This window comes from Dipteris shenzhenensis, chromosome 32, assembly GCF_047967505.1.
Source record: "Dipteris shenzhenensis isolate YYH24624 ecotype China chromosome 32, Dip_SZ_1.0, whole genome shotgun sequence".
In the NCBI taxonomy this organism is placed as follows: Eukaryota; Viridiplantae; Streptophyta; class Polypodiopsida; order Gleicheniales; family Dipteridaceae; genus Dipteris; species Dipteris shenzhenensis.
In genome coordinates this window covers 16,299,620-16,371,708 of record NC_141627.1, presented here as the reverse complement: position 1 = coordinate 16,371,708, position 72,089 = coordinate 16,299,620, and the positions used below count along the sequence as shown (strand labels likewise).

Genomic DNA, 72,089 nt, shown 5'->3' with positions numbered 1-72,089 from the left:
TCTTCTCCCCTCTCCCCCTTCCCTCTTTCTCGTGTGGAAACACATTGCAACAATCTGGAGGCTACTTGAGTGACACTTGCGGATGGCTCATGCCTTGCGTTTCTCTCACAAGGAGTAGCTTGGAGTGGAGGCTCCATCGGCATCTTTTTAAAATCCCCACGACATGTGAGTCACCACCGAGAACCACACATTTTTGGCATCACTGCCAGGATAAAAGGTATGCTTTTGCATTGCACATGTCTTCCTTTGTTATCTACCCATTGCAAAAGGCTTCAAGCTTAACTTGAAGCTTTGTTAGTGGAGTTGTAGGAGAGGAAAGAGTGAAGAAGTGAGAGTTGTGGACAAAAAAGTAGGAAAGCTATCATTTCTTGTTGGAAAGTCATTTTGGAGCATTTGAAGCTTGTTTTTTATGCTTTTTAGTGTTTTGAGTTGATAGGAACTTAGTTTGTGAGATTGCTAAGGAGTGTGTGACGTCCAAACACATAAAAAAACAACAAAAATGATGATTCTTTCTGAAATTCAAAGTCATTTTGTGTTCTAGAGCTCACCATTCATGAAATGTTACATTTTGGCTTGCAAAGAGTGTTTTTTCTTTAAATTTTTTTCATTGTGTAGGTGAACTAGGTAGTGTAGCACCCCCCTAGCATAACAAAACCAGAACAATAACTCAAAATCTTCCAAAAATCCACAAAAATCAATCGACGACACTGTGTTTCACTATCCCATTGAGTCAGCACCATAGAGCTATCCCGTTGACCAGTGCGTTAGCCAGATCCCACCAGTCAAACCACATTGACCTAGTGCTATAGCCGTATCCCACCGACCTAACCTCTAACCATGGCCTAACCTAATGCCCTGATCAAATGAGAGTTACTATCCCTCCGAGTTGATAACCGTTGACCCATGGCTTTAGAGCTCTTCCATTGACCATTGCTATCATGCTACTTCGATGTCCATGCGATGAGCCCACCCCCACACCCGTGGTCATATCCGTATCCCTCCAATCATTGTGTTCCATCTATCACACCGCCCATCGCTATTTTTTATTCCATCGATCGTTGCTGTACGCTCACTCCGTCACTCGTCATCATTTTGATCCCCACGCCCGTCGCTATAACTATACTGTCGATCAGTGTGTTGATTAGCATCCCGTTGCTCGTTGTCTTAACCTCATCCCTATGCCCATAGGGATACCACTTGCATCTTATCCCGCTAAACACATGGTAATATTTATCCCGCTGATCATCACGATACGCCTACTCTGGCGATCATCGCGATATGCTTACTCTGCCGCCCGTTGCTATACTAGTATCCCGCCATCCGGTGCGATACCCTCTCCCCACAATCATCGCTATAAATCTATTCCCACGATCATCGTGATACCTCTTGGGTAGCCAAAGAATTAAAAAATTTCCAAAACCTCATTTCAGCTTGAGTGTGGCTAGCTAGAGACCTCCCACATGCACTTGAGGTTTGGAAGAATTTTGCCCAAGGATCTCATGCTAGAAGGTAGTGCTTTAAGCTACGCTCATCCCACCCTTCGCCCTAGCTAGGGATGCGGAAGCTCGATCCCTAGCCTCCACTCGTTAGTAGCCCCCCGATCGAAAACTCTATCTAGCTCCGATAAGACGGAGAGCTTGGATTAAGTAATGCAAGACCCCTCGGGTCCAAGGGCATATGAAGCCCTATTGACTACTATAGCCTCTCCCAACTCGCCTACACCTTCGGTTGCATCCATGGTGAGAGTTACATTTTCCAACATGTTCGGGCATTTAGGCCGGATAGAGTTGGTAGACGTGGAGAACCCCTTCGCCGGCATGTCTGCAGGGAGGGAAGGAAACCACATTTGTAGACCCAAGACCCTCCGCCTATGCGAGACCTTCCCAATGGGAACACATGGATGATGAAGATCCATGGATGAGGGAATTCTGAAGGCAAGACCCTAGTCGAGGGGATGCTAGGAACTTCCAAGGCAGAGCGCCTTATGAACCTCCAACACTCTAGGTGCCACCAACCTTCGTCAACTATGGGGCCCCATAGTTTCTACCTTATCACCCATTGCAAGGAACTAACATTCCCATGCCCCAAGACCCACCTCCCCTAGAAGTATGTCTCTTTTCATCCATACCTATTGCACCAATGAATGCAAGCCTTAGCACATCCGTTCCAATGCCGATACCAGCAACTACTTGGATACCACCACTTGGGCCAGGCTTAAGGCCACCAGCCCTTTGTCCCATCAGGCCCTCAGCAACACCACCTGCACTAGTCGCTCAAATACTATTAACTGATGAGGCAGTGTGCATCTTGGTGAATGCCCTAGGAAGGGGGGCCACACCACCTCCACTTGCCCTAGTGTTTCCTGCAAGGATTGCGAATCCCGCGAGGAGCCGACCCATAGCTATCTCCAAGTAAATGACCAAGTTCCTTGGAGAAGGAGACCTAGTCTCCCATGTGTAGTGATTTGAGCAAATTTTCAAAGCTTTTGGTGCTCAAAGAGACCTAGAGATGTCCAATGCATTTGGTCTCAGCTTGGATGGCAAAGCAGGCCAATGGTATAGGGCTCTCACCCCATAACAAAAAATCAACTAAGAGACATTGAGAATGTGGGGTTCAACGCCCCTAGCAACCATAAATGGAGCCCGATCAATCAATTGTATGGAGTAAAGCAAAATGATAAGGAATCCCTAAGGGATTACATTGCCAGGATCAAGCACCTCAATGCTTGTTGTGAACTGTACGAGCGGATGAGCGATGAACGACTGTTGCCCCATTTCGTAATCAGATTGGCAGACCCAAAGCTACATGACCGCCTCATGGTGATGAATCCTACCTCCTTCTATTTATGTAGCAAGGTGGCCATCCGCATATGTGACAACATGATGGACAAGGTAAATTTGAATAAAACCCCAGATCCCTTAGAAATAGTTCCATTGGTTAGGTGTTCGTGTAGAAACGATCAAGAAGGAGACTAACGAGCCCAAGGGCTTGGATATCTACTAGATCATCTAGGCCAGCAATGGAGGATAGGAACCTCCAAGGAGGCACCGAGCAACCCCCACTTGTTTCCATGGAGAGACAATGTTTGGTGTGGGGTATGCAATGGCAACCACCCCTTGAATGAGTGCCCACACCTAAGGGCAAGGCTAGCACTCTACTGTGCACATTGCCATAGGTGGGGAAACCATGATATATCAATTTTCGAGGTCCCTTCCCCAACCCATGTATCAAATGAGACCCCCATTAGCCCTAACGGCCCAACCTAACCCCCTGATCACATAGGGTGGGCTTGTGGCTAGTTGGGGGCTAGTCCTAGCCAGTATAGGACTCAGCTAGCTCCATTACCACCACCCATATTGGGTCTGCAACCCCCGCTACCTCATATAACTCTAGTCAACAATCAAGTGTTGGTAGAAGAAGTGCCCAATGATTGGGAGGAGATGGATCCCAATCACGGACCTCATGATTACTACCCCTACGAGGAGGAAAGTGGCACCTTGATCCACTACCTCCTGCCAGAGGATCAATAGGTCCCTGTATTCGAGACCACCCCCATGAATGCAAGGGTGAGAGACATAAACTCAATTGCTCGGAGACCCCCATTCCAATGTTACACCTACTAGGGTCCCCATAGAACAAGTGAATGCCCCTACCAAGGTACTTTAAACCTTCCAATGTCCAGTTTCAAATGCTAAGGGCCACACTTCTTGAAGGAATGTCCATCATACCCCCACCGCTCCACCAACCATGACCAACCCCACAACCTTGTGTGCAGGGTGTGGGACTAAGCATCTGTTACCTCAAGAACAAGGACTTGGCAAAAGGAGATTTGGCACTCCTATACAGTGTTCATAATACCAAACGCAAGCTAAAGTACCGAGGTATGGGTCCCTACCACGTGGTTGAGATCACTCCCCAAGGGGCATGCTGAATAGCCAGCCTTGATGGGACAAAAATGGATGGCTACCTTAACGGGAGCAAATTAAAAAGATACTATGCGCCACTCACTCTCTTCACCCTTCAAGCCGTGCATAGAGAAAAAGAACTCAAGGCTGAGGTGGCCAGGATGAAACACCAGGCCATTGAGGAAGCCAGAATCCGTAATGCTAAGCTTTGATAGCATAAGCAAATGACACTACTTAAGGCATTGGTTGAACAAATGCAACTAACGAATGAGCTAATAGTGGAGCCAGCCAAGTTGTTTGTTCAACTGTAGGTTCCACACATGCACATCAAAGCACTCATAGACCCAAGAGCAAGCCACAACTTCATCTCCCATGAGGTATGGGAAAAGCTACAAGTACTCCTAACCCTTACCGTCACTTCAGTAAGAGCTATAAATGGCGGCCAACTACAAAAAACTTTGGGTTTTGTGAATTTAAGTCTAACGGTTGTTTGCCAAGCAGTGAATATATGAATTTATGTTCTCCCCACAGAAGCAACTGATGAATAGATTATATTGGGAAGAACTTGGTGCTACACAATGAACTGTCAAATCAATCGGTGTGCCCAAACTGCTTCTCACCTAATGGTGGTAGAATAGCAGTAGTCCCACTATGTAGACCACTTTAGTTCCACCCTCGTTGGCCCACGACAACAAAGCTACACAAAAGGGTGGACCGGAAGCCCCATCCACCTCCAACACCCCAAGAAAAGTCCCAACCCGAAGGGAAAAGAAAGCTAGCCGCAGTGGTAAACCGATGCCATTGTCTGCTCCACTGCCACTACCATCCTGTGCTTAGGAAATCTATGAATAGCAAGTACAAGAGGCTATCCTCTGTGCCCAGTGTCACTTCAAACGGACCCAATGCCCAGAGGAAGTCCAAGCAGCACAGAAGGTCCCAGTCACCTCAGGGACGTCTCTTCCAAAACCATCCAAAACCATCCGTTACAAGAAGAAGACCACACCACCAGCTCACGCTTTGAGCCCCAAGATCCAATCCACATCATCCATTGCCACATCCCCCCCAATAGGTCGGTCAACACCAACCACTTGGGTGGTCAAGGCAAGAAGGTTGCCTAGGTCCCGAAGTCGAGGGGGCAAGCTGTGAAGGTTTCAAAGTTAGTAACACAAGAACCTGTCTCCCCGAGATATAGGACCATAAGAACCATTCGACAAACCGAACAAAGCAGGCTAGCTCCAAAGTACCGAGCATGCACTATTACCACGAATAGTACGACTCAACAAAAATCTCACCAAGGGCAACTAGGAAGTAGTGCAACCTGACCCCTCCCTTGGGAGGTGTTACACAAGAACCTCCCTCTAAAGGCAAACCCTCGAAGGTGATTGCAAACGTACCCCCTCTGATGGTACTAACCTACTCACAGAAGCAAGGGTCTGCACCAAGGGTGGTCTCACAGAAACCCGCTTTCCCCGAGAAGACAGACCACACTGCAACAACTAAGACCAATGCTAATGTGCCTCTGACCTCCAAGGTAAAAGACAAGCTAGACACTTACTCTACATGGCTTTTAACACGCTATGTAGTAGTACAGCATCTATCCATGCTGCATCCCTCATAATCATCGAGTCCAAGTCCAGGTGAGTCAGTACGGTAGGCATCTCACCCGATGTAATCGTATCCCACCAGTCCCTACCAAGCACATGCACACACACACACACACACACACACACAATCAGCACTAGGTGATTAGAGACAGTATGTCCATTTTTGCATTTGTTCACCATCTTGCACGTTGGCCTCACAATTAGTCCCACACCGCACAATGCACTCTACTCACTCACTCTCCCACTCACCTTCACCCCCCCCCTCTCTCTTCCCTTGACTTATTTGCATAGTCAGTATCACACCGATCATTGCCATAGAAGTATCCCATTGACCATCGCCCTCCAAAAATCCCACCGATCGTTGCCATCGAGTACCCCTCCGATCGCTGCCTAAGAAGTATCCCGTCGATCATTGTCATCCCAGATCCCTTGTCGCTATCGTCAAATAACACCGATCATCACCATCTCGTATCATGCTGGCCGCAGTCCTGGTCACATCACATCGGCCATCGCCAAAGCGGTACCGCATCGACTGTCACCATAGAAAGATCTTGACGGCTGTGGGGATGCAAAATCTATATAGATAGGCCTTATCCCACTGGGTCGTTGCCATAGCAGTTGACCCCAAACTCTTGCAAAATTTGCCTAGAATTCTTATAGTCTCCTGCCCTCTTCCACTGCCATCCAGAACATCCTGTTTATGTCCTCCCACTCTTCCTCATCTATCGACTCCCTCATCACTCAACTGCCATCCCTCTTTTCGATGGATCCCAAACATGAGTTCTTCGAGTTCGAAGCAGACTTGGGACTCCAAACCCATCCTATCCCATAGGCCACTAGCCCCTCAGATTTCCAAAGCACTTCATCTGCCACGATTTGTATGCCTTCTAAGATCCCCATAGAAGATTTGCAAGGGGAACAAGAAGTGTCCAACAGGTAGGCTACTCAGGAGGGTACAATAGCAGTTGTTACGCTCCCCTCGAGATCAAGAAAGCACACCCTGGTGCCATCAGCAGGCGAGTACAAGGTCGTGTGCTCCCAAGCACACTCACCATTTGGAGAAGCATGGCTCCAATAATTGGATGCATGCGTTGTGCACTCGCACTTCATGTAAGAGGGTCACGACTACACCCTCCACTACCATACATCGGTAGCATATGCAGCACTAAGAGCCAGCGGTAGAGGATGCGCTCAGAGTTGTTGGCCTCAGTAGAGTGGTAGACCACCTCCCATGTCACCTAGACATGAAGCCCTCTAGGCGTACAACAACAACACCACCAATGTTGGCATCCTACGAGATGTAGCAAGCAATCCCCACCACTACCAAATCAATCAGGACATGATAGGGGCAGACTTTAGGTAGATGTGCGAGAGGCAGCCTGCGCATGCATCAAACTTTCCTGGTTTATGAATAATCTTGAAAGTGAAATCCTATAACAATAGCATGATACATCCAACACACATCATTCTTGTATGATTATTTGTTAATCAAATACAACAATCTTTGGTGATCAGCATAGAAATTAAAAGGATTGCCAATCAAATAGTGTCAAAAAACTTTGGATAATGTAAACTATTTTGAAAGCCTCTTGCTCATTTGTACTATAGTTGTAATCAGGGTGGGAGAGAGGAGGGGGGGGGGGAGATGGCTATTGTAGTAGACTACATCCAGTCAACCATCTAGTTGTGCCAAGATGATACTAATGGACATACCCCTGTGGAAGCAACATGAACCTAAAAGATCATATCCTACTTAGGTTGATACAAAATCTATGTTCTAGTTGCTCGTCCTTTTGGGACCTTAAAGACTATTAACATTTCCACATTCCAATGGAACTTGGTCACTTCTTGGTAATCCAATTTACTATCTAGTTGTGCCAAGATGATACTAATGGACATACCCCTATGGAATCAACATGAACCTAAAAGGTCATATCCTAAAACTAATGTAATAAAGAGGTCCTGCAACTTTAGTAAAGTCCTTCACAAATCACATCTAGAAGCTGATGAACTCATTGAGTGAACATGCCTACTTCATGCTCGATTGCTTGGATAATCCAAATCCCTTCCTAGAAATGCCATGGCCAGGTAGTATACCAACCTCAAGACAAAAGACACACTTGTCTAAAGGTAAGGAAATTTGCACTTGCCACCACTTGGTAAAACCTTTTTTAAGGCAAGCAAGGTGATCAGAGGCTACCAAGTAAACACAAAAGTCATCCAAATAAATAAAAATGAATTAGGTAAAATACTCCCTAAAGGCCTCGACCATGAACCTCTAGAATGTGGATGGTGCATTTCGTAGACCCAATGGCATTATTTTGCATGCATATGCACCACATTTGGTGATCAATACAAAATTTTGCTTATCCTTGTATGTAAACAAGATTTGATTATGCAAATATACCCATCCATGAATGAGCACAACTCGTGACCTACTGTTGGGTCCGAAATGCTATTAAAGGGGATAAAAAATGGATCTAGTATTGTCTAAGCATTGAGCTTTGTACAATTGACACACACTCAAAGCTTCCCATTTAGAGAATGCTCGGAGTATAGATGTTTTTGTTCATCAAGATTGTCATACCATATCTTATACTTGATCTTCTAGCTACCGAGAAATGTTCAATATATTTGATAGGCAAGAAATGCATCTCACCAGTCGAGAGTGGATAGCTTTTGGAAATTGATCACCGTGCTCCAAGTCTCTTCGTCTATAGCTATTGAGGACTTTGCTTGAGTTTGTTAGTAGTTTCAACTTGTTGTCCCTTATCTTGATGGTCATAGCTTCTAAGCCGCAATCATGTTGTACCTTTGTGCTCTTTAGCCAAGGTCTATGTAGAAATAAGGGATAGGCATCTACGTCCATAGCAATTATTGATCAGACTTACTGCTAGTGAACTCCTCCAATTGTAATGACAACATCCAAAAGCATGCCTTAGGCATCCATAGGTATGTAATTTGCCATACATACTCAAAAGGGAGAGGGATTCAAATCCTTCAACTTTATTTCACCAACATTTATCAAATGATATTCATTGCTAAGCTACCATTCACAATGTCTCCAGGAATTTTCTACTTCTTAATAAATTTTGTAGTGATTATCAAGATTGCCTCATCAACCACGAGAATGTCAATCATTGGAATGGTAATCAAGAAATCTAGAATGGATGCACTCTACTTAGCGAAAAACTTTCGCCAGCAAGGGGCCAATTGCAAAAGGTCACCCATTGTTAAGCTTACCTTCATATGTTAAAACACCTCCTAGACTTTAGAGACCTCAAAACTCATCCCAACACTTTCACTCAATTTGGAGTCCAGTGTGCCTTATGAATCTTCTATCTTTGGCAATATCAGCTAGATCATAAGCTCAGCTACTGTAGAGCCTTGTCCTTCAAGTCATTATCCACTTTGGATGCCATCTAGATCTACTCCTTCCAATCGATGTCTCTGGTTGGAGGCCCGTACTTTCTTAGAACTAGTCGCTAGTCTTTGAGATTGAGAGACAATGTTGATGTCAACTGATTTTGACAACTCTATGAGGATTGCTTGGCATTTTGGGTCAATCTATCATCTCTCAATGTTTCTTTAAAGCATCTTGATGTGTTCCAACCATAGCTTGTATGTTATCTTGGTATGACTATCTTCCTCATAGAAAAAGCATCTTATGCTTTGTGGGCCTTCGTCGTGGCACTAACGTCTATCTCCTCTACCTTTGCCTCTTCCTTAACCTTGCTTGGGCCTTGGTGGGTGCTCATCTTTGAGCTTGGATTCCTTAGCAACTTAGTTGACATCTGTTGTGCATTTATTCACACCAGCACTCCAAGTGCATCATGCCCAAACCTAGTACACATATCATAATACTTGGTTCTACACTCCTTTTGGTGTGTCCATGATGTGAGCACTTGTCACTTTTCATTGTATTCGTGTCTACCTCAAATATCCATTTTTTGTAGTGCCTTCTTAAGTTTGAAGGTGAGTGTACCTTCATAGTTGTAGTTCAGGCATCTTTAGCCTTGCTCTCACTTTTCTTCTTTGCTTCAATTTCGTTGCTCCACTCTTCTCCAAGGCTACAACTCAGTTGAGGGTCTCATCATATGTCTTTGTGGGACCTCATCTTTGGGCTTGGCTTTTGTGCCCTACTCCTTGACATATCTTGGTTGCAAATTAGGGATTAGGTTAGAACTGACCTTAAGATAATAGTTTTGATGAGAAAAGCTAGGTCATCTCACTCTTGCTACTCTTTGCTACTCAAGGCTACCTACTATCACTTATCACTAGCTATGAGTTTGATTATGGTCACTGATTAGCCTGGTGTTGCCAACTCCTACATCCTAGTGCAGGTGCTCCAATTTATTTGCAAGTTTCTTTAGTGTAATAATTGATCCAAATTCTTGGTGATGCACAAGCTTGAGAAGCTCCAAGTCATCTTCTGATACTCAAATTATGCACTTGTAACTCAACTTGGCAATGTGTGGATGCTAGATAAATGTACTTAGGGTTTATTGGGTAGCTGAGTTTACCCGATGGCTATAATATGATACACCCATCTCTTCACAATTGTTATGGTTGGATAGCAAGGCTTGGTAGCATGGATGTTTTTATCAAAGCTATACTTTTATATTAATATAAAAAATTGGCGACAAATTATCAAGCTATTTTTTTTAATTTCACAATATTGACAAAATATAGTATGATTTTATTTTTTTCCTTTTAGACTTCTAATTAAAATACATAAATCCTAGCAAAACTTTTTAGAATTTTGTATAAAAGTTTCAAATCTTGGCGAATATTTGAAAATTATTTTTTTGTTAGGTCATATAACCTTTCAATGTCAATATAAAAGTTTCACTTCATAACGAAACCAACATGAAAAAATTAGATTGTACACCATTGTTAATGCTTCCCAATTGATACTGGTATAATTTCCTTTGTGGTTTGAATTAGCAAGTTGCTATGTAGAGTCTAGACTAGTTAATCTTTCTTATGTTCTCTGGGTTGGCATAGTTGGATTCATCCGTGTACATGGAATTGCTATTTACTACCACTCTTAGTACTTGTATAGTAGTCAATCTTCAAAATTTTAAAAGCTTGTTCACAGTTTCTCAATTCATAAAGAATACCTTGTACATATCCTTGCATACCGCACGATGGACCTTCTATAATATCTTGCATGCTTCATAAAAGTTTATTTACAATAATAGACAAGGTGAATGATATATCTATCATTCATCAGGTCCAACCCTGCCCCTTGCCTGAGTGAAATCCGCAGAGCAAGTATTAAATTAGAGGCCCCAAATTTAGGAAGGGAAGATGAGTAAATGCCAGCTGCCCAAAAGTCATAACAAATGATCAATACTCTCTGCCAAAGTCAATGGGAGTTTTGAACCCCCCCCCCAAAAAAATTCAAGTTGAAATGGGCCTCCCAAGGGGAAATGGCAAATCCCCATATCTAGAGGTCCATTGAATAGAAATGGAATCATAAGTCAAGTAGAGAACTTACATGTACATACATATGCTTTGCAAAGAAACATCCTCCAAAATTATGAATATTTAAGCATGAGATCCACACAAAGCCCAATTAAACAGAGCCACAAAAGGGAATGAGCTTTAAGTAGTCACCTGCATGATCAGCTTCCAAGTTGTCGTGGGAGCATGATGATGAAGAAGGAAGCCACCATAGGGTACCATCAGCCACCTTCAAGCAGTGCATAAGGCTACCAAGGATAGAGGAAAGCCTCCCTCTCCTTGACTTGCTGATAGAACATGGAGTTTGGTGGTCCTTTATGTCACGTTCCCAACTCTAAAAAAGGGATTGTCCATTGAAGGAATGCTCCAAAAGAGTCTACCCAAAGCTATAAGGAATTGATATGTTGTTGCTATGTGAACATTCCAAACTCGTGACAAGGGATGTAGTTGATGGCCAACATTGTTACCAAGAAGGCGAACAAGGATAGTTCAAGTGGAGGTGTGTTGGAGCAAATCCCGAGTGAGAGAGGTCATTCAATAAAGCTAGAAAAGACGGAGAGGGAGGCGGCGCTAGATGGAGGGAAGAAAGCGGTAGGGATGGGGGATTGATTGGTGCTCCGAAGACCACCACCACCAAAATAACCCATGCAATGAAGTATCTATGATTTAACGAGCAAAAAGACAAAGTTGGAAAGAAGTGCCAAGCAGAGAGATTCTCACAAGTGGGTGAGATACTCGCCAATCAACCAATCAAGAAATTTCAAAATCCATGATTTACAAGTTAGGGAAAACGACAATTTTTCGCTTTCAAAACAAAACGTTTACTAAGCCCTACTCCATTGGGGGTAGGCCAAAAAAAATGCATATGAAATACAACTTACCATCATTTCCTTCTCTTAAATTTTAGCTTTTGGTATGAAAAAGACCAAAATTTGGTCAAATATAAGTTTAGTGAGAGTAAATCGATGAAGTTCCTCTCTCTCAATAAGCCATGTTAGTTTAGACATCAATTAGGGAGCTTGTAGCTCACTTATTTTAGTTTGATTTAATGAACTAATCTAAATTAAAATAGGGTGGAGGGTCCACTAAGGCCCTCCTTGAGTTGGTATAAGGTCAATGGAAGGTGCATGGATTAGGGTTTGTGGATGAAAGTTTTTCTTGTCTAGTTTGTTTTAGGCTTGTTTTTTTCTCAAATTAATGGCTGGAATTATAGTTTTTTTTTTGGGTTTAAAGGTTGTTTGAGGTAGTTAGTTATCAACAAGTATGTAGACCATAGAATGGTCTGACCAATATGCGTGCATAGATCCATTGTCGTTCTTTTTGTTCAGTATGTTAGTCCAAATGTGATCTAGTTGTGACCCATATATTGTTGTGATATGATGGCATTGAAGGGTGTAGCTAAAAGTGTTCATAATGTTTTGTAGTGTTTGTGATTTTTTTGTTTGTTGAAGCATGTCAATGTTGAAGTCTCCTATGAGAATTGTTTTTTGTGTGTCAATAGTTGTCGATAAATTTTTGCGAAGCAATTGAAAGAATGTTTTTGTGTTTTCGTATGTGTGTCAGTAGTTGTTGATAATTTTTGCAAAGTAGTTGAAAGAATGTATTTGTGTTTTTGTATGGTGGTCTATATATGTTTACAATTTCATATGTTTTGTGTTCTTTTTTGATTTTAGATGTCGTGATTTCAATTCCATGTAGTAAAATTTTGTTTGAATTTTCAATGACAATGTTGTTTTGGACCAGGGTACAACTGTTATGATTGTTTATATATTGGAAGTCGGATGTTAGATATGGTTGTCAGTGTTTGGTTCTTGTTTCTTGAAAACATATAATATCAAAATTGATAAGTGACTCTGTGGCTTGTATATCATCTTTAAATTTATGTAATGACCTAGTGTTTAAAGATTGTATCAATATAGTTGTGTCTGTGTGTTGGTGGATTTTGTTGTTTAATGTTTCCCATTTTGATTGAGTCGTTAGTCTTTTCATTTCTTCGTGAACATGTGTGTCTACGAGGAGGTGTTATTGTTGGAGTGGCTGAAGTAAGTAAAGGTTATTTATGTTTTTTACATGTGAAAGTGATGTGTATGCAAGGCCATGCATGCAAATTCTTGCTAGTGAGAAAGCTAGCTTATCCATCGTTAGACCTTATGCTTTGTGTATTGTTCTAGAGCAGCAGCTGCTTGGATCGAGAATTATTGTCGAGTAAGGATACTTGTTTTAGAAAGGCCAATTTGTATTTCCCTTGTAACTTGGAATATGGGTATCCATTTGCAATTGATGTTTGTAGTGTATGCATGATAGTTGTTTCGATGGGTTTCATTCCCAATTTTAGGGTTTTGAAATTGAATCCATACGATGTCATTATTATCATAGGTGGACATGTTCATAAAAGACTCCATCTGCACCATTAACTAATCCATCTTGTTGGTTAATGTTCCCTGCACATAATTCAACTAGCATTCCTTCTTTGATCTTTATAGTCATCGTAGTCCATCTGTTGCTTTAGAGTGTTCTAATATTTTAGATGAGATAAGGCTGTCATTATTGAATGTATCAATTGCCCTGATATTGTATTCTTTATCTATTACTTAATGGAATACTTTGTCGTTATGTTTATTTGTCTCAAGGTTGGTATAGTAAAGGTGGAGTAAAGTATGGTCATGAAGGCAACATTGGTTTATGTATTGTATTTGTTCATTTGTATGTGTACACTTTTTGAAAGAGTTCAATGTTTGTATGAACTCAGTATTGTTTTGGCGCATTGTTTTTTTGAGTTCATAGCATTGTGGCTTTGTGAGCTTTCTACTTTTTGGTTATCATCATTAACTTCTTGTGTGTACAAAGCCTTATTTTGTACAATATAATGTCATGGCCAGAATTGTAGGTTTGTTGCCAGGAACCATATATTAATAGTTCATGGTTTTCATCATCTTTAAAAGGATAGTATAATAGTACTTGTTCTCGTTAGTAATTTTCTGGATCCTTGACAATGTTGAATTTCACGAATCTTATAATTCTTGGTCAGTGCCATTTTTTAATGTTGCCATTATTGTAATTATATTCTACTGCAAATATTGTGAGACAAATGTCATCCATGTTTTTCCTTTTTGTGTATTTATTGATGATAGTGTCACATGTTATGTTGGTGGACTCACTAGGGAGGTGCTGTTGTTGTCTTTTTTGCTTGAGGATGAGTGCTCTATTTTCTTCTTTGTTTGTATTTATAAAGTAGAAGCTTCTTATTGTTCTATGTAAGGGTAAAGATAGAGTAATGAAAGATGCCAACTGTGCACTCATTTGTTGTGCATGCAAAAATGTGTTTCCCATTCTTCCTAATCTATCATATGCAGTGTTGGTGTCTTGTATGCAAGTTTTAATTGTGTGTTGGAGGCTTTTTGTTATTGTGTCATCCATTTTTGTAATATATGAGGTGCAGTATGTTGTGGTGGCTGAATATGGGTCCATGATGTATTGTATGTCCATATTCGATTGCCATAGGAAACTCATTTTCAGAATCAAAGCGTTTGTGAAAATGTCCTTTGGTTGTCTTTTCAAGAATAGCATTGGTTTCCCTATTTGTGATCATATTGCTAGCACATATGTTGATATGTCTATTTTGATATTACCAATCCACTCAATGAATGTGATATTCGTTTCGGTATCTATACAATGTAAATGTGTAGCAATTTCTATGTATGTTGCTTTGTTAATGTGGAGATCATTGGTGTCTAAAGGGGTTAGAATCATTGTTTCATGTAGTGGAGGCTTTAGATGATGGAATCTGCAAATGTTGGTTCTCTTCTTGTGGCATGTAGATGTGTGTTTGTGTGTTTGGATGTCCTTGATTTTTGGTGATGGTAGGTTTTTATCGCATGTTATGTAGTTATCAACAAAAGATGTGATTGCATTATTATCGTGAATTTCATATGTTGGTGCATCTTCTATCCATATGATTCCATGTTCATGTTGGCTTTCTCTACTTTGGAATTCCATGACGAAGAAGTAATCGTGTATTTTTGCGAGTATTTCATCGTCTTTCATTATAAGTTTGAGGAATTGTTGGATTTTATGAGTGTAATACCTTGCACAAATTGTTGGATTATTTCTTATTAAGTCTCTTGTGTCAGCATTTGTTGTTGTGGTGTTATATTTTGTTTGTTATTAGTTGAGTATATGTCATATAAACATTTTGTCAAAGGTTCCCACATTCTTTCGGCACATGATAATGTCATAAAAAAAGATGGAGAACCTAATTGCCTCATCATTGCGTAGGTTTTCAAAGTCTCTGTAACCGATTTTGCATTTTAAAATGGCTTCAATGTTCGTATCATTTGAAACATCTTTAGCCCATAGTACTTTGTTTTGGAGCACATCTTTTTGCAATCGTACCAAATGGATTGCATTACTTGATTAATGAGGGTCTTAATTGATTTGAAAAATAAGTTGGGTATATTCTATGAAAAGTTGAGGGATTTGTGTGACAATTCCCATTTTACGATGTCTCGATATGTTAGTCAAGAATTTTGTATATGTCTTTTTGAGCCAAAGAAAAGCATAGGGAAATTTAATTCTTCACTATTCTTGTCTTGAAATAGGCCCAACGGTCTATTGTTTTTACAAGGGGCTACATAGTTGATATCAGTTTCGTAAACTATGAGCTGTTCAACTGTAATGATGTTGTGTATTAGAGTATATGTATAAGTTTCATCAGTATCATTTGGATAGGATTGTTGGTCATTTTTCTCTTCTTCTACATTTTTTTGCGAGCACAGGATTACTTGTAAATGTTGTCCATTGTTGGTTGATTTGAACGTTGTTAGATTTGTAAAGTGGTGTTTGAACAAGTGTATGTAACGCTCGCATAAGAATAGTTGGCCTGACTTTCCCAATCAAGTATGTGCTTTTATATAGTAGTTTCTTTTTAATTCCAAGTATTATTGATGATTCATTGTTAATAAATTTTGGTAAGATATGCTGAATTTTACTTGTGTCAGCCATGACATTTATAATGCTACCATGCATTCCGTACTGGCCACCATGTGTTAGTTCTCTAATTTAAGTGAATGTTATTCTTGGAGCAACTAATCGTTCCTCAATGTCATTAAGGATTACCACATTTGGAAACTCTGCATTTCGCTTTATTTGATTAGGAACAAAATACTTTGGGATGATATTTAGTTTTATTATTGCCTTGCATTCTCTGCAAATACATTGTTTCTTTTTTTCGAAAGGAACATTTTGCTGTCTTTTGGTCATTATCCAAGAGTGTGCAATTTCCTTTGCGTATGTTGTCTGTTTTCTAAATAGCAGACGCTCACACGATAAGCATTTGTAACAATGCATATTTTCTTAATATTTATGCATGGTGCATGATGAAAAACATAGGAATACGCATGTTTTACCACTTAAACTATATTGGACTCACATCAAAATTTGCAAGTGCATGGATCTTACTCAAAGTAAGGCCAATGCAAAGCTCCATATCCATCAAACATGCACTTATGGTAGAAGCATTCTAATGCATATTTTCTTAACATTTATGCATAGTGCATGTTAAAAAAACATGAAATATGCATGTTTTACCATGCAATGAGATCTTAATCCCACAAACTTTGTGATTAACTGGATCTAGCTCATCTTAAGGCCTTATCCTTCATCATACCCATCAAAGACATACACTTATGGTTGAAGCACACCAATGCATATTTTTTGACACTTACACATGTTGCATGATTAGAAAAACAAGGAAATAGGCATGTCTTACCATGGAAAGAATATCAGAATCACATTGAAATTTGAGAGTGCATGGATATTACTCATATAAGGTCTCTACAAAGTTTTATATGCATCAAACACATGCCTTTCACATACATACTTACATGTATCTGTACAAAATTTTCCCTTGTAGAGTTGTATTTTTGGGGAACTTTAGTTTTATCATGTAAGGATGTCATTTGTGATTAATCATACATAAGTTTCTAAACTGTACATACAATAACTTGTAAGTTCCAAATATAAAGCAATGTTAAAAGATCAAACTACATAGATAAAAAACACAACAATACTCATGTATTATTACCCAAGTGATATTTGCCCACATCAAACTTTGCGAGCGTACATAAAAGCACACCGATGCATATTTTCTTAACATTAGCACATACACATAGTGCATGATTGAAAAAAGTAAAAATACACATATTTTATCACTATGCTGAGCCCACATCAAACTTTTAAAGTTCATGGAGCCTCGGACTCATATTAAGGCCTATGAAAAGTATCATATCCCATCAAACACATATACTTATGGTAGAAGCATGCTAACACTTATGAATGGTGCATGATTAAATTAACATGAAAAAATGCATGTTTTACCATGTAAATGAGGTCCTAATCCCACAAAACTTTGCGATCAAATGGATCTTACTCAATAAGGCATTTTCAAAGCATCATATGGGTCAATGTTCGCTTGGGTGTAGCCAATTGCGAAACTATTTTCGGGGCTATTTGGGGTCGTGAAGCGATGCACTCCTGGGTGAATATTTGAATTTTGTGTGGACCTATGCTCTCGCTAAAAATTTTTCTGATGTCATGAAGGCGCACTGGTGTAATAATGAGACGCAATCTATTTGTTCTGTGAACACCACATAGCTCAACACATGGCATCTCTGCATTGCTTCGCATAGCACAGTCTCTAGCCTATGTTGCTTGATCACTTATCATCCGTGCAGACTTTTGCCATAGCTTTGCCACCTGTCGCTAGGCACTGCACCCATACAGATCATTAAAATTGAAGGTTGTCTTGGAGAGACCACTGTGCTGGTTCTTGGTGTAATAATTAGATGCAATCTATCATTTTGAACACCGCCATAGCATAGTATCTGGTCTGACCACCTGTCATAGTGTAGCCTTTTGCCACATCTTTGCCTTGGCTTGGAGAGACCACCGCATTGGTTTTTGGTATAATATGAGATGCAATCTATCAATCTAAGCATCACCTCAGTGCAGGCAGTCTCTAGCTTGATGACCTATCATCACCTAGAATTCAAGGTTGTCTTAGAGAGACCACCGTGTTGGTTCTTGTAGTTATAGCTTCATTACCCATTTTTACGTATTACAGGAGGAGGTCTATGACGACCAGTGCGCTGGCAAATAGAAGGAGATCTATGAAAGCCATTGCATTGGTTCTCTGAGATAAATATTTGTGTACCAAGGAAAATGTATTCCGTTGTGCAACCAAGCAAAATGCAATTGACGATATGGCCCTTGAGGGGTCCCCTCTAGGGGCAAGGGCCATATCGACATGCCATTTCTGTCCAATGGCATCCTAGATATTGTATAATTCACATCGATATGGGCCTTTCCCGTAGAGGAGACCCCTCAAGGGCCATATCATCAATTGCATTTTCTGAAATTTTAATTGTATTTTTCTAGATGTATCTCCATGCAACCACAATGATGGGGTCATTGGAGTTATTTTAGCACTATTTTGGTCATAAGCCAAGGAAATTGTAGCCCTTCTTTCTTGGTATTTTAGGCCTTGTTGTAGTAAATATAAATGAGGGCAGAAGTACAATTTATCAAGTGAAAATTGAGCAAAAGAGATTAGAATGTACATCTACATCCAATAACAAGTTATATAAAAATTATCAACTTATACTAAGAAAAAATTGAATAGAGGATCTTACGTTATAAAAACTCAGTAATTGGTGAGAGCCTTAAGGCTAAAAGATTATAGCTAGCGGCCATATCCATTCAAATATAAAAGTTAACAACATTGCATACTGAGAGCCTCAAATTGAACAAAAAGAGATTACATAAATGCCTTAGGGACCAAAACATTACATCCAGTGAGCCAAAAGATCGTTGAGAGCCTTAGAGGCAAAAAGATAACATCCAGCCATTACTGAGAGCCTCGTCTGAGCAAGAGGGAATTTGTACAACTCAATTTTCCGCCAGTCTAGCTTGTTGCATTAAAAATTATAGGGAGCCGAAGGAGGATACGATGGAGAGGCCAAAGACCATGCACATTGCCAGGACTCAGATTATGGCCCCCTCAACAAGTGGAGAGTACTCTGCTTTAAAAATACTGAGGCCTTTGTCGACATCTAGGGGGAACCCATACAACAAAGCCATAAAGAGGCCCTCTGTGAGCATGTCATCTAGGTGGTGACATGTAGTTGTGTGGGGAATCGACTGTGGGAACGAAGGGTCTCCACTAGTGCTAGCATTTCTACTCCAGGTGAGTGCAACACAATCACCTTATATGAGAAGGTAGATAACATTGGGATCATAGAGCCTCAAGGGGGGGTGGTAGTAGGCATGTTGAAGATGAGTGGGTGAGCAGCAACAGATGAGGAGGGGAGCAAATGAGTGACAAGAGTTGGAGGAGGGAGCGTGGAGCAAAGTAGAGCAAGGGCAAAAAAGAGCTAGAGGGTGGGTGTGGAGCAAAGTAGCAAAGCATGTGGAGCAAAGTAGTAGAGCATGGGCACATTAGAGCAACGTAGTAAAATGCCAAATGCCACAAATCTTATGTATATTATAAACTTTGAGCCACCATGGTGGCAAGAGCTCGGGGTTCCATCCATATTAATTGTAGGCCACCACGGTGGAATCTTAGGCACCACCCCAGATGGGCTAGTAATCATGAAGAATATGCCATGTGGTGCCACTCCAGTGGCTAGTAATTAACTGCCAGCCCCGTGGAATCTTAGCCATGATAGACGTGGCTGATGAGAGCCACCACCACCAAGCAGTAATTCCCACAAAGGTAGATCATGAAGCTCTAATCACTCATTGCCATGCACTCTCACTCTCTACTGAGCATGCGAGCCCGGTGACTGGTAATTTTTTCTACACTCGTAGTGATGATGCATGCTTGAGCCCGGTGGTGGATGAGCGGGCTGGTAATTTTAACTGACAGTCTGGTGGAATTGTAGCCATGATAGACGTGGCTGTAATCACTCGTTACCGTACACTCTAGTACTCTACTGAGCATGTGAGCCTGGTGACTAGTAATTTGTACTGCACTCGTAGTGATCATTCATGCTTAAGCCTGGTGGTGGGCGAGCGGTGGCACAGTGGAATCGTAGCCACGATAGATGTGGCTGATGATAGCCACCACCATCGGCCAGTAATTCCCACAAAAGCTAATCACCTCTAATCCCTCATTGCCATGCACTCTAGTACTCTAATGAGCATGCAAGCCCGATGACTGGTAATTTACTGCACTCATAGTAATCACGCATGCAAGCCTGGTGGTGGTAACTGGAAGCTGAGTAATTGTGGGCCACTGCGGTGGTTGGTAATTAACTACCAGCCCAGTGGGTCTTAGCCGCCACCATAGACGTGGTTGGGAATCTTAGGTGCCACCACCTCTAATCATTCATTACCATGCAAGTCAGTACTACCACCTTGAATTAATCAAAATTCAGGCTAGCCACTATGGTGGCTCTCACCTTGACAGTAGTCGGGCTACAACCACCATGGTGGCTCTCACTTTGATAGTGTAGTCGGGCTACAAACCACTATTCCATTCCCTCAACCATTTCTTCTTCTATCCCTCTCAACCGTTTCATTCTCCCTTGCAATCTCAAGCCTCCACTATTCCATTTCTTTCACTGCTTCATCTTCTATCCCTCTCAACCATTTCTTTCTCCCTTGCAATCAGACTGCAAACTCAAGCCTCCAGTATTCCATTTCCTTCACTATTTCATCTTTTATCCCTCTCGACGGTTTCTATCTCCCTTGCACTCTTCCTATAAATTCTATCCCCTCTGATAATGGACCCTGCATAGTCTGGGAGCTCCCCACACAATGTTTCCTCTCGCTTGCAGCACAGTGTGAGAGCCCCTCCTCCCCTGATCTTGAAATCATGACATATGGGAGCTCCTCTCTCACTCTTCAAAAGCTTGGTACAGGAGGTGAACATGAAGGAGAAACAACTAGTCTATCAAGGTCAGAAGATTACTATCAATGAAAGCATGATTGAAAATGCTCTAGGAATTTTTGGAGGTAGTTTGCAACCACACTTTTTCACAGTGGAAGAGACAAGATATTCTAGATGTATACCCCAACACTTAGATTAGTAAAGATGGTGGAGTCAAGATTTTGAGCTTGCCAATAGACCTCCAAGATGTGTTGAAGAAGACCATTCACTTCTTTTTTGATACGAGAGGAACTTGCAAGTTCTAGCAGGTTCAATCAATAGTAGAACAATTAGAAGGATGTGAAGAAGGCCAAGACCGAGCCTGACTGCAAGGGAAAGGAGCCTGAAGGACGAACCATCCCCCTTTGAGAAAGGAGCAAGAAGGGCCAAGCCTGCAACTAGGAAGCTCAAATCAAGGAAAGAGGAAGCGGCATAAAGGGAGGGGTTTGGCCCCTGTAGGAAGGAACCAGCCCCATTCTGGAAAGGAGCAAGGAGGGCCGAGCTTGTAATCAAGGAGCTCAACAAGGAGTCCTTGAGATGTAATCTGAAGTAAAGGAGTCTTTGAGATTGTAATCTATGTAATCTGTGTGTAATCTATTGGTTTATTAATCTTCACTTGGGCAATGTTTTCTCAGCTGTGACTAGATAGTGTCCTTTGATCCATGCCAGCATGGTGATAATAATGAGATGAAAGATTTCGATTTGACAAGTAATGTGAGACGAAAGATTTCTATTAGATCACTAATGTGAGATTGAAATATTTCAATTAGTGAACTAATGTGAGACGAAAGATTTCAATTAGACAACTAATGTGAGACAAAATATTTCAATTAGACAACTAACATGAGATTGAAGAATGAGAAGGTCAGGCTCAATGAACTCTATCCCTATTTAAGTGCAGTGCAGACACAACTAAGAGCCCATTACGAAATCTAGCCCCAAAACTCTATACATCGATCCACCTACTACCAAATATATGGCATAACCAAATAACTTTGGAATGCTTTTGTTCTATCTAAAAACGATGTTGGATGGCATCCTCATAGAAACAGACCCAGAGAAGGAGGAAAATAGCTACTGTGGAGGACATGCTTCGGTGGTCGGTGTATTACTTAGAGTCGGTAGAGACGGTGAATATTAATTTCCCTAGATGTTGTTTGTCCTACTCCTTTAAGATACTTGTCAAGCTCATGATGTAGGTTTCTTTTGGCAGGACGCGATAGAGGCACGAAGATGTATAGAGTGCAAAGACCAGGATGAAGAAGACTCCCAGTGAAAGGAGGAGTTACTATGGGCGTATAAGTCAGCAGAGTTAAGCAAGCAGTGTGTAATCTTAGTGTGTGAAGGGGTCTACCATTGTGCATCAAACTGGCCTAAAGAGCTGGGAGATGCTTAGAGAGGCTGATAAGATAGTTGGAAGTCTAGAATTTTCTTCAAAAAGAAAAATGTTGTTGTGTTTTGAAACAATAAAAATCTTGCATACATTTCTTGGACTTGTGGACTTTCTCATGGTGCTCGTAATACTTTGATTTTGTATCGACCTACTTCCATGTTAGTACTTAAATGTTTTAAGTAGCACAGTGGTTGAAATCTTACTGTTAACGATAACCAGTCTAAAAGGTGCTAGCACTATGCAACAAATTTTAGGATAGCATAGCAATAGTGTAGGGATAGCATGGTAGTAATGTAGGATAAGTTATCGCTAGCATGGTGGTTGGTTGCACTTGGATATTAACAGCCACCAACGCAGTGGTTTGCTTCTATTATTACAAGATGAATGGATTTGTAGGATGTGTGGATTCATTATGGAAAATCGGTGCAGTGGTTGTTGGGATATACTAAAAACAAGCATAGGATGAAATCTGAAGATTAATGAAATGACTAACAGTCTAAAGGGAACTGATTTAGTATATCACTATGCAACAAATTTTAGGATAGCATGGCAGTAGTGTAGGGATAGCACAGGAGTAGTGCAGGATAAGTTATCATTGGTACGGTGGTTGGTTGCACTAGGATATTAATAGCCATGAGCGCAATGGTTTACTTCTATTATTACAAGATGCATGGATTTGTAGGATGTGTGGATTCATTAACTAACGCGGTGGTTGTTGGGATATACTAAAAACAAGCATGGGATGAAATTTGACGGTTAACGAAATGATGAACACTCTAAAGGGCACATAGCACTTTGCAACAAATTTTAGGATAGCATGGCAGTAGTGTAGGGATAGCATGGTAGTAGTGCAGGATAAGTTATCGCCAACACGGTGGTTGATTTTCACTAGGATATTAATGTGAAGAGAGTGAGAGAGAAGGAAGGAGTCTCACTTGCAGCTTTCTCACATACACAATGGGGGAATATACACAAAGGTGGAGGCTGAAAATAGTTTTCCTCTTCTTAGTTGTGAAAGCCAAAAGAACTCTAAGTACAAAAGAATAGGTAAACCCTATATGTGGGTCTCAAACCAAACTCAGCTAACTAAGGTGGCATACAAACTGAGCCACTAACTAGAGTACATAAAGATAGCTGTCATCCAGCTATTATTCATGGGTGGTGTACCAACCGCATCTGCTACTAACAAGTCACTGACATAAATGCACAACGGTCACCCTGGCATATCGCGAGTGGAGCTTGATATCTCAACAGTCCCCCTCGAGCTCAATCCCAATTCCTGCACACCAAGCAGGTCTCTGAATTGCGCAGCTTCTTTGCACCCAATGCCTTCGTGAATATGTCAGCTACGTGATCCTCTGTGTTGACATAAACCAGATCAATAAAACCTACTAGAACCTTCTCCCACACATAGTGATAATGCACCTTAATGTGCTTTGTTCTAGCATGATAGACTGGGTTATTTGCCAAGTATATACTGCTCATGTTGTCACAATAAATGACAACTGGCCCATTTGTAGACTGATGCATATCATAAAGTAGCTTATGCAACCAAGCTGCATCACATGCAGCCATTGCTGCACCCCTGTACTTAGCCTCTGTGCTCGAAAGGAAACTATAGGCTGTTTCTTGCTGCTCCAAGTGACTGCAGCACTCCCAAAAGAGAATACGTATCCAGTGGTAGATCGTCTCTCAGAAATACTACCAACCCAATTAGCATCAGTGTATCCATGCAACTGTATCTGAACCCCAGTCTCATAAAATAGTCCATACTGCAATGTGGACTTCAAATACCTCAGTATGCGTCTAGCTGCATCCAAACGCAATTTCCTTGGAGCCTGCATAAACTGACTTACTAACCCAACAGCATAGCTCAAATTTGGCTTGGTAATAGTCATATAAATCAAACTTCCTACTATGTGAGTTTACATATTAGTAGGGTCTTCTAGAAGCTCACCTGCAGCGCTCAACTTCACATTCTGCTCTAAAGGAACTAAAATAGGCTTACAGCCTGTCATCCCATATTTGGACAGCATGTCTAATCCATACTGCCTCTGCAATAGCCATCTCCCACTTGTGGATCTAATCACCTCAATGCCCAAGAAGTAACGCAGCTCTCCCAAATCCTTCATCTCAAACTTTTGCTTCAATAGCATTTTCACATGAAGGATATCTTCATCACTATGCCACCTCCAAATAAGTACTCAAGCAATTAGCCATATGTGTTCATAAATATTGTCACGTGAAAGACATTGAACCTTGCCACATTCAAATGAGTATGCAATAAGTAATCCATATATGCCACGGCCAAACCAGTACTCATTAAGTTAGCCATAGGTGTTCATTCATAAAAGACATATAAGTATACCTCACCACATAAAGGGTGAAATAAAAGTATGCCTTGCTTGAACCAATAAGTAAATACATACCATAAGTCATTAATAAGTTAATCGACAAAGACGGAAGAAATCATTGGTCTAGCAAGACCATGCATGCACTCGTAAATATAGATGACTATGAGAAACAAAGTAGATATACTTCTTCCTTGCTTTCTTCTTTTTCTTTTGCTTTACCACGCCCCCGTTTAGCCATCATTACCTCTCTTTCCTCATTCCCTAAAGAAGCTTCTAACAAGGATACTTGTTTTTCTTCTTTCTTTCTCAATCTAGGACACTCGGGGTGATAGTGACCTTTTTCATTACATTCATAGCAAGTGACCCCACTCTTATCTCGAGGCCTATCTTCACTCTTTGGTGCTCTAGGTTGTCGTGCATTAACCAAATGCAATTTCAAATCAGCAAACTCTGCCATCAATTGGGAGATATTATGATCTAACTCAGAGGACTTTGGTATCTAAGGAGTGCCCATTACCTTTACCTTAGAAGTTGAAGCTGTTGAAGACACAAAAGAGGATTCGATCTTTAGAGAAGCTTCTTTCTTGGTCGCAATGCGAAGCCACGTATGTTGTGGGATCTTTACTCATTACTTTTGAGCGAAGACAAGGCTCCAAAGCCATAACAAATTTGCTCATCTTTAAGTGCTCCATCCTTACAAGACTTTGAGGGGCTGATGATGAAGATGCCACAGCTCGCAAAGCTGCCCTTTCATACTTTGTCCATAAAGTTTCATATTGGATTGCCAACGTAGAGTCCGGCAAGGCCTCATGCCAACTCAAGGCTACACCTTTAAGGAAATCAGGCAAAATCTTTGCCCGATCCTTGATGGACCATCCAAAAAGTCGGCATCCTCGAACAAAATCCCGAAGATAAGACTCCGGGTCTTCCCCTTGGATCCCTCAAAACACTTGAATCTTCACCATGATGAAACACAAAAGGGAAACACCAACATCCAAATAATATCCCAAACAAGATCCCACAGAGCCTTAGTATACCAAGACCAACTTATTATGCATAACCACTTGTTGAAAACCCTCCACAATGTGATCCTCAACAAAATCTTCAAAAATAAGTGACCAACCAGCACCATGAAAACATTATGTATACATGCTTTCAAGAATCATCCTTGTCACAATTGGAAGTGCACATAACAGTTTCCAGATATTGTACTCTTCATCATTTGCATAGCAAAAGAAGTTGAAAGCATTGAGAATCACCACTCCACTGTTATAGTAAGAAACTACCCAAAGACTCAACTCTTCTTCACACCAAGCTGCCAGTGCATGAAACAATCCCCAATCTATCATTGTGCCTGCTGTCAGCGTTGTCGATTCACCAACATATTCAAGAGTGCAAACATAAAAAATATGATCATGCTGATCGTGCGAATAGCTTGAGCATCACCTTCACAATCTTCTAGTTCTCTTAAATGAGCTGCAATCTCTTCTAATGGAGTTCTTCCAAGCACCTTTTTTATCATATCAAAAAACACATGCCTATACTAGGCATAACATGCAATCAAGTACACCTGAGACCGTTTAGTAAGGTGGGATGAATCCAATACCAAATGTACCTGGCGTCTCTACCAAAAGATGTGACATGAAGTTGGGGGTAATAAACTTCATGCACCTCTTCACTTCCTGCTGCTTTTGAACTGAGTGATAGAGATATTCATCACTAGGAAAGGGACATTAAAAAAAAGCTTTTATACTGAGAGACCACATCATACTATCTTCCCTTAGATGAGAATGAAGATGGTAACATCCCAAGTGATGTTGTACCCAAGCATAGGGAGAAGGAACTTGTGATGATCAAATCATCAACATAAATGACAAGCAGCATAATACCTTTCTCTGTTTTTCTCACATAAAGTAAGAAATCTGCCTTGGAAATCTGAAAGCCAATAGTGACAAGATACTGTCCTATCTTGTCAGACCATGCTCTGGGTGCTTGCTTCAAGCCATACAAGGCTTTCTTCAACCTGCAAACAAACTCAGGATGAACAGTATGAACATAACCTAGTGGCTGCTCCATATAGACCTCTTCTTGCAAATCATCATGCAAGAAGCATTCTTTACATCCATCCGATGTAAAGACCATCCCTTTGATGCAGCCATAGCAATGACTGCTCTTACGGTTTCCATCCTTGCAACCAGACTGAATGTTTCTTCATAATCAATGCCATATGTCTATGCATACCCTTTGACAACTAATCTTGCCTTGTATCTATTCACAGAACCATTTGCATTATGCTTCACCTTATAAACCCACTTGTAGCCAATTGCATTCTTGTCTTTAGGCAAAGGCACCAATTCCCATGTAGCATTTGCTTCCAAGGCATCCATTTCTTCATCCATGGCTTTCTCCCATTTTTCTTTTCCCATGTCTTGCTTAAAAGAAGTGGGTTCTGGTTCATGTATCACTTTGACCATATAGGCATAGTGAATGGTTGTAAATCCATCATATTTCAGCCTATCCACATGATACCTAGCTCTAGTAGACCTGCACAAAATAGGCTCAGTAGCAGGTGCTCTCAAAACATCCCTTGTCTTCCTTACTCCAGGTGTAACAATAGAAGGAATACCCAATGAGCCATTGGATTCACCATCCACATAAGAGTGACCTATATTCACATCAACGATGGGCTGATCTACTTTCTCTTTTCCTTTTCTGATACTTGCATACCACTATCTGCATTGCTTTGAGGAGATCCTCTTGATCTCAATCTGCCTATCCATCGCAAAGTATGTGAACCACTGCTAGAGGACACTACAGGTCCACTAATATTTTGTGATTGCTGCTATGAATTCTGTGCAGCATTACCATTTTGTGCATCTACATCATCAATCACATTTACTGGTTTATACCAGTTGCTCATCTCATCAAAAACAACATCTGTGCTCATTGTAAACTTATGAGTAGAAGGGTTATATCATCTATACCCTTTCTGCTGCAGAGAATAACCAATAAAGATGCACTTTTCGGCTTTTAGATCCAACTTGGATCTCAACTCATTTGGCACATGAACATAGGCAATGCAACCAAAAATTTCAAATAAGAAATATCTGGTTTCCTACCAGTATACCTCTCCTCTAGCGTCATGCCATGTATTGCTACAGTGGGAGTCCTGTTCATTATGTAGACTGCTGTAGCACTTGCTTCAGCCCAATAATCATCTGGCAGGTCTTTTTTATTGAGCATGGCACGAGATACCTCTCCAATATACCTGTTTTTCTTTTCTACAAGTCCATTTTACTGTGGGGTATGACTACATGAATATTGCTGCTTTATGCCATGCTCCTACATGAAACTTGCAAACTCATTTGAGAGGTCCTCTTCCCCTCCATTTGACCTTAGGCATTTTATTTGCAAGCCTATTTCTTTTTCAACCATAGCTTTAAAAGCTTTGAAATGCCCAAACACTTCACTTTTCTTTTTTATAAAATACACCCAAACTTTTCTACTGTAGTCATCAATAAAAGTGACAAAATAATGACAGCCTCCAATAGATGCAGCTTTAATAGTCCACACATCAGAGTGGATTAATTCCAATGGCCTCTTACTCTCTTGAAGATGTCTAGGAAGTGGTTTCCTTGCCTGTTTTCCAAATCGACAGGGTTCACATACCTTATGCATTTGTGGTAGTCGTTGATGCTCATATTTTCTCTCTGCACATTATGCAACTCCTGCTTGAGCTGCATTTTCCTGGCTTGCGTATTTGTGCTATACATTTTTGTCAAAGTATCCCATGCCTCCTTCGGGATGCTTGCATCCTGAATTTGCACAATCATAGAATCTGAAATACTAATAGACAGCTAGTACATAACTTTTCTGGCTCTCTCATGCCAACCTTTAAATGCTTGCAACTCCTGTTGATTGGGAACATTAGGAATAACTGGTTCTTATTTAGCTCCAGTAATGAACTCCCATTGACCTGGCTTTTTGGCTTTCCTATCACGTAGTCTTTGTTTGCTTCTCTTGCAAGCCATGGCAAGCTGCATGTTGCCATTGACGCCATGGCCACAATCAGTCCATAATAGAAACACAGGAGCTAGGTGGTGAGGCAAGCAAAGAATAGAAGACAACTTACCCGAAAGAAGACAATGGCAAACCAAAGTCTGCGCAAGGTCACGTCGAGGTGCATGTAGGTTGCAGGGTGGGGCAAGTTGCAGGTACTTAATCTTCCAAGATTTGATGGGCAAGAGGTGTGAAAATTTGAAATTCGTGGGAGTAGAGAAATTTCAGCCCACGCTGGTTTCCCCCCCCTCCGACGATACACATCAGCAAACTTGGATATCCCAAACAAGGGGCCAGCTCTCCCAATCTTCACCCATCCAGAGTACCAAAAAAACATGATGAAAGGGCCAAACATTTAACACCTTAATATGCATGTTCCACACCCTAAGTCGACAGTGTGATTGGAGTATGGCAAGACATAGCTCCAAATCAAAATAATAATAGGAACAACCGAAGTCCTTGTAAGAATGTTGGGTTGCTAAATGAATGGGAGAAATGCTACTAATGTAGCTACAAAAGTGCCCCACACATTTCATTGGCTCCTTGGAAAGTCACATGTTGGTCCCAATCTCCCCAACTTAAGGTTTCTTCAATCATGCTTTTTAGTAGATTGGCATGGCATTAGAAAAAATACATGCTCTTGACTAAGTCGGTCACATTTTAGAGCACATTCCTACTTACAATGCCCAACAAGCATCCATAAGCAATTGTAGTAGAAGTAAGCAAGGCAAAGTCATGTTCCTACTCAATGCCCAAGAAGCATGGGTGCCAAATGCCATCAATTATATGAAATTATGCTTTCCATACAAAAACACTAAAAAAAGAAGAAGAAGTTATTGATATACTGACAATATAGATATGTACATTACAACAGCAGGTCAAGAAACAGAGAATGAAAGAATAGTTTAGATTTCATTTAATGGTCTCAACAAAGATAATGAGGAATTTGTGATGTTTTATTGTTACTAGAGATGCTCCACTGACCTATGAGTCATGTTCATTATGCAAGAGAAGATGCACAGAAGTTCCAGCATAGATTCAAGCAATCATGTCCTAAGAGGGGAATAGTTTAGCCTTGCTATTCTATCAAGAGATGTATCTTTGAGCTCTTATATCAATCCTTCGTTATGAAAATGAGGGTACAAAAGTTACTAGAAATAAAATCTTAACAAGAGAATACTTTGACAATATGCATGGCTTATCAAATTTGAAACAAAGGAATTTTTTTGGTAAATGTTATTAAGCCACGAATATCACACAAACTTTATTTTAGATTCCTTGAATCATTTAAAGTCTTCAATCTATGTGGAATTAATCCTTAAAGCAACCACTCAAATCTTTTCTCCCTTACAAAGGATAAGCATAATTATAAAAGTACCTATACCAATATGGGTAAGGATTCAAAAAAGAGTTTGGAAATTTTACTTTTTGACAACATATGGAAGAATTGTTTAAAAGATTCAAAGAACGTTTGGGGGAATCATCATTTGACAACATATGGAAAATTTACCTTTTGACAACATTTGGAAGAAGGATTATTCACAAGATACAAAGAAGAGTTTGGAAGAATCACCATTTGACAACATAGGGAAATAATATTCATAAGAATAAAGCTTAGCACATCAGTGCCAATAACAATCATCCGTAAAGATTTAAATGTACATCAAATGTTAAATGTTTTCTAGAATATTATCAAGCCTTATGCAAATAACCAAAATTGATAGGAAATCAAAACTATTTAGAAGAAAACATTAAACTTATAATCATAGAAATGGTATTCATTTCAAAGAGGTATTTCAACTTACATGATGTTAAGTTAGAAGAAATTATCAACATTGCACTAGTATGCAGCATGCACTCATCATGCAGATTTCAAAGCAAAAACTTTGTCTGAAGTGATATTTCTCAACTAGATGCTTTAAAAGCTATGCTCAAGGCAAGCATTTACCCCAAAATTTCTCATTTTAATTCCTCTAAACTTCATTGTACATTTCCCTCAACAATTCTAGATTTTATATTTTTGGAATTGCACTATGGGCCTTGCTTATTGCTTCTAGTTGTGCTTAGACCTATCGCCATGCACCACATATATGGACTTTTATGGTGGATATTATTGGTTAGTGGTAGAATTAGCATGACTATTTAGATCTACTCAAGTATGCCTTAAATTTAGGAATAAGGCGCACGTACAAGTGCTACTAAGTATTTAAGTCTACTCAAGTATGCCTTAAATTTAGGAATAAGGTGCGGGTACAAGTGCTGCTAGGTATTGACCTTATACAATAAAATTTAATATTAATTGTAAAAATGGAAATGTGCTAGTATTTGTTTTATCTCTTTAGATCTCCTTCCCTCTAAGATTCACTTTTGATGGTGCTCAAAATGGTAATAAATCATAAATAACTAGACCAATATAGGTGTGGTTGTTAGTATATGGATAGAGCATTAAAGGGGATGTCATGTATATAATTTGGGTTTGTCTAGGGGAGCTCAAAAAATTTGCAATGAGACCTGGAGCAAATATGAAGGCTATAGCAAGTGCATTAGCAAACAAAAAGTCACCTTCATTGATAAGGAGGACGTCCTAGAGACAGGAATAATGCAAAATGTAGAGCTCCATAAAGTCACGTGGTGCTTAGTGGATCATGTATAGTGACTAAGAACAATCTCTCTCTCTCTCTCTCTCTCTCTCTATATATATATATATATATCTATCTATCTATCTATCTATATATCTATCTATCTCTCCCTCTCCTCTCTCTCTCTCTCTCTCTCTCTCTCTCTCTCTCTCTCTCTCTCTCTCTCTCTCTCTCTCTCTCTCTCTCTATCTATCTCTATCTATCTATCTATCTATTTATCTATCTATCTCAAAGCTCATCACATCTTCTTGCTATGGACCAAGGTCTGATTACAAACTGATTACAAAACAAACATGATCACCAATCCTATTTTGGACATTGCTTGAAGGCACAAGACTGATTAGCAATACTGCATTTGACGTTGCTCCAAGCTAATGTCTAATTTTCCACTACTGTATGGGGGGAGCAACATGTGGGAAGTAGGAACTAGATAGCTCCTACACACAACAAGCTCCCACTCAGCTTTGAAATCTAAAATATATCTTATATGGGATCAATTTTCTCTTTTCGTGCATGATTGGTTGATACTTGAACCCAATCAATAGAGCATCGTTTATGGACTCCATTGGCTTGTATGTCTATGATGAGGTCAAAGTTCAATTGATCATACAAGTTTCCAATAGAGATGTATACATTTAGTACCAACAAACCTATTCAAAACTAATGATGAGCAACTAAACAATTAAAAAAACATGGAAAATAGCTTCAAGGTGGGAAGAAGCTTGCAGATAGTAATTTACCTTCTTAGCTAGATCCCCCAATGCACAAGAGGGAGCGATGGATTGTGTTGGCCAAATCACCACTGAGGGCATTGGAGGAAAAATTTGGATGGAGATTCATTGATGGAATTGGAGGAGAGATATGGAGAGATAAAGCGAGACGGGAGAGGTAGTTGGAGCTAGAATGATCTGAGGAGAGGGAGGAGGGTGGGTCAGATTTTTAAGTGCGGCAGATTAATTTTTTGCATTTTGAATACTAACCTTATATTAATTTCCTTTGATGGGGGCGGTGGAGATTTTACCTTACTTAATCAAATAAGATGAATGATACTAAATCATTTATAAGGCCCATCCTATATCAAGAATTGGATGTGCATCAAAAAAAAAATAGGGTGGAGACTGTAGGAGATGTTGAGAGAGAGAGAAAGAGAGAGAGAGAGAGAGAGAGAGAGAGAGAGAGAGAGAGAGAGAGTAGAGAAAAAGATGGAGGATTTCAAGGGAAGACAATAGCAAGTGGAACTTGGACCTATCATAACAATATCAAAATAAAATAATTAAAGATGAAAATTTCCTTTCTTAAACCAGGAAAAACGTTACTATAGCCTTTTCATAGGGCAAGCCAAAAATCATAGTGACACGGGGAAGTAATTACTAGACTTTTTTTAAAAGTTTGCTAGGGGGACATATTTGGACATCGATGAAGAAGGGAATGAGAGTGCCTAACTAATGCATAGTTTCACTCTTAAGGGGAGATATAAAGTGGTGTCATTATAGGTTTGATTGAAGTGCTTGACGGTCTCATCCCTAGTCATATGTTATGACATGCAGGCTCTATGCCCTTTGGCTATTCAAGATACCACGCATTGTACCTAAAAATAAAAACGTTCAACATAAGAGGTTTTTTAATCCTACAAATTCATAGAAATATGCATATAGAAGGGCTTTTCTTAAAATCATCAAATTCAAATATCTATATAAGGGAAAGGAGTGTAGAACCCGTATGTTTAAATAAGAGATTAAATGCAACCCCTTGTCGGGGCATTGCATGTAGTTGTTCCCCTTGAATTGATTATCGAATCTTGTTCTCTAAAGATAGTAGGTTTGGCTTTATACATGATGCTATCGTGACCCACTTTGAAAGTTTACTTAGGGAAACATGTAGTGAATATTTAAGGTGAATTTATTATTGAGGATACGTAGTAACCATAAAGGTGTTCTAAATGGGCAAAGTGCTTATGATGAAATGTCAATTGAGGTGCAGCGTCTTTCTTCCTACATATCATCCCCACACATCAATTGAGTCGTGGCGTCTTCTTTCCAACACGTCATCCATAAGATTTTTATATATCTTTTGTGTAACTTAGCGACACTGCTTCCTCCCTCGGGGATTCACAAGAGGAAACTTATGATATCACGTGAGTGTACAATAGGGGGGTTTTTTTTAATGAGGCATAAGCTTATACATTAGGGGTGGGGGGCCTTTTATTTTTTCCCAATATTGAATTTAAGTTAGGGGGGCCATGCCATATTTAAGAGGGGGGGACATAGTATAGGCTACCTTGGATAACTAGTCTAAACAAGTTTGGTTTTATGTATGGTTTTAAATAGTCATAGGGAAAGTAATCTAAACTTTCTTATTGTGTGATCAAAATGCTTGAGAAAGAACGTAGATTTAAGGAAAGGGGGGACATAATAGAATTTTGGTGGTATCTTATAAGCTTAAATAGGGGTGTTTTATCATCCTACATGGATCTTAAATAGGGGGTTTTCTTGAAGTTCATGCACGTAGGTGACGTCCCGCTTTCATGAAGAGTGAATCCCCCGGGGCTTCCTCATATCTTGTACACCAACATTATATGAATGCAGGACCTGCCAATCCCCCCTCAGAAGCAAGAATACCTCTCCTAATTATCCTAAGATTGTGATGAGATTATTGGTGTTCCCCCACCGGTCCCCCCCCCCCCACACACGTAATCATGCATGCACATGTGCACATGCATTTGCATGCAACATGCACATGCACAGGCACATGTACATGCATGTGCATGCATGCACATGCCCAGGCACACGCTTGCACACACCTGGATACACACACACACCCCCTTATATGGACCCTAAGGACAACCTTAGAATCTAGGAGTTTCAACAAAAGTCTTTAAAACTCATTGTGGTGGAATTTTGCTAGCTCGTTGAGGCATGAAGAAGAAGTTGGTGCATGTTGAAGGTAGTCACGCTTGCTACAAGGGTCTGTAGAGTGCATTGGGCAAAGCATCCGTGATGGAGTGACGATTTAGAAGAGTATGAGGTCATGTCAAAGGAGAGAGGTGAGGGTTTCGAGGGGAAAAGTGGTGAGGTTAGTGGGAAGAGTGATGTGTTTCCTCTGCTTCAGAGGAATAGTAAGGATTTTGATGTAGAAGACATGCAAGAGGCCTTCATTCAGGATTGTCCTTAATTTACAAAAATGCTGGTGAGATGTCTGGGTGTTGGATTTCTTGATTTGGACGACCATCTTGCTGCACAACTTTTGCATGAAGAGGTAGGAAGAAAGGCCAAGGTGGTGTCACAAAAGCCATGGTTCGAGAGTGGTAAGCGGCATGTCTCAACATCAAACTAGAGCTACAAGATGTTAAGCCAGAGCTTACCAAACTGGCGAAAGGCAGCTTGCATCTCATCTTTATGGGTCGAGTCCCAATCTTGGGAGAGCTTCAAACATTTCTTGCCTTTGAGTGTAATGTACCTTCATTAGGTTACTCGACTTGATTTCTTGGTAAAGGTTTTTTTCTATGGCGTATGCTTTCTAAGCTTTTGTGGGATGAAATGGTGTGAAGATTTCGTGTCAAGGCTACTATATTGGTTATCTCGTGGTCTCCTTCCTACAATATTGATGAGTTTCTCTATCACAGGTGTCCAGTTTGGGTGGATGTACTTGATCTACCCGCGTTTGGATTCTATGGAATGGATTGCTACTTTGCTAGGTTTGGTGCTTATGGTTCCCTCTCTGTCGAGATCACTTTCGAATCTTCTTCAGGCTTGGATTTTATGAGATCAAAGTTTTGATGTACTAGACTACATCAATATTGAGCCTCCAAATGGGTTGGTGGTGGCACAACAGGTGCACTTCCATGCATTGCCTGACACATGCTACATTTTCCATGGTACGACTCGTTTTGCACACGGAACTATACTAAGAGGACTAAGTAACACACAATTGGCTCATGGTGATCAGTTGGAGAATGGTCCTACTTTGGAAGAAAGTGGAGGGGAAGACAAGTCAAACATGTAGAAAGAGAATCTACCCTTTGTGGAGAAGACTGCTGCAACAAACAAAGCCCCTTCTGGCTCGAAGTCTAGTGATGGTTAGTGGAAGATAGTTGGTCAAAAAGGAAAGACAAAACGAGTGTTGTAGGACAACGCTGCTCCCGGTTCAAGTAGTTCTGATAATGTAGTTGTAGTAATAGACAGGTCCGAAATTATTAAAAGTGGGTCAAAGTACAGCACGGCTCTTAGGTGCAATCTAGATATGAGTCCAGTAACATGCAAGGCGTTGTGAAGGCTCAAGCGGCTTGGGAGGTCAACAAGTCCAATGACAAAGAGATACCAAAGGCATACCATTATAAGCAAAACCTGGAAGACCATCAGATGGGGAAGAAAGATTGTGGACCAAGCAATCACTAGGGAGAGCAGTCTTCGCAAATATCTATCTCAAAATGCTCATTGACAAGGATGTGGCTCGTAATGCCGATATTGGTAAGGAGAGTAGATTTAATTTCCTCAAAGATTCTTGTAAGGTCTTGTTGAGATGAGGAGGTTAGAGATTAGGGTGGAACACTCAGTATGCAAGCTGATTGTATCATCTCTTGGAATTTGAGGGGTAACTGTTCACCTGTTAAGTAGAAAGGTTGCATTTCAGTTATCAGCCGATTTGAGTTTGATGTGCTTTTGATGCAAGAAGTTAAATGTGGGCAAGAGGTGGATCAATAATAGTTGCAAGGGGATCCAAGAAGTTTTTAGGCACCCTCAAGGGTGGAATATAGCAGCTTCAATGAGTAAAGATGGTTTTGCTTTTAATGTTATCAATGTTAATGCTCCAAATGCTTTGGTAGATTGCAGTGCGTGCTAGCAATTTCTGAAGGATAATGTTGTGGGAGAGAAATGGATTATGGTAGGTGATTGTTGGAATGTCACCGAAGATGCTGCGTATAGATCTCACCCAGTGAGGTCTATGTTGTCTTTTGAATAGGGATCATGGAAGATGAGCTTTGCCTAGATATGGACTTGATAAAACTGGATCCAAAGGGACTGCAGGGACTTTGATGGAGCAACTGTAGGAAGGGTGAAGAATTTTGAGCCGCCTAGACAGAGTATACGTATCAGGAGAAGGGTGTTGGATGTTCCCCCTATGAGAGGTGGATATGTTGTAAGAACTAGCTTATCTAATCATATTCTTGTTGTTTGGGGGTTTAGTATCCCTCTTGTTGCTGGCAAATCATTTGATAGCCCTTTTAGGTTTAGTAAGAAGTATTTTCTATCGAAAGCTTTCTATCGAAGAATAAGGGAGGTGTGGTAGTTGGCAAGGATGGGTTTGGAGGATCCATGTGCTCGATGGGATATGGCCATGGGGGCAGTAGTGAAAGAAGCAACAGTTTGGGCTAGAAGGATTGGGTTGCCAAGTGGAAAATGGAAGATCTATCCATGCTTAGGGGTGCTCTGAGGAATGCTGTAAAATTATTGCTGAATGACTTGATCTTGGCTACATTACTCACTGAGGTGGAACAAGAGTTGCAAGTAAGAGAGATGGATGAATGTGAGTTAGCGAAAGCTAGATGTAGGCTAACTTGGTTGGAGTCGGGAGATTACTCATCGAAGCTATTCTTCCAATCGGTGAAATGGAATGTTTAGTGGGAGTCTATTGAGAGAATACAAGGTCCTGATGGTAGGATTGAAACAAAATTTTGGCATATAGCTTCAATCTTTTAAATCACTTTGCTGGGCTAATGGGAGCCCCCACTCGTGGCTGAATGCCTTATCAAATACTCTAGAGGGGATTTTGATCCATGTATCCGAGTCTCTAAAGCACCAACTTGGGTGTCCTTTAACGACAATGGAGCTAGAATCTGGTCCGTTAGAACCCGATTCTCCCTGCAAATGTCAAGGGTGATGGTTTATTATAAAGTTGGCCATATTGTTTGTGTGAATAAGGTGATGCTCACAAGAGCTCACGACTGATCCTCAATCTAGTCCCTATACAATATTGTCATAGGAGTACAATCATATGAATAAAGGTGTCGATATCTTTCGATCTTGCATCCAGCTTGGATTTCCTTGCTCCCTCGCATCGAGAACATGCATCAAAAGAGAGGAATATTATAAGAATTCAAAATGAAAATAAGCGATTTTGAATGGATGAGCAATTGAAAATATTTGTATGATATTATATAATATATAATTATTATAATTACACATAGTATGGATGGGGAGGCGGCCCGCTTCCTTCCCCAAAGAGTTATAATCCGAGGGAATGGACCCTTCCCTGGGTGCCGAGAATATAAGCGCCATGAATATAAACTCCGAGAATATTAGCGTTGAGAATAAGTCTCACGAATGGATAAGATACTGGCATATTACTTAAATGTCAATAGTCATAATCGTAGTCGAATGTCGGTAGCATCACCATGAGCAATTGCTAATATTTTCTTTGTTCTAGCTTTTTCTGCAAACAAACTAGAACCATCAATTGCCTTTGCACTAGGATTGTTAGTCCAATTTCTCTCTGCTTCGAGGCAGCGCTCTAAGAACACACTTTCTTTTTTAAGAAAACACACACACACTCTCTCTCTCAATTTGCAAATATTCGAACTTTCCTATACACGGGCTTCCTTCACAGGTGTTATTCATTAATCTTTGACAATTGTTTCCTTTGAAATTGAACGAATTGAAGGAGAACCAATTAAGACAGTGCTCACTCACTTGTTTATTACACAACAATTTTTCTGGAATGTTGGGTAGCATGGTTAATCTGATATCGTGCTTCTGCTCTGTTGGAGATGGTGAGAAATACGACGGGGGGATGCACAAATTACGAATGCTTGAAAACCCAACCAGAGCGATGCTTCCTTGCTAACAATGATTCCTGTGAAGGGTGACGATCTAAAACTGTGGTGAGGGGAGAACAATCTCTTTGAGTGGCATAAGTTGTGGGAACACGCTGTGACGTAAGAAAGGCCGTTTCGGACGAGGCATAAACAATCAGGTAGCCATCAACATAAGTGCTGGGTTCTGACGTGCTGAAAATGGCTTCCAAAGACATTTCAATTGACAGTACATAAGTCGTTGAGGAGGCAATTTTGCAAGCAACGTTGCGATGGGATGATGGGCACTGCGTGCACCCAAGAGACAGGGGATGATGGACATTGTGTGTAAGTACACAAGTCGTTGAGGAGGCAATTTTGCAAGCAACCTTGAGATGGGATGATGGGCATTTTGTGCAGTCTTGTGTTGGTGCCAAAAGACAGTCAAGTTGTTGCCAGGAGGGAGGATGGGCCGTGGCAGCAACTCTCCTCGCAGCAAATTGCCTGTCTGTTGGCAAGTTTCTACGGGAGTAGGAGGCTCAACATATACATCTTCCCCATTTTGACGCTTGTTCCGATGCAATTCATTGAGATCGAAAGCTGAGCGCATGCTCTTCTCTTTTCTATCAGAGTTCTCTCGTATGCGTTGGCCTTCTCTTTCATCGTGCTTGCGCCTTTCTGCGTCTCAGTTGGTTGATCTTGCTTTGTCGGAGGTTTTTCTCTCGGCTGAGTTATCGGATCGTGTCGTGTGGAGGGTAGCTCCGTGCTTCCACCTTCCTTGCTTATGGGCACACAGCTTAGGCTGCCCTTCGGCCGCCGTTCCTTTGGTACAGGCAGACCTGGAAATGAAGTTCACAAGACGCTACTCAAACAGTTTGATGCACAGTTATGTAAAGCGTGGAAAAATGGTGGATGCTCGCTATGTGTTCGACAACATGCCAAACCGAGATGTAGTGTCATGGAACATTATGATTCTGGGATATGCTAAACAAGATGATGGTGCACAAGCTTTGCAGTTTTACTCACGCATGTGCCGTGAAGGTGTCCAACCCAATGTGCGTACGTTTGTTGGCACATTGAAGGCTTGCAGTACCCTGGCAACACTACAACAGGCAAAGCAAGTTGATGGGATATTTGTGAAATTAGGATGCCTGGAGAAAGGTAGAGCGATCCACTCTCTAGTAGTAAAGAGTGGCTTTGAATCAGGTCTATTTCTGGAAACCACCTTGATAGATATGTACACCAAATGTGAGAGCATGGAGGATGCATGGCATATCTTTCACAAGTTGCCTCATCGTGACGTGGTTTCCTGGAATACTGTGATCTTGGGCTATGCCAAGCAGGAAGAGGGTGTACGGGCTTTGGATTTGTATGCTCAAATGCTGCAAGAAGACGTCCAACCAAATCATCGAACCTTTGTGAGCACATTGAAGGCTTGCAGCAGCCTCATACTACTGGAAGGGTGCAAAAAATGTAACGGAAAATTTGAGAAAACCATGTGCTTGGAGGAATGTAGATTTATCCATTTCCAAATTGTAAAGAATGGTTCTGAGTCAGATCTGTTCGTGGTAAATGCCTTGGTGGATATGTATGCAAAATGTGGGACCTTGGAGGATGCACTGTGTGTCTTTGAGAAATCATCTCATCGGGATGTGGTCTCCTGGAATGCTCTGATTTTAGGGTATGCCAACCAGGAAGAAGGTGTTTGGGCTTTGGACTTTTATATGCGGATGTACCAGGAAAATATCCAACCGAATGCTCGGACTTTTGTTAGTGCATTGAAGGCATGCACAAGCCTGGCAGCTCTAGAAGAGGGGAAGCAAATTGATAGTAAATTTGCAAAGACAGGATACCTGGAGAAAGGCAGAGCCATCCACTTTGAAGTAGTGAAGAATAGCTTTGAGGTGGATGTATATGTGGGAAACAGTTTGGTAGATATGTATGCCAAATATGAAAACCTGCAGGATGCACGGCGTGTCTTTGACAAATTGCTGTATCGTGATGTAGTTTCCTGGAATGCCATGATCCTGGGATATGCCAACAAGCAGGAAGAGAGTGCACAGGCTTTGCTATTGTATGCACAGATGCATCAAGAAAGTGTCCAGCCAGATGATCGAACCTTTGTTGGCTTGTTAAAGGCTTGCATTAACCTAGCAGTACTGGAAGAGGGGCAGCACATTGACACGGAATTTGGGGGAAGAGGATGTCTGGAGAAAGGTAGATCCATGCACTCCCAAGTAGTGGAGAGTGGATTTGAGTCGGATGAGTTTGTGGGAAATACTTTAGTAGATATGTATGTGAAATGCAGGAGCATGGAGGATGCGCTTCGTGTGTTTGAAGTTTTACCTCATATTAATGTGGTTTCATGGAATGCCATGATCCTGGGCTATGCTAAGCAGGAAGAAGGTGCACGGGCTTGGGAGTTGTATGCACAGATGGTTAAGGAAGGCGTCCAACCAAATGATCGAACCTTTGTAGGAGTGTTGAAGGCTTGCAGTACCATGGCAGCACCTGAAGAGGGGAAACAATTTTATTTGCACTCTGCAATAAAAGAATGCCTTGAGAAAGCGAGAGCCATCAACTTCCAGGTAGTAAAAAATGGCTTTGATTCAAATTTACTTGTGCGGAATACATTAGTGGATACGTATGCAAAATGTGGTGGCCTAGAGGATGCACGGTGTGTCTTAGATGAATCGCCTCATCGTGATGTGGTTACATGGACTGCCATGATCATGGGGTATGCCGAGCAAGAAGAAAATGAGGACGCCTTTAGACTTTATGCACAAATGAAAGACCAAGGTGTCACACCGAATAACTTAACCTTTTTAGCTGTTCTGAAAGCATGTGGCAACGGAGCAGTGCTAGAAACTGCTAAGGAACTCCATTCTCAAATCAGCAGGGTTAGCAATACGGCTACTGCTATTGTGAAAACTAGTCTAATTGACATTTATGCTAAATGTGGGAGCATGATTGATGCCCAAAGGTTGTTTGATGCATTGCCTGCAAGGAATGTTGTACTATGGAATGTATTGATTGCAGGATATGCCCGCCAGGGAGAGAGTGATTTTGTTTTTACGTTATTTGATAGAATGATGCAGGAAGGCATACGGCCAAATGGGGTCACTTTTCTTGGTGTCCTCACTGTATGCAGTCATGTGGGTCTAGTTGAGAAGGGCAAGAAGTATTTTTGGACTATGAGGAAACAGTATGGCATTATCCCAGCTGTTGAGCACTGCACTTGCATGGTTGACCTCCTTGGTCGTGCTGGCCAGTTAGATGAGGCTTTGGTGATGGTTGAGAAAATGCCTTTCCAACCTGATGATGTTATATGGTCGACTGTGTTGGGTGCATGTCAAAATTGGAAGAATCTAGAAGTTGGAAGGCATGCCTTTGAAAATGCTGTTAGCTTAAATGAAAACCGTCCTTCAGCATATTACTTGATGGGAAATGTATGGGCAAATGCCCACGAAACATGATAGGACTTAAGTAATGAAAGATGCTGCTCCAATATGAATGAGGAAGGCATGTTGGACTGACCTTAGCAGATTGCTTCATACATTTTTGATGGGTGATAGCAGACAGCCTCAAATTAAACCAATGCTCCAGCATGGAAGAAACCAGAAGAGAACTGGTGGACTGACCTTAGTACTAGTGGTGAGCATACATTTATGATGTTTGTGATACCAGATAGCTGAAAGTGAAAATGTGCATGGAAAGCTGAAAGATCCGTTTTCAGAATTTGAGGATTGGCATGCAACTGATTTGGAATGTGTTCTACACTGGTTACGTCATTGTAGAATGAATGTGATGTCATGGGCGCAGTGAAAGGCTGCCCGCTTGTGTACCTTGATCGATACTTCCAAGGGGACTATCTACATGTAAAAGACTGCTGGTTTGTGACGAAGCTCTCAAGGTGACATGACTCCAGGGCTCCTGAGAATCCTGACCTGCAAGCATACACAAGAACAACAAGAAATGTGAAGATTTGAGCAGGCTGCTCACCACCCAACCACGGCATCTACGAGAAATGATCTCGAATCAAAAGGTGTCCCCTTCGACTCCCAAACAGATCTCCAACGAGCCTGGTAAGGAGCATCATGACACTACCAAAGAATCTTGGATCGAAGATCCGAAACATCTAGCACACATATCTTTTCATTCCGGAACAACAAATTATTCCTAATCATCCACTGACCTCCTGTCGCCTGTACTGTAGGTGGCACAATCCTGAGTTCTGGTCAACCACGGAGCTAAGTCACTCGCATCGGCTTCTAAAACATAAGGCCGGGTAGGACTGGGCAATTCAAGAATAGGTGCTTCCTTGATACTTTGTTTCAAGGTATCAAAAGTCTTGTTCATTTCCTCATTCCAAGATATAGGCTGGCTGGACTTGCATCCACGACCTTTCAACATGTTGATTAAGGGTACTATGATGTTAGAGTATCACGTACGGACTTTCTTAGAAAGACCGTAAGTCCTATGAAAGAACAAAGTTGTTTCACTGCCTGAGGTATGGGCCATTTCAAAACCTTTTGAATGCGATCTAGAACAATGTTCATACCTTCTGAAGAAATCTTGTGGCATGATCTCCTTCATGAAGAAGTCACATTTACTTGTCTTGGCATATAGCTTATGCTGCCTTACTAGAATTAAGACAATCTTGAGGTGTCCAATGTGGTTCTCTAATGATCGGCTATATATTAAGATGATGTCTAAGAACGCAACGACGAATTTGGTCAAATATCTCGGAACAAATCGTTCATCATTTGCTGGAAAGTAGCAGGAGCATTGGTCAACCCAAAAGGTAATACGAGAAATTCGTAGTGACCATACTTAGTACGAAACACGGTTCTGTCTATGTGCTTTGCATAGATACGAATTTGATGATAATCCATGTGCAAATCAATCTTAGTGAAATACTTCACTCCGGCCAACTAGTCTATCAAATTATACAAGCAAGGAAGAGGATATTTATTATTAATTGTCACATTATTTAATCGTTTGTAATCTTTACACATTCTCGAGGAAGAACCGTCCTTCTTTCTAAAAAGGACAGGTGCACCCTAGGGTGATTTACTTGGGCAAATAACCCATGTTCAGATAATCATGAAGCTGTGAAGTTAACTTGTCGTCCTCAAGCTGGCTCATCCTATAAGGTGAAATATTAATAGGTTGAGTCCCAAGGACCAAATTGATGCGATGATCTACTACCCTTCCTGGAGGTAAACCTTCCGGGAGTTGTGCAGGGAATACATCAACAAAATCATCTAACAACGTTCTCAATCCTCGGTATTCAAATGCACTTAAGTCATTTTTGTTGTTAACCGAAACAACAAATGAAGGAAGCGGAATCAAAACACATTGATACACACCATAATGAGAAGTGCTTAATATATTTCGGAGCTGCATCACAGGTACAATAGGTCTCTAAGAAGAGGGAATATCATCACATTTAATATAAACTTGGATGTCCTTATCTAAAAAAGAGAGAGTATGATCTTTCCATCCGATTTGAATATCGTGGGTTTTAAACCACTCTGTTCCAATCAACAAGTCCACATGTTCCAAGTGCATAACATAGCACATAAGAGTATCCGTGTAGTCTTGAATCCGGATAGAAAGATCATCGATCTTGCGATCCCAAAACTGCTTCCCATTGGAAGCTGTACCTCATAGGTGTGATCACTATGTGTCATGGATAACCCCAACTTCTACACAAGTTTGTAATTCACCAAACTATGTGAGCTACCCGGGTTAAAGAGAATGTGAACTCATTTGTCCCTCACTTCTCCATAAGCTCGAAAAAGGTCATGGGGGGCAAATAATGAATTATTAAAAGTACAATTACAGAAAAGTGGGCAGGTAATGCCATTTATAGAAATACCTATCATTGAGGCTTGGTTAGCTCCCTTAGCTTTGGTTCCTTGGCCTACTTAGAGCTTTGATGCATGTGCTTGTGTTTGGTTCTTGCGCTTAGGACAATCATCATTCCTTGTGTGGCCCCGCTCCTCACAAATAAAACAATGTCCTCTTTCTTTAACTTGAGGGTGTCTAAGAAACGGTATTTACCATTCTTTGTCTGAGTCAAGTTCTTATTGGGAGCATTGTCAACCGACTTCGATTCCCCTGTACTAGAAGCTGACTGGAAGAACTTCCTCTTGTTCTTCCCACTCGTATCCAAAGTAGTAGTTCCCTTTGCACTAGCCTTGGTAATCATTACATATGCGCGTGGTGCATTTATTGTTCTTGATCTAGAGTTTGTAGGAATCACCAATCCATCCCAAAGAATCCCAATAAAGTCACAAGGTCCATCTTTGTACCTTTGGCTTGCAAATCTTGAAACTTCTAGAGAGAAACTTCGAAGGTCAAGTTCTGCTTGGACATATCGAGGGCTTTGAACTTCCCTACAATATCACAATCCTCCTCTTCCTGAATAGTTCTTCAAATTCTATCTAGGTGGAGGGTTTCATCCATAACTTCTTCCATCAGAGTTAGGCTTTTCCAGATAAATACCCTGTTGCAAGTTGGATCTTCTTTTCATCAGGATAGGGGGTGAAACTGGAAGTGTACTTGCCACTTGTGCATGCAAGCGTCTACCACTTGGATTTTGATCTCGGGGATAAGGATCTGTTGTAATGCTCAGACCCAACACTAAAGCTAAAGCATCCACATCAGTGAGCCCTTGAATAGTGCTAGTGAAAAGTGAAAGAGAAGACTAAATCCCTTGAAGTTGCTCTGCCAACTCCATATGATTTGAGTTAACCAAAGTAAACTTTTCGTCAAGAGCGGAGGTGAACTCACTGAAACCATTCTTTGTAACCAAATCGTCATAAAGACCTTGGTCGTCCCCTCCTTGAAAATCCATGCCATGATCCCCCTCGAGAATCTTGGGATCAATCGTATCAACCATGAGTAGATTGTGGCAGCGAAAAAGAGCACTAAAATTGAATTTGGAGAAGAGAGCAGTCTAAGAAAGAGGAAACAATAGGTGGGTTCGAGAATTCAACCGAGCAGTGAACTAGGACTACCACGGGAACAAGGAAAGAAAGAAATAAGCAAGGCTTAATGGAGGAAATAGGCCGATTGATCCGAGCTATGAAATAGCAGCAATTCGGCCCGACTGAAGAGAATCGTTATAGGAGATGGCTGAGGAGAGTATTGGTGCATAACTCTTGGAGTCTAGGGGCTCGTGGAGGGAAGGAATCCAAAAACTTTATAGGCTTAGGTGAACCCTAGCTTTTAGAAAGCCACCCACCTAACTTGGAAGGCTTTTTGCTTTTTTAACCTTCCAAGCATCGAAACCATTCTTGACCTAGACTAGCTCCCATCGCACCTCTCCTCCCGCCCTCTTCTCCCAGCACTAACTCTAATACTCTCAGCCAAAAATTCCATGGCATGCCCTAGCCAAAACCCAATTTTTGCCATAGCCTAGCCCTTCAATTTGGCAGCCCTACGCAAGCTAATCTTCCCGCCATGAGATCCCCTCAACCACAAATCCCTAGCTGCAAATTTTTCTCTCCTTGATTCATCAATGAATCTTCGTAACTTCCCTGCATCATAGTGAATCCTCCTGGGCTCTCTTCACAAATTCTTTCTATCCCAATCCAGATGAACTATAACCCTATCTGACAAATCCATAAGCTCCTGTAGGATATCCCAGGAAATTTTAAATTTGAATCTTACCTGGAGGAAATCACGTCCCTTTCCATCATCATCCCCAAAGAATCATACCTTAATTGACATGATCCCAAAGGTCCTGAGAATGCAGACCTACAAAAACAACAAGTGAAGATCTGAGCAGGTTGCTCACCACCCAACCACGACATCTATGAGAAATGATCTTGAATCACAAGATGTCCCCTCCGATCCAGGAGTTGAGCTACTAGCACAATCTCCCAACCAGATCCCTAACCCACCTGATGTCCTGTCCCATACCACTAGGTGTTGCTTGGAGGCCTTGGATCTATTTTTGGGCTATGGGCTACGCTAGGATACAGATGTGTGTCAACGACATGATCCTGGATCTAGACCTTGAACAAGGGAGCTAGACTTGCGCCCACCTGCGTTGGACAACTAAACCCCTGAGCCCCCTTTACAGGCTCCGGCCCAATGCACCAAACATAGCAAAGCCCTCTATCTACTCAACTTGAGAATCAAGCCTACCTAGCCCTAAGCCCCCCCCCCCTGGCTACTAGAGCTTGTCTTGTGTACCTTTGCACACGTCAGATACCCATCCATGCACATAAAAACCAAATTTCCAAAGTTGTCATAATTGTATTCTGTCTTTAGCGTCGGGGTCCTAGCAGGTAGTCCTATACATTGATCTATCTCTTGTTTGTCATATTCTCTTGTATCTCTATATCTCTTTGGCATGCTTCCAAGCTCACACCCAAAGCCTAGAGACATTCTCCTAAATGGTTGCTAGGTCGGTACACAATCTGTGCATTTGATTGGTCCCATAAATCGATACTTAGGTGGAGTGTGATTTCCAATGTTCCTCCTAAAGGAGGTCATAAGTTTGTGGGACACTGATTCCCGTAACCCCAACAAAGGGGGTCCACCTTTAAATGCTAGACCTTGCCCCCATGTACCTAACTAAATAGTAGGAAAACATTTTTTATTCTTTTGTAAAACATGTCGAATATAATTCTAAAAGAAAAATTACCAAGAAAGTGGATACGATGTGAAGCCGGGTAACAGATTAGGATCACAAATTCCAAGAAGCACAATGGGCCTTCTTCACAGTATTCAAGGTGAAGGATACTCCATTTTGATTGGCATTCTTGAGGTAGTCATTCCAGTGGAATTCCTTGTGCCAAGCTTAATGGTGGCCATCCAACATACGTATGGCTATGAAGAATCCTAGAAGAAATAATTGGATGAATCGTATAAATTCGATGAATTGCAACACAGGGAAGCTTGGAATGCAAAGCACAATCTAGCTAAGGAGAAAGGCATGATTTCCACATCAAGAAACTAGCAAGATAGGATGCTTCTATTGCTAGACAGTGTCTCACTAAGGGGGATGAAGCAAAATCTCCATCATGTGAGAGTAGGGTCCTACCAAAATCTCCATTAGGTGAGAGTAGGGTCCTACCAAATCAAGAAGTGCCTTGAGAATGGAACGGTCACTTTAGATGACTTGGAAGGAAACAAACTTCTAAAACAAATCAACATGATGGAGATTAAGTTGTTTTGGCCACAGGTTTTGTTAGGTGACTGTGAAGACTCACCTCACGGATCATTACATGTCAAATCATGGTTTAAAGTGAGATTAGGTGGTACAACAATGGAGAGGAGCAACCAAATGGTTCACAATCTCCCAGCAAGGTACACCATAAAATGGCCCCAATTCCACTATGAGGGATAATCGAATGATGGAAAGGAGTAGTGTGAAGAGGGTGGTCACTTTACAGTTGACAAGCAGATGTGGTGATGCCCAAACATTTTGAGCCCACTTTTCTCCTTTTAGCATGGTGCAATCTTCTCTCCCCTCCACATCTCTATACCACATAGACTTCCAAGACTAATTAAATGGCTTTGAGCCCGCCGAATGTGCAAAGTCCCCAAAAAGACTACGGGGTTGATACCAAAGAAGAGAGGGCTAAGATATTTAAGGGACTAGGAATCAATGCACCTCCCTTTCATCAATGGCCACTTGTAGCAGTCAACTAGATGCACCTCGCGGGGCTTAACAAAATTTTCAAGCTCCCATGGAATGCAACATTTTGAGAGATCTCAACCATGGAAGCAGAACAGAAGAAGGTGAGAGAGAGGAAGAGCTAGAAGAGAGAGCCACACAAATTTTTGGTGGTGCAGAACATCGTAACCTTCTATGTCATCCATATATATATGGCCCTCTCCTCATCTAATTTGGGACTATCTTCCTGACTCAGTTTCACATATGGAGGCAATGGAGTACTTACTTCCTTCCCCCCCCTCCATATTGAAACATTGCAATGCTTTTGTAACATACTCCTTTTGTGAAAGCCAAAGGAGTTTCCTATTCTGATCACGCGTGATTCACATACAAAGAATATGACCTGCAGGTCCCAAGTCCTTCATGTCAAAAGCCTTGTGCAACTTGTCATTCAATGCATCGAGCTCATAAGTGTTCTTGCTATATCATCCACATAAAGTGCTAGGAGTATCAGGCTATTATCCTTAGCCCTTTTAGTGTAGAGGTCGTAATCAATCTTACTTCTTCTGAAACCCTAGGACCGAATGAAAGCATCAAACTTTTGATACCATTCTCTAGGCGCTTGCTTAAGGCCATAGAGACTCTTTTTTAGGTTGCAAACCAAATTCTCTTTACCCTTTTCTTCAAAGCCTTCCGGTTGTACCATGCAAATCCCCATGCAAGGAAGTTGTCTTGACATCCATCTGCATAAGCTCCATATCCTCTACTGCCACAATCAAAGTCCACACACTTCCCTTGCTTGAACCCTTTAGCAACCAAATGGGCCTTGTACTTAGGCACATCATCACATATTACCTTCTTCTTGTAGACCTATTTACATGGCAATGCTTTCTTTCCATGTGGCAAAGAAACCAAGTCCCAAGTCTTATTTTTCATGAGTGATTTCATCTCTGATTGCATAGCTTGCACTCATCCTCATGCATCATAGCCTCTCTATAGCAAGAAGGCTCCCCGCAATCAGTAAGCATCACATAGTCTACCTATGGAACAAATCTCTCAGGTGGTCTAGACACTCTAGATGTTCTTCTCAAGGGCATTTCAGCCTACTGTCCCGCCTACATATATCAGCCACATTTGGCTCATCATTTCCACCAATAGATGATCCATGATCTCCCTTGATTATGTATCTATGGGAGTCCCTGGGGGCACCATTTCTTGCACATTCAGTGCATGAACAGCTTGCTGTCTATCAACATATGCAGATGGATTCACATCTTGGAAAGTGATTCTCCTCATTTCCACATCCCTCATGGGTGTCTTATGTATCTTCTTCTCATTGAATACCACATCATGGCTTCGTATGATCTTCTTTACTTCTGGATCCCAAAGACGATAGCCCATCTCTCCACTTTCACCATGAGACCTAAAAAGATGCATTTCCTAGACTTACGATCTAGCTTCTTCCGAAGCTCTTTTGGCACATGTGCATATGCCTCACATCCAAATATATGCAAATGAGAGTAAGAGGGCTTCTTTCCACTCCATGCCTCTTCAGGAATACCACCAGCCAAACTCTTATTAGGTGATCTATTGCTCACATGCACTGCAATCTTCATTGCCTCAACCCAAAAACCACAAGAAAGACTTGCATTGGAAAGCATACATTGCAACCTTTCCTGAATGGTGCAGTTCATATGTTCTGCAACTGGATTTTGTTCTAGTGTACAAGGGGGCATGAGCTCCCTCTTAATCCCACTTGTCTCAAAAAAATGCTGAAAGTCATGAGAGAGAGACTCTCCACCATTGTCAGTCCGTAGGCATTTAAGCGTTCTACTTGAATGATTTTCAACGAAAGCCATCCATTTTTGAAATACCTGGAACACATCGCTCTTCTGAGCTATAGCATAAGCCCACAATTTCCTAGTTGCATCATCAATGAACGTCACATATTGTTTAGCCCCACCTAATGACCGTGTAGGCATGGGGCCACATACGTCTGAATGCACCAAATCAAGCCTTTCAAGCTCTTTCTTTCCCCTTCTTTTATGGGATGATTTAGTCTACTTTCCATAGAGACAATGCTCACGAAATTCAAAGGCAAAAAAACTCAAATGCAGTACATAACCCAAATGGCATAAGAGTTTCATTCCTTTCTGGCTCATGTGCCACAACGTGCAATGCCACAAAGAAGTACGTTGCTGCTTGGTTATTTTGCAAAGAGGGATATTGCCTTAGTCTCCACATCAAAATTCATCTTCTGAGGCTAAAGCTGGCTGAAAATAATATTGAATTCATTCAAGTGAGAAGCAATGGAGACCACCCTTCCTTCATCTATAGCTCAAACAACCTCTTCATAAGGTAAACTTTATTAGAGGCAATTTCCTTCTCATAAGTGGCATATAATTTCTTCCACAAATCTTCCATAGTCTACTCATTTACTACTGTGAAATAAAGTGACTCAGCAAGATGAAGTCTAACAGTAGACTTTGCTAATGCATCTAACTCATTCCAATCATCCTCAGACATATATGTAGGCTTAGCTTTAAGCCTTGTTAAGCATTTAATCTGGTTCTTTTGAATAAGCACACCCCTTATCTGTTCTTTTCACAAAAAAAAGTTTGTCCCATCAAATAATGCTGAAAAGCTCCTTTTCAGACATGGAAGAGGATGCCATGATGCAAATGAAACAAAATCCCAAATGCTAGTACTTGTAAGAGAGAAATCACACCAAATACCAGGTGTACCCAAATGTGTATGCCAAAATGGAAGGTGATATCACCAAACCTCAAAGGCTCAAAGCATCAAAATGCATCTGACTCATGTGCATATACTATGCATCCATATGAGCAAATCTGGCCCAAAAGAAAAGTCAACCTGCAATGACAAAACAATGGCAAACCCAATGCAAATAAGAGCCAAATGACTTAAGAATAAACACCGTCCATGGACATAAGCATCAATAACATCTCATCCAAGAGAGCATAGCACTATAAGTGCATCCACTGTAATACGTCAAAGCTGTCCCTCAGCATAAAATAGCACCTATGTGCTAAACATCCATCAATAAAACATCCCACAAGGAAATGTGGGCCTAGAAGCGCATCCAACAAGGATCACAATGCATCCAAATGGCATGTAAAGCATCCACTGCAACCCAATGAAAATCATGGCCCCATGTAATGTCCGCTAGTGAAAATAGAACCTGGGATGCCTCAAAACATGTGTGTCACTACATAATCAAACTCAGGGATTATTTGTTGTGGACTAGGGATGTCACTTGGAAGATTAGTTCTTTGTGAACACATGGCTTTACGAACCCCCACCCTTGACAAGTTGGCACTCCATGTGAACCTTGGATAGCTAGAATATAGGAAGTGCCTAGGTACGTCTGCCATCGACTCCTGATCTCGAACACATGGCATTTAGATGATGTGGACTTGGGATGCCACATAGGAGAGTATAAATTTGTGAACACATGGCTTCGCAAACCCACCCCTGATAGTTTGGCACTCCATGTGAACATTGGAGAGCTATAGTCTAGAAACTACCTAGGTACTCCATGTGAACCTTGGAGAGCTATAGTGTAGAAACTACCTGGACACTTGTGGCATCGACTCTTGGTCTTGAACAATGTCGTCTAGGTGTTGTTTGATGTGGATCCGTGCTTCTAATTCTAATGTTTTGGTCTCAGAGATTGGATTTTTCCTTCTCTACTTCGCTTGGTCATCTGCTAGAAGGCCTCTTTGGAGAATCTTTCGAGCTCGCTTTGGCTTTGATTTGTTGTTCTACATCAGTTCCCTATTTTGGTTGTTTGTAATTATTCAATGCAGGTGACACAAGATTATGCCAACATACATGTCCCTTTAGGGCTATGATTAGGGTCAAGGTTCTCCCATATCCCCATATATGGTGTAACTTATACTTCTCTCAACATCAACTCTTAAAGTTTCTAGGTAGGGGGTGATATACAAAGACATTTTATAATTTTTGAAAATAAAGAAGTTACATCATGGCAATAGAGATAATGGTGAAGAAAATCAAAAAAATCAAAGTATGTACATGAGCGTAGTGACTTTGCAATGGAAGTTTGTAAAAAAAGTACAATTAAGTATATTTTCTTCTTTTAAGTTACAAATGTTGAATACCAAGCCAAAAGTCAAAACCATGAGAGCTTGGCAAGAGGAAGTGGCTCTGTGACTGTTCTTGTGTGACAGTCAACAATATCGATTTCTTCATTGAGAACCTTTTCTATAATGAAGTGATAATGCACTTCAATATGCTTTGTTCTAGCATGAAAGACTAGATTGTTTTCTAGTTGAACCTTTCTCAAAGGATCGGTACTTCAATAAGAATTTCAAGCCATTTAAACCAAATTGTTCACATGTAGCATTGTTTGGTCCTCTGTAATATCCTTCTATTGATGAGATAAGGCCATTGTTGGTTTCTTTTCTTTGCCAAGACAAAGCTACTAAACCAAGACAAAGCTACTAAACCAAGCCTAAAATTATGTCTTCTTCTATATATGTCATATACACTATTTGCCCAATCATTGACATCAATGTATCCATGAAAGTTGAGATCTGTTAACCTATGACAATGCAATCCATAATCCCATGTACCATTTGCATAGTTGAGGACACTTTTAGTTGTAAGGATCTGAATGTTCCAATAAGCTATCAGTATTAATGAGGATCTGTGTTAAGACACTTGTCATGTGATGATAATTTGATATTCCTTTGCATAGGGTAGGGAGTGTCGTGCACTTTAACGGAAACTACTTGAGAACCATTTGAGTATATTCCCTATGCAAGCCATTGGAAATAAAGGCCAATGTGTGGTCCAAACCCCCTCATGGGTGCTAGGTACTTGATGCACGGTTGACATGTGGAAGATTATAAGGAAAGAAATCCCATAAGCATGGGATAATTACAGGATCTTGGGTATATATGAGGTAATAAATGGACCCTCCTTTAGTCTCGTTGGCCTTTTGCTGGGGCCTGAAGGAGGCTATGCATTAGGAGGTAAGGGCATGGGACTCCCTCGTACTCAGAGCATCCAATGGTAGGCTACCATGTGGCAGCTACCCTACAGTGGTATGAGAGCGGGGATGGCCCTGTAGATTGTGCTGTGGACACGCATACCTATGCAGTGTATCTGACTATGAATGTTTGTCTGTGGTGGCTCTAATGTGGCAACCCACGTAAATTGAGAGGTGGACCACAGATCGATAAAAAAGGCGGCTGGCATGGGAAGTGATGACCTATATCAGTCCAAGGGAACTCCCCAGCAACTGGGACTGGTTGACACAGCCATGTGTGTGGGCGGTCGACATTTAATAGCTGACCCAACCCTGTGTGTGTGGGTGGTCGAGTTTCTAAGCTGATCTAGTCCTTAGTGGGTGTTTAGCATTTGTTGGATGGTCAAAGTTCACTTGTGGTGTTTGGACCATGAAGGGGTGTTGGAAATAAAGGCCAATATGTGGTCCAAACCCCTTGCGGATGCTAGGTTAATGAGGCACTTGATGCACGGTTGACACGTGGAAGATTATAAGGGAAGAAATCCCATAAGTGTGGGATAATTACAGGATCCTTGGTATATATGAGGTAATAAATGGACCCTCCTTCAATCCCATCGGCCTTTTAATGGGGGGCTAAAGGAGGCTATGCATGGCTAGGAGGCAAGGGCATGGGACCCCCTCATACTCGATGCATCCAATGGTCGGTTACCATGTGGTAGCTACCCTACACAAGCATGATTGCCATCTCTCCATATTTCAAGCTAAGAAAATAATGGAGTCTTTTGCTGATCTTTGCTTTGTGTAGTCATAGTGGACTGACATTTTTTGAATTAGCGACATTGTGATGAAGATGATACCAAAAAAATTGTGATTTGATCAAAGTATGAGGCTATTCCACCTTTGGAAAGAATGAATTTTCTTTTAATTGGATCTCATAATCTATATGTTTTGGGTTCATCATTGTAGCTTGTGGAAACACATTTAATGGATTTTTATATCTAGGAATAACAGCATAGGAGAGAGTGCCAAATACGCTCAAATGATTCAGTGATGGCTTTACACATACGAGTAGCATGACCCGTCTATGATGGGTTATAGACCCACTCTACTAGGTCTCAACATGGGATCTCAAAATCGACCCTACTAATTTGAGAATGGACCTCCTTTTTTATTTCCAATCTTGATGCATTACCACATGCTTTCAATATGTGAACAAAGGTAAAGCTACTTGGCGAGAGACCTCGCTCTTGCATTTGCACATAAAACCCAAAAGGTTCCTCGATTCCTTCTTGTTCAGCATATGCCAAGATCATTGTACTCCATGTAAGCACATTACAATGAGATCGCAATTCATTGAAGATAATGAATGCTCCCACATTTTGTGGACATGTCCACCAAAGTAGTTCCCACAGATAAATCAAACTTAAAAATAATCTTAAAAACATTGGAGTTTTTAAATTAAACTTCATGTCATTGCAAAGCTATTGCAAGCCTTCAATGCCCAAGAATGCTTGTTCAATGCCACAAAGCATAGCATGTTTATCCCCACATTGCATGCCACCAAATCCCCATACGACACCACTACCCAGCACTTGTGCTTGATCATCTCACCAACTGGTACCCCACAAAGTGTTGAGCTCTCTCAGATAGCAACAATTGTCCCCTGACTACATGCTATGCATGCGTGTGCGCATGTGCACACACACACACACACAGGCACGGGGAATCTATTGAACTCTCTCAAATAGCAACAATTGTCCCCTCACTATGTGTTGCAGATAAAAATATAAGGCAAGGTTTGCAATGATTCAAGATCCTATTATGTAGGCTTTAATAGAAAAACTATTGTTTTGCAAATTTGCTTTGGTTAAGATCCTTGGAAGATTCTTAATATGATGTATAGGTAAATGACACCTAGGGAAATCATGCGCATATGATATACTATGCGAACTTTATAATTCCAAAAGTCATCGTTACTTGAATGATGTATGTATAAAATTTAAGGATCAAGTAGAGGTTGATGTTACCATTCACTAAACCAATCATAATATAAGCTTGTTGACCAACTATCTCATCCTTGACGGTGCTTGTCCTCCTGAGAAACAAATAAGTAGATCAACCATCACTCATGTAGCAGCAGATTAGCCTATGCCCACATACCATATTTATGTCAAGTGAGCTGCTAAAGGAGGTTATTAGCTACCTAAGTGCACTGGTAGGAGAGGCCTTCGCGAGGTCTCTCTCTCTCTCTCTCTCTCTCTCTCTCTCTCTCTCTCTATCTCTCCTCCTTGCCCCCTTCTTTCCTTCTCTCTATCTTCTCCTCTACGTCTCCTTCCCTCTTTCTCTCTCTTCTTCCCATACTCCCCCATCTCTCTCTCTCTCTCTCTCTCTCTCTCTCTCTCTCTCTCTCTCTCGCTCTCTCGCTCTCGCTCTCTCTCCCTCCCCCCCTCCCTCCCCCCTCCCTCCCTCCTTCGCTCCCTTTCTCCCTCCCTTCCTCCCTCCCTCCCTCCCCCCCCCCCCCCCCTCTCTCTCTCTCTCTCTCTCTCTCTCTCTCTCTCTCTCTCTCTCTCTCTCTCTCTCCCTCCCTCCCTCTCTTTTGCAAAGTGCCATGTGTGTGGTGATTTGGATTGTCTTCCATGTGGAAACTTCAGCACAAATTTAGCCAGCAATGGTGGATTTCAGTGTGGCTTTTTCATGTAAGAGCATGTTCCCACTCAATGCCACCAAATGAGCATAAATGACAAATAATTTACACACTTGCAACCTTTGCACTAAACGCCCCTAAAATGGCAATGCACCATGCGATTGGAGATGGGATAAAAAGGATCTCCAAGCCTTCCCGACCAATCAACACCTCTAAGTGCCTTGATTTTTTACTTGCTAGAAATTGGCAACACACTACCCCGATGGAGATTGAGAGAGAGAGAGAGAGAGAGAGAGAGAGAGAGAGAGAGAGAGAGTCATAGTCCAATAATAATTACAAGAAGAAAATTTTTATTTTAATGGAAATGTGACAAAGGGACAGATGGGGGAGAGAGAGAGAGAGAGAGAGAGAGAGAGAGAGAGAGAGAGAGAGAGAGAAGGGGGTATGTTTTTTTGGTGGGCGTGTTCAAAAATAGGATCCTTTCCTATGCAACTCGGTGTGGTGGAGGTGTAGGCGTGTGGACATGTGGTGAGTGGAGATGCAAGCATGTGGACACATGGTGCGTAGGGCTGGGCTGAGCATAGCAGAGCAGGGCAATGGAGACGTGGCACAAAATCCACATTGAGCACCCAGGTAGTGGTGAGAGAGAATCTGCAAACTAATCTACAATATTTTCATTTTTCTTGAGAGGTATATCTCAAGAAAAATATGCCTTGAAAATTTTGGAACCTCGAGTTTTCTGATGTGTTGAGAAAAATGTTTACTTGGCCAGCACTAGGACGTTTTTTCAAATTCTGAAATCCAGTGCTTCCACATGGCACAATATACACCCTTAGATTTTTTAAATTCTGAAAGCCCAAAAGCTTTTCTGAAAGCCCAAAAGCTTTGAAAGCTTTTGAAAAGCTGCCTAAAAAGCCAACTGCATAAAAAGCCAAGGCAAAACCTTTAAATACCCTTTGCCTGCTTCCTGAAGTTGTAATCCCCAACGTGGATGCAGAAGTATCCCTGAATGTTTGTGTAAGCCCCCTGCAACGCTCTTGATCGCTTCCGTTCAAACTTGTTACTTCACTTGGTTATGAAGAATTCTCCTTCTTTTTTGCTGAATCTGACGATGTCTTACTGCTGGTTTTTACTTTATCTGTGGTTTTTTAACCGACTTGAGGGAAATTCGTCAAGAGGACGAAAGCCTTGGTTAACTAAACATCATCCTCTTGACTATGGTGCTCTTCTTCCTCCTCGCTCTGGAGCCTTGGCTATGGCTTCTTCCCTCCCGTTGACAGCCCTTGCCTGCTTCTGCTCCAGCATTACCTGATCGCATTCGTCCTCCCCCGATGTACCTTGCTTCTCCAGCAGCCAATTCTCACAGGCGCGATCGTTTTCTGTTGCGTGATCGTCATTTCAATCCACCTGCAACACTCCACAAAAACCACGGGAAGCGCTTGCCATTTTTTGTCACCTGCGTGTGAGCTTTCCCTGCTGGATTCAGCTGCAACACTCAATCGATCCACCACGAGGAGCAACAAGCTTCCTGTCTGTGTGTGCGCGCTGTTGTTTTCTGCCGGATCTCCGTTTGATTTCTGCGCAGGAGGTTTGGACGAAAGACTGGCCTTGCGAGACGCATCTGCACGCAATATTTAGTGCGGTTTGCACCTCCATCTGCGATCAAAACAGTGGTCATGTTGCTTGCTGAGCAATCGAGGAAGCCGCTGTTATCACGGACGCAATAACTGCATTAGTCAATCCATTTTTTGAGTTGCAAACGATCCAAATTCTAGATTAAAGACCACGACACGATTGAAAAATCTTAATAAGGCTGCATGGCTGACTGACGCAGGGATGTTCAAGGTATTGCTTTGATTTGTTAGCATTGGCTAAACGTCTGGCAGATGTAAAGCGCAAGCGTCACCGTTGAAATATACAAAACCCAAGCTTCTTTGAAAGAGGAATTGGGATCCTTTTGGAACAAGATTTCAAACTGCACATTACCCTCTTCTCTCCTTGGCATTAGCAAATTGTTCTAATACTTGATGGAGGAGATGAAGGTTCAAGGCTAGTTACAGTGTGAAAGGAGGCATTCGCCCAGGCCTGAATAAATGGTTGAATCTCTCTATATCTAGCTTACTATATACTGCCAATGGTCCAGTAACTAACTGCAGCTGTAAGCTTGCCAAAAGTCTCTGCGATCCTTTCTCAATAGCTCCCATAATTTGTGACGTCGTTTCTGGTGCTCTACACTAAATCGTAGTCGACCGCGAGGATTTAGGCATTAGTCTCTTTTGTGCATAGGCACCCCGTCTAGCTGATGATGAAGTGCAGTGAATTGCAGTGCTTTCATTCCTTAATTCGAGTTGCACATGCATTCTCTACTATGCACAGGTATTGTGTCTATATAGTCGGCATCATCATACATGACCATAGTCTACATCTTTGATCGTTGGATTGTGTATAGCTTTTGTGCTTGAATTTATCATCTTTAGGAAATTGCACATATGCTAACCAACATATCCAAACATGCAGAACATGAGGAATGCATATTGAGTAATCATGATTGTTTTTCAGATTCCAACATTCCAGCAAAGAAATAGGTGACTTCTCGTCGAGCTGTGGACGTCACAACGGATACTCCACGTAAGTAGAATGTACGGTCATTTCAATTCTGAAATGTTTCTGCACCGTCTGTTGCTCTGGTCCGCATTAATGCGCTACACCTCCAACACCGGAGGTGACTATTCGAAACGGGGGGATGGCACGTTCCCCTATGATATATAATTTTTGGAGAGACATGTTCCGGCTCTCCACCATACATAACGTATGGTTTTTTTTTTTACACCTCATCTTGAGTACGCACACTTCTTCGCACATTCTGTTTCCGCAAGCGAACATTACATTTGCTTGGTTCGACCAACATACTAATCATGTCTGCAACATTTCTGTTTTCGAGGTGTTTGCAGCCTCCAAACGAGTGTCTTCTCCTAAAGGTACCCACAACAAAATGTATTTGCTTGATTCAAGTTATTTTATCAATTCTTTCACCTTTTAAAGATAGAGGTTCAGTCCATTTTGTTTTTCCTGTTGCGTTTAGACAAGACCACGTGAGTGAAATTGTAGCAAAGTTTCGGATGGTTTTTATTATTAATCCCTGTAGGTGTTTAAACCCGAACATAAGACATCGATTCATGTCACGATGTAGAAATGACCACCGGAAACTCCTTCGAACATGACCATTCGTCAACGCTCAGAGCAGCCAGAGGTCGAGCTATTCAACTTGATATAACATCAAGAAAGATGTCCTTGAGGCCAGCTACGTCATCGTGGTTGACCATCGCAGATAGATACAAGCAGTGGGTTAGTAATTGCGCGGCTATTTTCTCTAGCCTTCAAATCTGCGGTGTCTGTGGCATAACCACGCTTTTGTCTGCAAACCAAAGGATCGTTTCTTTGCAAGGCATAGGCATCTCGAGCCACAGCGCCGCACTCGGAAACATGATACTTTTGGATGCCTGCGAGAATATGGGCATGCAAGTGACTTACTGGAAATGCCAAAGCTGCACACGAGATGCCCAGCGGAGCAGATACATTATGCGGTTGATGCCACAGTACTCTCGGCAGTTGCTTAAAACAAACCACCTCCACACGCAACTGCTAAGCATCATAGATGTATCCATTTCAGTTACCACGACTGCAAATGCGATCGCTCGTGGCACACTCGATCGAAGGTCACTTCTAGACAATCCTCTGATATCTTGGCGAAACGTCCCACTAAGCTCGGCTCAAGAAATCGTGATGAACGAGCTGTCAGGTGTGCTCACATACAACATCGAGAATAATCCAATATTGCGCAAGTACAATTCTTTAGCAGAGCGTGCGGACATCAAGATGGGTATGTGCATCTTGAGTAGTATCTTGGAACTACACGATGAGACAGCTCCCTTCGAGTTAATGTCAATAGCGGAATCTCAGCCTGAGCTCCTGCTTTTGCAAAACATGGTGGACCCCGCGAACCGTCGCGCCTTTGATGCAAGGGACAAGCATGAGTTTGCCTCCATACAGCTACGGGGTACAGAAATGCTTTCAGAGAGAGTCGCTTCATTCCACGTCGATGGAGTAGCAGCAGCTAGCGGTGCGTGCGTTGACATAACCATGGAGTCAGCAGTGTTCCCCTTCCTATTCCCTTTCGGACAGGGCTACTATGATGGCTGCATACAGTTCAACAACTATGTGAAAATGAGAATATGCACCTTATTCTCTATCTACACGCTCTACAAGCCGTACTTGTTGATCATGTTCCAATTAAAACAGGCTGTGATGATTGCCAATTCAAGCAACTCTACATGCTTGCAACGAGACATCGACCAATATAGGAAAGCCAACCCTACCACGACCGATGAAGACGCAATGAGACACGTGCTTCGCTACAGCATGCCATCAACAATGCCGGGGTCCCCATCGTGGCATCGACGGCAACTGAAGGACCTCATAACGATGGTCGATGCTTGGGGCCTCCCAGATTTCTTTCTGACATTCACTGCAGACGAGGTCACCGATACACGGTGGCAAGAAATTAATGTGATCGAGAGCATCACAACACATTATAATGCGCAATTCACTTGAAAGGACTGTCCTGTTGAATGCGTGGCACTTTTCCACGCACGCTTCCACATGTTCATGCACAAGCATTTGCTTTCATCCGACGGTCTGCTTGGCCGAATACAACACCATGTCGTTCGTTATGAGATACAAAACAGGGGCTCCCTACATGCCCATGTCATATTGTGGGTCCACCATGATGACTGTCAGCGAATTGCAAATGAGATTGCGGCTTACATCCCCAGGGACGAGGCCCTGGATCCTCGAAACACAAGGCTGCGAGAACTAGTTCTCAGGAAGCAGTTGCACGTATGCAAGAAAGCGTGCTACGTTGGACCGTCACACCACAGTTGCAAGCACGGCTTCCCTTTCGCAACACAGCCAGAATATGAACCCATCCTCGACCCTCTGACGTAACGTTGGTTGTATTACTGGCCGGGACATGAGCACCGAAACGTCGTCCCTTACCACCCTTCTGTGTTACTGTTGTGGGGTGCGCACATGAACATACAGCGGGTGACAAACTCTTCAATCTCTCACTACCTCCTCAAGTACGCGATGAAATCTGAACCAATGGGCAAACTGAACATCTATTCAGAAGACGCCTCGCGTTTGGGGTTGCAACATCTCGATGAAGTAAAGCTGAAACTCATCGCCGCGAGCCTCCTATCAAAACCAACCTCTCCAACAGAGGTCGTGCTAAACTGCATGCAGATACCAACAATCACAAGGAGCGAGACCGTTCACTATGTCGACTCCTCCACCATCTCTAAGACAACACATTGTCTCGCGAAACAACAACGTCACCCTGCACCCGGTCGACATATACTGCGGGAGACTGAGCGTCATCGAGGATAGCACGTATGATTACCATAGGCAATATGTGATCCGAAAGCCCAAGGAAACGCAACGTGGAACGGTCGGTCTTGACCTCTTCGGCAACAGGATCACAAAATGTGAGCGAGTAGTCAGATTCACTGACTACCACCCTGGACATACCAGAGGGGTACTTCTACAACGTGCTCTTGCGAAAACTCAGCTTCAGGAATGAAACGGAGCTCATATCACCTGCCAACACAGCTGGATCCTACTTTGTCGAATGCCAAATGCGCGGCCTCATATTGAGCAGCGAGGACCTCGAGATGTATGTGACCGAATACACGCAAAGGAACTTGCTAGCGATTGACCACACGGACCAGTTGATCAATATGATATTGCAAAAGGTTGCAATCATCCGAGACTGCCCGATGGAAGCGCCTAACATCGACCAGCAAACCGTCGAAGGGCCAACACACATGAGGATGTTGGAAAAAATGACCGAGTTTCGCACCGTCGCCGCTGCCGCATTGACAGTAGAACAACAAAGAGTCTTCGAAAGCCTGGCTTCAATAAGCTTGGGGCTGCACGTTGTCTGTGGAACACCAGGTAGCGGCAAAAGCTTCTTGATACGGTACTATGTTTCGCATCTGGTAGCGCAAAACAAAACGGCAATACTCTGTGCATCAACAGGGGCGACTGCAATGCGGCTGAGCGGGATTGCAACCACTGTACACTACCAATTCAAGATCCCTGTGCGCAGCAGTCAGTACCCACTGAACATCCATGAGACAGATGAGTGACACCTCGCAATCAAGGAAGCCAACGTGATCATCATTGACGAGATGTCCATGCTAACAAGGATGACTTTCGATCTCGTGGTAAGACAAATCGTCAATGTCACTAATGGCACATTGCATGAGCCATTCAGACACAAAATGCTCATAATTTTTGGTGACTTGGCGCAATTACCGCCAGTCTGCAAACACCGCGAGGATCTCTGCGAGCCGTGCCACATCACGTCCTCCGCGCACTGGGCTGCAGCGAAAATGTACCACATGCAATTCTCGGTGCGACATGCACGAGACATGCCGTTCCTGGCATTCTTGCATACCATAAGACTCAGGACACCCACAACTGACGAGATTTCCGACTGTTTGGGGCAGTGCATTGTCGACAAGAAAGGTGCATGCCACTTCATCGATGCCGAAACAACCATCATTTGCACGCATAGAGTCGATGTCGCTACCTTCAACGATGAGCGTGTGGAGAAATTCAACACTCCCGAGATGATTGTGCATGTTCAAATACACAGTAACGCCGCGAGTGAACGAGCTCTCACTTCTCCTGCAGGACTCCTCAAAGAGATCCTTGTCGAGCTTGACATTGAGTTCGATGAGACTGATAGGATGATGGAAAGTTTGGAGGGGCAGAAGCTACTAGACACAAAGACGAAAGGGATCACAGCGTATGCGTGCGAGCTGCTGCATTACGGGTACAACGTATCCTTGGAGTTGCTGAGGGACACGACGCGCGATTAAGGAACGGCTATACTCGAACAATTCATGGAACAATTTGGAGGGACGCACGACGCGACGCACCCGGTGACGACAATGGAGAAGCTTACGTATATTTTCAACAGGGACTTATACGAGGAGCGCTTCGGTGCTGGAAACGATCCTTTCACGGCAACAGAGAAAAACCAGGGCAAGTAAATAAATGCATTCTATTATGGACGTCAAACGAAAAAAAAAAGACCAAAAACATCGATGACTAACGTAATTGTCATCGTTTATGCAGGTACGACATTGAAAGACGCGAGCCTCGAGATGAAGGAGGAGCCTCCACTGAAGCGCCCGCGCAAGGGAATCGTGCGAGCCTCGTCGTCTACTGCATCACGTGCAAGCCCAACATAGGGAGCACGACGGACCTGCCGCCGCGGAGGATCAAACAGCACAATAAAAAACCATCGGCGAAAATGAAAGAGGACTTGCAGCGTTACAAGCCCTTCAAAGAAAATTTTGAAATCAAAGTTTTGGAAACAACAGACACTGTAGACAAAGCACGAACTTTAGAGCAGTACTACATAAGGAGCCACAACACACTAGGTCCATTAGGTTACAACACGCTCGAGGGCCATCCGACTAGAGCGCGGAAGTACTATTTCCTAAAGCGTAGGAACATAATTTGACCCAAAATATAAACATTTCTGCCTTCGAAAAAAGGGATCCAATGAAGTTGCAAATGGTGCTGGAACTTTTGTCGTACATGCAATGCAGCTTTGGGTTTGGATTATTCCTGTCACAGTTGCATGCTTCTGTCTCAATTTGGTTTTTATTTATTATTTATACATTTCTGAAATACATCTCCCCGTCGTTCGCTCAAAGTGGAATGACAATAGATTTGCTTACAGTGCAAACAATAGAAATTTGTCTTCTTCCGAAAAAAAGAAAAACTACGTTTTACTGTCGACATGAACAACATCAAGTGCAAGCAGGACTGGATGATAACGAAATCTCTACAAAAGATTGCATGCAATCGAACATTAGCAAAAGAGAGAAGTATTCATCAAGACCCCAGCTGGCCAAGCACTCTAGTTTTTGTGAACATTGCACCTAGGCGCTCGATCTGATGGAATAGCTTGCCACGGGAGCCCAAAGCAGCACCAATGAATGCCACACGTGGAACTGAAAAGCTACCCACACTACCACTTGGGTGCGTACATGTGCTGCCGTGGGTTGGAATAAGCCCTTTCCCTCTTCCTTTTCACCCCTCTTCTCTTCTCTACAACTAATTAGTGGGAATTTCTCTCTTTTCCAATGTATGGAGGCATATGCTCCAATGAATGAATGAAAATCATCATATATATGAGCGCATCCGTCAACGGCCGGGGTCGGTGGAAAGAAGATCTACACCGTTGGATCTAAAACCTTTCATCATTGTAATCCGTCTCATCGGCTCCTTTACACGAGTGAGCGGCTAATATTAGAGTGCAATCCGTTGCCACGGACACTCCCATTGACACAAGAGCTGACCGCACATCCCACGGTTCATGAGAGGCGCCTCTTGTCAGCCGTTGGATCAACTCTGGGTCCCAAAACCTCCAATCGCACCCCTCCTCCACGTGGCTCACACGACGGTTGCCGATTTCCGGTCAGCAAGCCCGCCAACTCCCGGCGCCGGTCGCCGGCGCGTACCTTTCCTCCCGGGAATGGGCTCCGGGAGCCGATTCTCTACACCTTCAAAGTCTGAAGGATGGAGACGAAAAGCTCCCGGTAGCAAATGTGAGAATAATCGCTTCAATTCTTACAATTGTGTGAGAGCATCTTTCCACTGTATCCAAGCCTTCGAGGCCAAGAGATTGTTAGCTCTATACAACAATCTCCAAAGAACAAGCTCGCTCTCAGATGGGGCAGACTTTCAGACTCAGCAAGCTCACGGTCGGAGCAATATCATGCCGGTTCAGAAGCCCATGCTGTCCCTCAGGCAACCTGTGTCAGTGGTCTCCCAGCAGGGCTTCCGTAGCAACAATAATGACACGGCCCATCACTGCGAGCTGGACTACATCAGCCCATAAGACCAGCTGCGACCTCCTCTTCAAATTGTATCGCATTACATGGATGTCTATGGATCATCCCCCTCTAGCAAACTTGCAAGAAGTTCGAACGCTGAGCAGCTGTGCTCAGAGGTAGTTTTCTCTTCTGGGGTTATTGGATCTTGTCGTGATTGCTCCCTGCTTGCGTTTACCTGCGTCATGAGCCCGCAGCTAAGGCTTTTCCACTGGAAACATTCCTTTGGTGCGAGTAAAGCTGGAAATGCAGTCCAAAAGACCTTGCCTCAGCTAAATGAAGTGAACTATAATTTTGGCCATATGTTAGAATGTTTAGGTGAGCTCCCAGTGTCCAAGGCAAATAATTTGATGCATATGTATGTCCAGCGTGGAAGTATAATAGATGCTCGCCATGTGTTTGATAACATGCCAAACCACAACGTCCTGTCCTGGAATATTATGATTCTGGGCTATGCCAAGCACAACGAGGGTGCACAGGCTTTGGAGTTGTATGCACTGATGGGCCAGGAAGGTTTCCAACCAAGTGATAGAACCTTTGTCGGGGCCTTAAAGGCTTGCTGTAGGTTGGCAGCACTGGACGAGAGGAAGGCTTTTGATGGGAACTTTGTGAAACCTGGATGCCTGGGGAAAGGTAGAGCGATCCACTTCCAAGTAGTAAATAGTGGCTTTGAGTCAGATCTATTTGTGGGGACCACCTTGGTAGATATGTATGCAAAATATGGCAGCATGGAGGATGCACGGAGTGTCTTTAACGAGTTGCCTAATCGCGATGTGGTTTTGTGGAATGCCATGATCTTAGGGTATAGCAAGCAAGAAAGGGGTGCACAGGCTTTGGACATATATGAACGGATGCAACAGGAAGGTGTTGCACCAGACGACCGGACCTTTGTTGGTGCATTGAACGCCTGCTGTAAACTGGCAGCAATGGAAGAGGGACAACAAGGTGAGGGAGGATTCAGGAAAATAGTGTGCCTTAAAGGTAGAGCACTCCACTCCCATGTAGTAAAGAATGGCTTTGAATCAGATCCATTTGTAGGAAACACCGTAGTGGATATGTATGCTAAATGTGGGCATATGGAGGATGCACGGCATGTGTTTTATAAATTGCCTTGTCGTGACGTGTTTACATGGACTACCATGATTTTGGAATATGCCAGACAGGAAGAGGGTGCGAGGGCTTTGGAGTTGTACATACAGATGCAACAGGAAGGTGTTACACCAGATGATCGATCCTTTGTTGGTGCATTGAAGGCTTGTGGTAGCCTAGCTGCACTGGAAGATGGGAAACAAGTTGATGGGAAATTTGTAAAGGCAGTAAGCCTGGAGAAAGGTAGATCCATCCACTCCCAAGTAATAATTAGTGGCTATGAGTCAGATGTATTTGTGGGAAACACCTTGGTGGATATGTATATGAAATGTGGGAGCTTGGAGGATGCACAGGGTGTTTTTAATGAATTGCCTCATCGTGATGAGGTTTCCTGGAATGCCCTGATTCTGGGGTATGCTGAGCATGAAGAAAGTCAGGAGGCTTTTACACTTTATGCAGAAATGCAAAAGCAAGGTCTATCACCAAATAGCTTTACCTTTGTTGCCATCCTGAAAGCATGTGGCAACATTGCAGCTCTGGAAAATGGAAAGGAGCTCCACTCTCAAATCAGCAGGGATGGTTTTGTGACTTCTGCAATTGTGGCTACCAGTCTTATTGACATGTATGCTAAATGTGGGAGCATGGATGATGCCCAACAGTTGTTTGATGCATTGCTCACAAGGGATGTTATATTATGGAATGCATTGATTGCAGGGTATGCCCACCAGGGAGAAAATGAACGCGTGTTTAATTTCGTAGAGAAAATGAGGCAGGAAGGTGTACACCCAGACGGGGTCACGTTTCTTAGTATACTCACTGTATGTAGTCATGTTGGTCTACTAGACAAGGGGCAAATGTATTTTCAGGCCATGAGCAAACAGTATAGCATTGTCCCAACTGTTGAGCACTATTCTTGCATGGTTGATCTTCTTGCTCGTGCAGGCCAACTTAATGAGGCAGTGGCAACGGTGGAGAAGATGCCTTTTCAGCCTGATGTTGTTGTATGGTCTAGTGTGTTAGGTGCTTGTCAAAAGTGGAAGAATGTAGAGGTTGGAAAGAATGCCTTTGAAAATGCGGTGAAATTAGATGGAAAGCTTCCTGCTGCATATGTCTTGATGGCTAACATATATGCAGATGCTTTCTTGCATGAAGAATGTGATATATTCCTAGTAATGGGGAAGCATAATGCAGTAAAACACTAGCTCTCTCTCATGCACCCTGACCTGTCCTAAAATTCCTGTGCTTTTATGAAGATATTGACAGGGCCAATGCTTACATCAAACATAGAACAGGCGAGTTCGAAAACTAGCTTTCAAAGCCTGGCCTATGAGTCAACGTGTCTTGCATTTTACAAATATAGCTGACAACCCTCTCCATTTCAAATAGTTCTATGGTCAGACTTCTATTTTCAAGAGAAGAATCTCTGACTCCTAGAAAGCTAGAGAAAGAAAGAAAGAAAGAAACATCTATTAACATCTGTAGTAGACCTCAGGAGTCTATGAGACAAAGTACAAACTCCAAAAATTGAGCTACTACCTCTGGATAACCAGAGAATCGAGGGAGTGCACAAAGATCAGCTCCTCCCTAAGTATTATAAGGCATAACTACATTCCATTATTGTCATAGAGTGGTCTTTATAACATCATTTTAGGACTAAGAGTCTTTGGGTTTGGATTTGAGTTCCCTAATTAGTGCTTGCCCATCTCGATAAACCGCCCATTTCCCTACTTTGATGCTTCCTTTACTTTGGTGAGTTCACTATTTCTTTGTTTGAGCTGGATCGGAGTGAGCTCCTCAGATATCCAAATCTTTGTACCCTTCAGCTTATGTGTTTGTCTTAGAATCTTAAAACTTGCTGCCTGATGTAACATATATCCCATTCAATTTGTGGTGCTTTCTTCTTTAGGCATGTGATTGTGTGATCTATGTCTTTCTCCTCATCATCATGAAGAACAGCTGTCTTTCAACCCCCCCATACCGATGTTGCATATATCCCATTCAATTTGTGGTAGTTTCTTCTTTAGGCATGTGATTGTGTCATGACTTTGTCATCATCATCATGAAGACAACCGTCTTTCAATCCCCCCAACACGTAAAACCATTTTATCGTTCACTCTAGTTTCATGCTCTCCTTCCATATAAAGACCAGCTTTATTTACTTTGTTACTAGCATCAACAATCATCTCTTCTTTGATAGAACTTACCTGGTTAGAGATCATCTCTTCAATCGTGGAGACAAATTGCGATGCTGGTGGAGATCCGCTGCATTTGTGTATTGCTTATGCCATGAATTTTTGTTTCCATCGCTCTCCACGTCCTGTACTTTCCTTCAAAAGCTACAAGTTGGAACTTGAGCTCTTGTATTTCCTACTACAAGCAATATATCTGCTCTTGCGGGTTTGAAACGATCCTCTGTTTCTGATGCATCTTTGAGGGGGTTGGCGGTGGGTGAGGGTTTGCAATGGTCGGGTAAGAGACCTTGCTAGTTGGAGTCAAGGCAACGGTCTCTCCCTTGCGAAATTCCTTGGTGGCCTACGTGGATTGGGCACCCCCTTGTTGGAACTAACCTTTGGGTTGGGCTAGGCGTTCAGCCCAACTCAGGACTAGGGCAGAGAGAGAGAGAGAGAGAGAGAGAGAGAGAGACGATATGAGTGTATTAAGGTCTGGTTGAGATTCTTTAGGATCTATGGGATTGGTGACCACTAGTAGTGGCCTTTTACATCTAGTGAAAGAGATCTTACAAAAACTTGCTATTTTGTGAGTACTTGCTTAGCTAGCTTGTGCACTAGCCCAAGCACTTTGCTGCGGTGTTCCAAGACCTCCTTTGGTAACTTTCAAGCTTGTTGGCTAGCTATTCCAACAGGCTTTTCAGGTTGTCCTTGCTGTTCTTTTCTCTACTTTGTGCATAGGCTCGACATTTTAGGAGCATGTGGTGCTCATTTTCTACCTGCCCTTTGGGGCAAAATTTGCAAATTCTTGCATCTCTTGGGATCCTCTAGTCATGTAAGTTGCTTTTTATAGATTAAATGCCTTTTGAAAATTGATATATCCTATGTGAGGTAATTTTTCCATTCCATATTCATCCATTGGATCGATTTCCTGCTTGTAAAATTACCCTTTCATCCGTTGGCCTTGCCATAGTTTCTATAGCATTTTTTGTGTAATAAATTCCTTATTCCCCCTATATTTTTCGATATATTAGTAGCCTTTATGCTCTGTAGCTCCATCCATTCCATGCCTTCTCTGTGCCATCTAGTGGTCTTTGTAGCCTCCGTTGCTTTGTGTGTATCTTGTTTGCATCCGTCTTCTAAAGCTTGTTGGGGTAGACGATGTATTGGCATAATGCTTCCCCCTCTAGAGGTATCATACTTGTTGGAGGAATGATCCTCATAGGGACATTCACGGTGTGAGTGACTAAGGTTTGGTAAATTGTTGTGGTTGGTGGACACGTGCTGGTGAGTTTGCTATGATTGGTTCATGCATGAAATGGAACGTGATTGGAGGGCTGAGAGCTTGGTGTGCACTTGGCAATGTGACGAGAAGCAACTAGACGTTGCTTCAGAGGCGGTGCATGGCTTTGAATCCTGGGATTGCAAAGAATCGACTCCACGATTGTAGAAGGTCCTTTTGTTGAGGACATTGAGCCTGTAGGAGTCGCAGCTAGTAGCTACTCATAGTTGTAGGTATAGGGAGTTGTGTACAAGTCTTGTACACTGCCAACAAACTCAGTACATGTGAGGCATGGTCATTAGTGGAGTTCTATGGGGAGGACAAAACAATGTTAGAAAGACATCCCAAGTTAGGTGGGAATTTTGTGTCACGCCAAAAGAGGAATGGGAGCTGGGAGTAGTGAACATCCAAGCCTCTGCCCATAAACTAGCTGCAACTTGGATTATTAAGGCTATTCTAAACCCTAGTAAGGACTGGGCATAGCTTCTCCTAAGGAACCTCCCCTCTGTCATGGCTCCTAAATGGAAGGGATACCCCAAACTCTCTGCCTTGCGCGACCCCCATAGCCTTGCACAACTAAAGGGAGCCCTCTCTGGAAATCCATGTGGAAAGCTTTTGAGGCCATCAAAGCTAACATCATATTCTCTAGGAAAGGTGCCTTCATGACCCTAGACTCAATTTGAGTTTCAACTATCATCAAGTAACCCCCCTCTCTGACCTATACTTCAATAGGGCCAGCCTGTTGTTTAAGAAGGTGCCTCAATTTAAGGGCTAACTCTAGATCACAAGAGAATTCAGATGGAAGACTTGGCAAGAAATCAAAATAGAAATCAGATTGACAAACGAAGATCATAATCTTGTCATGAGCATGACACAGAGGTGAGATGGGGTCATTGTCTAGAAGGGGGGCACTATCTTGGTGTACTGGAAAGAGTTCAACTGGAACAACTCCTCCCATCTCTTCTCTATGCCCACCCCAATTCAGGAAATTGAGGAAATATCTAGGGGTTTAATCACGAGATGGAACACCTTTGATAGCCCATACCAATGGAAAAGAAGATTCAAAGACATCTGGGATAAGAGGATACCTAAAAAACACTATGTTTTTCTGTGGCTTATCCTCCACAAAGCAATGTGGACAAACATCAAAGGTATTAGTAAAGGTAAAGGTGATGGGTCAATGCACACGATGCCCAAGACACAGAGATGATATCTTCCACCTTTTTGTTGCCTGTCCAACTGCTAGAATTGTCTAGAAGGCAGTCCAGATACAACTAGGGGAACCCATCAAATGGAAAGCAATACTTGTAGGTGATGCACCAAAAACTAAGCAGAGCACTTGGATGACTATTAGAGCACAGGCATTATGGCTAATCTGGGTCTCCAAGAACAACTTGCAATTTAACAGCCTTCTCATTAATGCACAAGAAGCATTTTGAAATTGCCTTGACAAATTCAATTCCAAAGACATCCTGTCTTCATGAAGGTTTTGTTTAACCAAAAGACAGCCTGCCTTCATGAAGGTTTTGTTTAACCAAAAGACTTTTGTCATGAGTAGGCACAGGAACTGCTGGACCTTTACAGGTTGTATATTAAGGAAGCCTACTTTCAACTCATCAAGGAGAGAGAAGAACATGAGAGGAAGTTTTTTTATTATTGCAATATCTAGACTATAGGATAGAGCAGTATACAACTCACTCGTTTCAATGTTAAGCTTGAAGAACGGTGACCTGAATGGTCTCCCTTTGTTGTGCAAGTTTTTTGGTCACAACCATGAAGGTCTTTGATGTCCCAACAACCAAAAATGCCAATGTTTCTGCATCTCATGCAAACTTTGCACAAGAGGGAAAGGATTATGTGTTTATTGCACTTCAAGACTACTTTGGTGCTAGGGGGGGTTTAGTTGCACATGATACTTCTCTTGCTTCATGTGGTGATTCTTCATTTGCTGCCATATTAGAACAATAGGAAAGTATATCATTTTACGAAAATAGGAAAGTAAAATATAGAACAATAGGAAAGTTGACTATCAAAACAATGATCAAGGCCATCTAATTCTCAAGCTCAGATTATATTTGAGCATGAATCAGACTATTAGAAGAATAGGAAATCAGATTGGCATTCAAAATCCAGTTACAACTTTCAATTTATTTTCCATGGAACAAACTATTAGTTATAATTCCATTCAAAATCTAGTACAATTTTCAATTCGATTGCCATTGAATTAGGCTTCGCGAACCATTATGATTTGGGCTTTGGTGACCAAGGAATTCCTCCATGGTAGCCATTTAATTAGCATGTCATGGGTAAAGTCTAAGATATATTCTGCAAATGGCCAAACTGACTACCTACAATAGGTGAGCACTCCTTGGCCACTATAAAGCATACATTCAAAACCTATGCAATTGGCTTATGCAACCACCATGCTACCTGAAATATTTATGTGGGACTCTACATGCACCACCCTTCCATCTCCAAATTTTTTGTTTGTAGATCCACCCCTCATCTCGACATGTAAAGTCATCCTTCTTAGAGACAATAACTGTCTTGACTGGCAAAATCCTAAGAGATCTCATTTAAGAGGGTGTTGGTATCCAAAGCTATGATGGTCTTGAGATGGCAAAATACCAAGGGGGATTGTGTGATCATAGCAACAAGAAGCACCTAGAGTTGATGTAGAGAACAAAGGGGGGAAAGGGCAAAAGTTCTCCAAAACTTTTGCTATATAAAGACCTCAAGGAGGGAGAAATAAATCACCGCACATAGGGAAAGCCCTCCCCAACCCCACTTACATGGTCTCAAAGCACCATTTGCTCTCAAATGCACCCTTTTTCTCCCCTCTGATATTTCTTCAATTGCAACCCTGATGGACCCTTTTGCAAACCGCTCGAAAGAGTGGGGCAAGTCTTTCATGCTACCTAAGTCGGATGCATAATTTGCCATGGCTCATTGCCCTGCAACACTAAATTAGCCATAGCATGACCAAAGGAGTTGTAGGATGGTGAGCCAAGTCAAACAGTCCTCATTAGATACCAATGGGCTATCAAAGCACACAAGGTGGTCAACCACAAAAAATGGTCCTACATGAGCCTCTTGGTGTGCCATAACCTGCAAGAGACTATAATCAATCAACCTTATT

At 42.1% G+C, this 72,089-nt stretch overlaps 2 protein-coding genes across 2 annotated transcripts; both read left to right on the top strand.

The window, feature by feature from the left end:
• The first annotated feature begins 38,746 nt into the window (after positions 1–38,746).
• LOC147880364 (pentatricopeptide repeat-containing protein At2g33680-like) lies at positions 38,747–41,614 on the top strand. Its single transcript, XM_087370595.1, has one exon. It carries the CDS (start codon positions 38,747–38,749, stop codon positions 41,612–41,614), a length of 2,868 nt encoding a protein of 955 aa, XP_087226721.1.
• Positions 41,615–64,115: 22,501 nt separating this feature from the next.
• Positions 64,116–66,869, top strand: LOC147880363 (pentatricopeptide repeat-containing protein At3g16610-like). Its single transcript, XM_087370472.1, has 2 exons — positions 64,116–64,639; positions 64,694–66,869. The coding sequence occupies exons 1-2, from the start codon at positions 64,459–64,461 to the stop codon at positions 66,700–66,702; spliced, it is 2,190 nt and encodes a 729-aa protein (XP_087226598.1). The 5' UTR covers positions 64,116–64,458; the 3' UTR covers positions 66,703–66,869.
• The last annotated feature ends 5,220 nt before the right edge of the window (positions 66,870–72,089 follow it).

What these genes read in the sequence shown, in the direction of transcription:
- LOC147880363 (XM_087370472.1), top strand. Translation starts at nt 64,459, where the DNA reads ATGGATGTCTATGGATCATCCCCCTCTAGCAAACTTGCAAGAAGTTCG. An exon ending in CCACTGGAAACATTCCTTTG is followed by an intron (nt 64,640 to 64,693) that starts GTGCGAGTAAAG and finishes AGCTAAATGAAG; the next exon opens with TGAACTATAATTTTGGCCAT.
- LOC147880364 (XM_087370595.1), top strand. Translation starts at nt 38,747, where the DNA reads ATGCTCTTCTCTTTTCTATCAGAGTTCTCTCGTATGCGTTGGCCTTCT.